This window comes from Mesoplodon densirostris, chromosome 16 (genome assembly GCF_025265405.1).
Source record: "Mesoplodon densirostris isolate mMesDen1 chromosome 16, mMesDen1 primary haplotype, whole genome shotgun sequence".
NCBI lineage: Eukaryota > Metazoa > Chordata > Mammalia > Artiodactyla > Ziphiidae > Mesoplodon > Mesoplodon densirostris.
The window spans coordinates 28,174,251-28,245,035 of NC_082676.1; the positions used below are offsets into that span (position 1 = coordinate 28,174,251).

At 51.3% G+C, this 70,785-nt stretch overlaps 1 protein-coding gene across 1 annotated transcript; it reads right to left on the bottom strand.

The window, feature by feature from the left end:
* Window positions 1-11,856: 11,856 nt before the first annotated feature.
* ANGPT4 (angiopoietin 4) lies at window positions 11,857-50,641 on the bottom strand. The gene is made up of 9 exons (XM_060078349.1): window positions 50,333-50,641; window positions 30,883-31,038; window positions 29,307-29,428; window positions 26,543-26,775; window positions 22,723-22,838; window positions 19,975-20,076; window positions 18,130-18,296; window positions 12,946-13,076; window positions 11,857-12,017 (listed from the first exon to the last, which is right to left on the bottom strand). The coding sequence occupies exons 1-9, from the start codon at window positions 50,639-50,641 to the stop codon at window positions 11,857-11,859; spliced, it is 1,497 nt and encodes a 498-aa protein (XP_059934332.1).
* Between the last annotated feature and the right edge of the window lie 20,144 nt (window positions 50,642-70,785).

Sequence of the window (70,785 nt, forward strand, 5' to 3'; positions counted from 1 at the left end):
GCCCTGGAAACTGAAGGGCTGGGTTGGGGAAGGACAGTGGGGCCAGGCCCGGGGGAAGGGGCAGCGGGTGGGGGTGGGGTAGGAGGGCAAGCATAACCCCAGGGCTCAGCCTCTGGCCTGGGTCTAGACATGTAACCTGGGCACAGCCTGGGGGGAGGGGAATTTGGAGGAAAGCAGAGGCAGTTCCCATAGTGAGCCATTCTCTTGGGCACTTGTCACTGAAGGTTATCAGGGACCACAGTCCCTGTGCCAGGCTGCCTGGGGGGAGTGGCAGTGCTGTTGGGAACTGTAAAGGCAAACCACACTCTTGGAGGGCTCCTTGGCTCTCAATACCCCACTACTTCACTGCTGACGCCAGACTGGGTTTTCCACACATCAAGCAGTTCTGTGACACCAGCTGGGTGTGTTCTACAGTTTAACTCAATTCTGACACTACCTGGAATTAGTGTCAGATCCTACAAGAGTGCCCTCCCTCCACTTCAGACACGAGTCTCAAGTTCAGGTTGTCACCTGTGCTTCTGACAGACCAGCTATCATTCGGAGTTTCCCAAGACCCCCTCCCCAGATTTCATTAATTTGCCAGAGCAACTCACAGAACTCAGGGAACCAGTTTACCTACTAGATCACAAGTTTATTGTAAAAGGATAAAACTTAGGAACAGCCAGATGGAAGAGATGCGGAGGGCAAGGCATGTGGAAGGGGGGGGCGGAGCTTCCATGCCCTGCCTGGGTTCCCACTCTCCCTGCACCTCCATGTGTTCTCCAGCCCAGAAGCTCTCTGAACCCCATCCTTTTGGGTTTTTATGGCAGCCTCATTACACAGGCACAGTTGATTAACTCATTGGTTGTTGGTGAAAACCTCCAGCCTGTGTTCACTCCAAGGGTTTAGAACTGTGTGCCAGAAACAGAATGAAGACCAAATCTATATATTTCTTATTATAAATCACAATATCACAGTAGTCTAGTAAAGCCTGCCCCCTACCCACACAGGGGTCCTGGGGTTCATAGCCTGAGGAGACTGAATCCCCAGAGGGGTCTTTGGATGTGAGCTATCTGAGCCACAGAGCTAAAGGCTCTTCCCACCCCATGGCCCATGGGATAGGAGTCCCCCAGAAGGGGCCCTTTAATATTCTCCCTGAATATCTCTCCCTGCTCCTCAGCTGTACCTCTCAATATATCTTTCCAAAAATGCCAAGTCTAGTTAATTGTTTTCATCCCCAATGTTAAATGATATCAATAACAATAATACATATATCACATGGATTATTTGTGGTCATCATTTGCTAATCCTCATACTTGTGCCACACTGGGTCAATCATTATAGCTCTGTGATGTGCTTTCTAAGGAGTCGGGGCAGAATGGAAAAAAATCAGAGCAAGTCACCTCATCTCATTTTCTTATTTAAAGAACAGAGACAGTTACTTGCAGAATTTGTGAGGATTAAAAGAAATATCTGTATTTCCTCAATTCTATATGGTAGCCACTATGTCTACCCAATGCTATGTCTGAGGAAACTTGGGCAGGAAGAGAAAATAACAACTTGTATCTTATCTAATAACTTAAGAAAAGAACAGCTTCACTGAAGTAAAACTGACATGATGAATTACACGTATTTAAAGCAAAGCATTTGGTAAGTTTTAACATACATATATACCCGTGAAATCACCGTAGTAAAGATAACGAACCATATCCATCACCTATAAACGTTTCCACGTGTGCAATTTAGAGCAGGGGCTCTGGGAGCTCCCATTTGTCTGTGATTTTCAGAAGGATCATTCTCTTGTTTCAATGCTCTGCTGTAGTCTTTTTTTTTTTTTTGGGCGGTACGCAGGCCTCTCACTGTTGTGGCCTCTCCCGTTGCGGAGCACAGGCTCCGGACGCGCAGGCTCAGCGGCCATGGCTCACGGGCCCAGCCGCTCCGCGGCATGTGGGATCTTCCCAGACCGGGGCACGAACCCGTGTCCCCTGCATCGGCAGGCGGACTCCCAACCACTGTGCCACCTGGGAAGCCCCTCTGCTGTAGTCTTAACCTTCTTGATGATGGTATAATTGAACTTGTGTTTTGTAAGTGAAGTCTGATGGGATGGTGGCTCCTGTGGCCACGCAGGAGATGTGTGTGTATTAGTTCCTTGCTACATGATTAGTATATGCGTTTGTGATGCCTGCTACATGGCTTCTGTAACGAGCTTATTTTGTATGTAGGGCCGCATGCTCAGAAGGGCTCCTCTCTTGTTTTAATGCTCTGCTGTCTCATCTTGAAATTCTTAATAATTGTCATCTTGAAATTTTTAATTTTATCTTTGAACCTGTGTATTGGAAGTGAAGTCCAATGGGCAATGGATCTTGTGTGTGAGCAGAAGAGATACATGCGATATGGGTGTTCACCATTCACATACAGTGTTCACAGTGCCCCATGAGCACAGAATTCTGGTGAACCCACAATGCATGGACATTCAGCGAGACTCAAAATGAGTACAAGGGAAGCGTGTTGTATCTATGGTAAGGAGGGGCACAGCCCAAAGAGGTCATGCTTTCTGTTCAAACTAGAAGTTTCTTAGGTCACAGAAAAAAGGTAATGGTCTTCCAAGAAACAAGGACAATCAAGGAAACTTAACATATCCTTTCTTCATCATGTTACTTCCCTGTTTTAGCCAATCACTTACACTGAAAATGATGACATAGAAGGAACGGGAAACATAGGACACCCCGTACTTCCCTTTCTTTTCAGCCTTCCTTATTCATTAGTAAGTAGGAAGTAGGGAGTGTTGGTAAAATGTGTGAATATCAAGAAGTGAAATAAAAGCAATTCAGTTGGTTTGGTGCAGCATTTCCACTGTCCTGGTAAGAATGTATGAGCTATGAAATACCAATGGTGTAGTTTCAGTGATTCCACATATGAGTTAAGTGCTCTTATATTGCATTTAAAACTGTCATTGCACAATATAAACATGAATGGTAAAATTCATGCTAATTTAAAATTAATTTTTCTTAGAACAACATTTAGTAGTAAATAAAAAACACCATGACAAGTTGAGAGAGACTAGAAGAGAGGAAACAGCTTTATATTTCAGTACTCCTACTGGCACGTTTTTCCTACTTTTTGAACAAGGGGGCCCGCATTTTCATTTTGCATTGGGCCCTGCAAATTATGTTGTTGGCCTGGTTTGGAAAGCTTGCTGTCAGGACGCTTCCTCTCAGAATGCAGCTGCCATGTTGGGAGCAAGCCCAAGCCATATGGAAAGGGCATGTGTGGGTGCTCCAGTCAACAGTCCTGCCCAAGCCCAGCCTTTGGGGCATCCCAGCACAGGTGACAGCAATACAGCCTTCAGAGGATTCCACTCCTACCTCTCCTAGCCCTCCCCCAGCCCCACCTCAACTTCCAGACACCTCCATCCACCTGGGTCTTCCAGCTGAGACCCAGCCTTCATGGAGTAGAGACAAGCCATCCCTGCAGTACCCTGTCTGAGTTCCTGATTTACAGAATCCAAGAACAAAATAAAACATATGGTTGTTATGTTTCACCAGAGATTAGGGTAGTTTGATATGCAGAAATAACTGTATCCTAGTTTATTCATTCGGGTTGATTCCAATATTTTGTTAATACAAATGAAGCTGCAATGAATAACTTTGTGCATAGTTTATGTATATTTAGGGCAGATTCCTAGAAATGAGGATTACTGTGTCAAAGGGTAAAATGCATACACAATTTTGTTTGCTATTGCCAAATTCCTCTCTAAACAGCCTTCTTTGTGTTTACAGTATACTTATACATGTATAATCCCCCTCCCCAACATACCTACAGAGAAACATACATAGAGAAAAATGCATAGAGGTGCAGCTTGATGAATTCTTGATGAAACTAAACACATGTGTAACCCTCACCCAGGTCAGGAAACAAATGTTCCTAGCAACCTAAAAGCTGCCTTAGTCCCCCTTCCCAGTGAATACACCCTTCCATGGTATGAATTTACCAATATTTATCCAATTTCCTTTTGGTATTTCCCGTTAGGGGCTAATATATTCTATGCCCCTTGGCTTTTATTATAGTCATCAGAACCTGTTGCATAGATGTCAGCTTTGTTAGATCCTCCTCTATGGTTCTGCCATTCTGTTGGGTTATTGTTCTCAAACTAGGTTCCTGTGGAACCCTGGGGTTCTTTCTCAAATGACAGGAAAAAGAACAAATGTATGGATGGGCTCTTTTCAGTACAAAAATTTCCCTAAAACCTTTGGGGTTCGTTCCCACTTGCCGGCTACCACGTTTTAGCAATGACAGATGTTCAAGAAATAGGAAATAATGGGAAGACCCAGAAATACCATGGGCTGCTACTGAGAATAACAGTGGTCATCATCTATGGAGAAGTCTTTTGCATTGGGATAGGGTCTTTTACGTACAGCAGATAGATCTTCTCTAATCTTCAAAAGCCTTGGCGAAATAGGTATTGTGACCCCTCTTTCACTGGGAGTGAAAACCCAGGCTCTGAGAGGGGAAGTAACTTGCTCAAGGTTCATCGCTCACATTGGAGGATGGCAAAGCTTATAGGCTCTGGGCTCCCCAACGGCCCTGGCTTCCTTCGGTTTAGACCACATCTTTGTGTCCTTTTCTCAGTCTGGCACCCAAGGCTCTGCCTCCTCTGCCTCTTTCAGAGCTCTGGCCTCTTCCTTCCCCTTCCTGAATGTTTTCAAGCTTTTCCCTGAGCCAGCCCCTGGGCCTTTGCACATGCTGCTCCCTCTGCCTGGGACCCTCTTCTTCCTCTTCACCTAACTCCTCCTCGTCCTTCAAGGACGCCTTCCCTAAGTTGGTATCCTTGTTCCAATAGCACTGTATAGTTCCCCTGTCACTGTCACTGTGCTTTTCGTTGTTTGGTTATTGAATTTCTGTCTCCTCCCACCCACCCCAGACTGTAGGCACCTTAGAGCAGGTGTCTGTCTGTCTTGTTCACGGCTGTGGCCACAGAGCCTAGCACAGTTGCTGGCACATAGTAGGCACTCAATAGCATTTGTTGAGGGAAGGGACCATCTTACTTGAGTCTCATGGCAACCCTGTGAAGCAAGCAGGGCTGGGCTGCTCACTCCCATTTTAGAGATGAGGAGAGTGAAGCCCAGAGAGGGGAGGGTCCCGTCCCCTGTGACTTGCGGACACAACCAGGCCTGGGTGACTGCGGTCCTGACACCTCTCCCAGACCGAGGGATGGGGCCTCAGCCAGCCAGGGGGGCTTCCAGGGCTCCCGTAGCCCTCCCTTGTTTCCCAGATTGGAAGTGACAAGTGTGACCCTCCCCTGCCCAGGACCTGGTGGGCTGGGTGGGGGGGGTGCGTGGGTGCAGCAGGAGGTGGGATCAGAGCGGCGAGAAGGCCGAGGAGGTAAACAAGAAAGCTAAGTACTACTTGCAGAAGAGTTGGGTGTGGCGGAGCTGTGGTCACGTTCTGAAGCCAGGGCAGGGGAGTCAGGAAGTCAGAAGCAGGAAGGAAGCTCCCGTCCCTGCCCCAGGAGGATCCAGAGGACTCAATGACCTTTATCTTCCTGTGTGTTTCAAGCACTGGCCAGTTTGGACCCAGCAATTGCTTATGTATGTATTTATTTTCCTTTAATCTTGGTCACAGGGAACATAAGACTCTGGAGCAGGTGATTTGGGTCCAAAACCACCTCTGAAACCCCTCATTGTGTGACTTTGGCCAAGTATCTTGGCTTCTCTGGACTTCCATTTCCCCATCTGTAAAAGCGGGAGATGATAATAGTACCTATCCCATACAGTCATTATAGGGCTTCCCCAGATATTCTAAGGGAAGTTCTTTGTGGGGTGCCTGGCATAGAGAAATAATTGGAGATAACATCACAGAGAACTTACTATGTACAGGCCCAGTACGAGGGCCCTTACAATTTACTAAGCCTTCATGTGGATTTTGGAGGCTCCAGCATGATCCTTGAAAGAGGCAGAAGTGGGACTTGGACGTAGCTCTCTACAGAACCAGAGGGCTGAACCAAAGAACCATGTTACTTAGAGAGAGCAGCTGCTGCATGCTGGGCCCTGCTTTCTGTTCCATAGGGCAATAAAGGTCAAGTGGAAATGGACAGTTCTTCCAGGACAACTGATGGCCATCTGGGACCCTTTCTTCAGAAGGAATACTTCAGGCCCGAAGCCTCTGCACTCTAGTTTAAGAACCCCTGGAGCAGGAGTGGAGCTGGAGAGGGGCTGAGCTAGGCGGTGAAGAGTCCTCCTTGTAGGCTGAGCTCAGGGTACTTGGGAGCCACTGAAGGCTCCAGGCAGGGGAAGTGACATGACTGTAAGCCAGGAGGGAGCAAACCTGGAGATGGGGCTCTGTTGAGAGGCTGCTGGGATCTTCCAGGCAAAACATGAGGCTGGGGTGAGAGGGCAGGTGCTGGAGGGGAAGCGGTGCCGGATGTCCTGCTTCCCTTCCTGGCAGCTGGGAAGTGTCACCTTTGGGTACAGCTTGCCCTGCTCCCAGAGAAGGAAGCTGTGGTGGAGGATGGCAGAGCCACCCACCAGACATAGACGGCTCAACTCCAGACATACACAAAAGAGAAATATTTAACTTACTGAGTTTTGGGGTCTTTCTGCTACAGCAGCTTAGCCTGTACCAGAACTCACTGTGCGACCTCAGGTGAAGCACTTTACTTCTCTGAGCCTCAGTTTCCACATTTGTAAAATGGGGGCAATAATAGAACCCACTAGGATTCAGAAGTGGTGTGTGTAGAACTAACACGGAGGAGCCATGCAGCTGATGCCCCTCATCCCCACACAGGCCCTGGCTGGCCCCTCACTCCCGTTTAGCCCAGTGGCAAGACTTTTATTTTCTCTTCCTCCTTCTGACTCCCTCGGTGGCACAGGCTCAGGGCAGTGGACACAACAGACATTAGACCCAGGGTCTGGATGACTTTCAGACAGAGGTGATCCCTCTCCTGAATTTTACAGATTAGGAAACTGAGGTCCAGAGAGGGGCAGGAATTTGCCCCAGCTCCACAGCAACTTGGGCAGAGTGGTGCTGGATCCAGTCCTTCGTGGGCACTGGGGTGGGGAGTTGATTTCTGAAATAGGTGTCGGGGGCACCTTTTCCCACCACTCTCCCCTGGCTCACTGGCTCAGTGGCATCACTCTCCCACACTAGTCTCCTTATGGTTCCTCACAACTACCTCAGGGCCTTTGCACGTGCTGTTCCCTCCAGTGGGCCTACTCTTCCCCCAGCTCCTCACCTGGCTGCCTCCTTCTCACCTTTAGTCCTCAATTTAAGTGTCCCTCTTCAGAGAGTCCTTCCCTGGTCACCCTGCCTCTGAAATCTTTTATCTGTAACTCCTGTTTATTTACTTCACTTACAATGTATTAATTAGTTAATTTAAATAAAAAAATGTTTTTAATTTTATTTTGGCGAGTCTCTCCCTCTAGCCTGTTAAACTCTATCATTTCAGGACTGTGGCCATCTGTCTGTCTCGTTTGCTGCTCCCTCCCCATCACCGAGGCAGGCCTTGGCCCAGGCAGGTCCTCAGTACATCCTTGCCATGTGAAAGAATGAATACATGTATGAACGAATAAATACATGAGTGACTGTTCCAGGCCTGGATGTCCACCACTGCACTGAATTTGCATGACTTCCCCATGACTAGATCACAGTATCTTCATTGTGCAGATGAGGAAAGTGAGTCTCAGAGAGGTCCCACAGGGGAGGGTGGGAATATGTTGGATGCTAAAGGCCATTGGACTTCCCTGCCCTCAGGACACAGGCAACAGCAGCTCACAGGCCACATTACACGTTAATCTAACACAAGAAGGTAACATATTTTTGCTGGTTGTGGCCTGGACCAGATTCCATTTCCAGAAGGGCTGCTCCATCAAAAGATGCTGATGCTGCTGTTGCCAAGGCAACACTGTTAGCTCTCCGAAGCATCTTCAATGAGAGAGATGAAGGCCCAGATGGACACTGAGGGGTGGAAAGTCTGGAAAAAGGGGTCAAATCACCCAGCCAGCAGGACAAACCATCTTGATGCTGACTTATCCCCTGCCCCCTGCAAAGGGCCACCTCCTATCCCATCCATGATTGTTGTCTCTGGGCTGTGCTCAGTGAACTCTCTCCCCCAGTGTGGCAACTGCCTTTGCTGCGGACGTGCAGAGATCGTGGGAACAATGCATTCTGCCTGCCTGGCTCCATCGGGACCTACCAGGTGCCACTGGGAAAGACAGATTAGTCTTGGAAAACTTTCCAGACAGTTCCTTCAGCCCTTGATATAGGTGGAGGGGACACCACTCCAGCATTTTTGTGGTCGGTGCCAAGGTGCCTCCAGAGAGCTCTGGACAAGGGAGGCAGCTGATAGGTGCAAGTGCACTGGAGGTGGTGACCGGCTGTGCCACTTGGATGAAACTCTTTCCCTCTCTGAGCTCTAATTTCTTCATTACTAAAATGGGGGAACGCTGGTCTGATGCAGGGAGAGGGGACAAGGATTCTACATAGGAACCTGCAGATGTAGGTATCTCAGAAGCCAGTTCCTGCAAGGGGTGGCCTCCAGGAGACCCACCCAAGGCCAAGACCTCGCCAGCCAGGCCCCCTAGGGCCTTGTGCACCCAGAATCCTTTAGCTGTTCATGTCTGCAGCCACGGTGAGTCAGCGTTGCTTTCTTTTAGATGTTTGCAGGCGCTCCATCCTTGTTGCACAGATGAGAACTGGAGGCTTAGAGAGGGCAGGGGCTCTGCTCTAGCGACAGAGCTTGGACTGAGAACCAGGGTCTGACATCTCTGGGCAGAACACAGCAGTGTCCTTGATAGTCTGGGGCAAACCAGGGATTAGCTGGAGCCTGAGGGGCAGGGAGGCTAGGAGAAGGGGCAGAGATGGAGATGAGAGAGATGGGAGTCTGAGAGATGGAAAAAGTGAACCTCTGTTCTTGGCTGCCCAGCATCCCTGCTTCCTAAAGTGGCTCCTCAGTTTCCCCACGGCCCGTCCACATGACTTGGAGGGAACTAACTCCACCCCCTGGTTCCAGGCATGATAGTGTGACCCAGGCCTGGTCAACCAGAATCACAGTGATAAGCACAGGGATGGACACAGGACCAGTTCTGGCTGGAAAGAATCCTGCCTTTGCTGGAACCCCTGGGACAGGGGAGCTTTCTGACTGAAGGATGCTAAGCAGGCAGGACACAAGCCTGGGGCTGCTGGAGCCATCTTTCAGGAGAGAATCTGACTGAGAATGAGGTCAGCATGGTGGATGGCAGGCCTGAGAGGTGGGGAGGGACATCACTAGAGCATCTGGATCTAACCACATTTGAATCCATCCCTAGGCTCCCTGTGAGTCAATCCATTCCTCAGGATAAGGTTTCTCTCCCTCGCACTTGAGATCCTGGCACAGAGAAGGAAGGAAAGTAAGAAGGCAGGATGAATATTTTAAAGAACAGATGTGTGAGGGTTGCCCAAGTCGGCTTCTTGGTCTTCTTAGACAAACTGGCGTGCAGACAGGGATTTGGGCCTTCACCCCACCCAGAGGAGGTCTGTTCCTGGGGCACACAGCATTGCCTATACACTTGTAGCACAAAAATAAATGCTGTAGATACAAAAATAAAATGCTTACCTTCCCTGGGTCCAGAAGAAGGGGTGGCATGCACTAGGGGGCCGATTTCTCCACCCCATTCACCTCTTTGGGAACTAACATTTATTAGGCACCTGTTTCATGCCAGAGGCTCTGTTAAGAAGTTGCAATACAAGGTCTCATTTCCTCCTGCCCCAGCACAGCAAGGAGGGAATATCACCATCCCCATTTCACAGACCAGATGATTGAGGCCTTGAGAGGCTGAGCCACTGGCTTCAAGTTCAAGAGCTGGAGCAGGGCTGTCTGACTCCTAAGTCCTGCCAACAACACCACACTGCACACCGTAGACACTAAATAAAGGCTTGCCGAGCAAATGCTGGATAGGGCTGTGTCAGCCTTCTGGGCAGCCACCTGCCCCTAAGTACTTTTCCCTCCTGCCTGAAGTCACCATTAGCAACCACAGCCTTTAGTTTCCCTGGGGTTTTTTTTGTTTTTTTTTTTTTTTTGCGGTACGCGGGCCTCTCACTGTTGTGGCCCCTCCCACTGCGGAGCACAGGCTCCGGACGCGCAGGCTCAGCGGCCATGGCTCACGGGCCCAGCCGCTCCGCGGCATGTGTGATCCTCCCGGACCGGGGCACGAACACGTGTCCCCTGCATCGGCAGGCGGACTCTCAACCACTGCGCCACCAGGGAAGCCCTGTGCTGGGTTTGATCAGTGGATTGGCCGAGGTGGCTCTCAGGGGCGGGGCAGAGCCCAGTGGGATGAAGGTGCCCCATTTCCACCGTGCAGCCTCATCCAGGAGAAAACCTTCTGAAGACAGAGGTGCAACCTGGAGGTAGGGCAGGTCGGTTGTGGGCTGGGCCCGGGTGTTGGCTGAGAATGACAGGACTTTGGTGGCCTCATCAGGTCTGAGGAGGGGGACACAGTAATGGGAGTGGGTGGCAGAGTGGCTGTGGCCCCTCTCTGATAGAAGTTCATGAGGAGCCCGTGGTCTCCCAGACTCAGCAAAGGCCCAGTCTCCATGGACCCCTAGCTGCAGCACCACTGTTGGACAAGGCAAGAGGAGGCTAGGGGCTCTGGCTTGGAGGCAGGAGGGATCTGGACCCAGCGATTGGTGTCTTGTTCGAGGCAGAGTGGGCCCCAAGAACCCCTGATCTTGAGCTGGTATGAGCTGGGGTCACAGGGAGTGCTGAGGGCAGCCCCCAGACAGAGATCTGGCTTCCTACGGACAGAGAAGCCTTGGAGCACAGACAGGAAACTTAGTTCTAGACCCTTCTTCAGCAACGGTGTATCTGTTTTAACCCAAAGGCTCCTTCCAGTTGTTTTTAGAGGCTGAGAATGTCACTGTGGCCCTCGTAGCTAGAAATGGTGAAAGCAGCTGGGGGTGGGGATAGTGACCTGGGGTTTCAGCTCATGACATACGAGGACCAGCTTTTTCCAAGGGTATCCACAGCCCTGAGAGATGCTCTGGGATAATCAGGGCCCATTTTCAAATAAATAAATTTGGGGAAAGCTGCCTACTCTAGCCCTTTCCTGGGCAGTCACTAAGCACATGACCACACGAATGGCTCTGACAAGGCCTGCAGCTAAGAATGCCTGTTCACGTTGACTTAACCTGGTGTTTCCCTCCCTCACTTGACCACAGGTACTTTTAGAGGGGAGTCCTAGTTATTCTCTCTGGAATATATTCTAGGACATTCAAGGGGTAAAGGAATCCCTCTTAGATCTCCTGGAGCCCCTGAGAAACCACGTCTGAGCTTTAGATGCTGGGGCCTAGGAGTGGTGGACAATGTGGGTGGGAAATAACTCCCGTTATAGGGTGGATGCAGCTCCTTCAGTCCTGAACAGAAAGTTCAAGGACATCTCAAGGCTGAGAAAGCTTGGAACAAGAGATGGCCTTCCCAACAACCTAGGGACAGACTCTGGGCCTCCATCTGGGCAGTTTCCTGCCTGTAAATACCTTCCCACCTGCCTCACATCCCACCATTCGTCGTGTATTCCTTTGAGGAGCCCAGTTAAATCTGTTCTCAGCTCATCCAGGGTACTGCGACCCTCAAGCTGGCCGGAGGGCCCTGCAGGAGGCAGGAGAGAAGAGGAAGTAGGGACAATGCAGAGGCAGGAACCCCCAAACACCCACCATTTCACAACTTGAGGGACAAAGGGAGGGAGGTGACTCTTCTGGACTCCTGGGGTAAGGAGGGCTGGCTCAGGGGACCCAGGGTGTCCAGGACAAGGTCCTGGCATGGTGTCCTGTGTTTGGGTCCAGCTCGTTCAGAGGATACCGCATCCAGGTCCTCCTGCAGGATCAGCCTCCAGGCGTGGTTTCTCCTTAGACGTCTGTGGGACGCACCATCATGCGAGTAGAACGCAGTGAGTAGCTGGGGCCTTGGAAGTAGTGCCAGCGGATGCCGTTGAGCTTGCGCACGTGGTGGCGGGCCGGGTAGTAGATGCCATTGAGGTTTGAGAGGCCGCAGGCGTCAAACCACCATCCTGGTGGAGGGGGAGTTAGAGGCTTTGGGGAGGTGGGGGCCCAGCCAGTGGGGTGAGGGCAGCCCCCTACCCCAACGATGAATCAGGGCTGGTGGCTCCCCTGGGAAGCCAGCTCGCTGGAGACGGGGCTGGGTGGGAATGGGCATTGGCTGGTGGGGGAGGGAGGCTCCCAGACCCGCTGCTCAGTATGGGGCCTCCAGAGGCAGTGCACTCATGTCTCTCTGTGTCTCTCGCTGTCTCTCTTTGCTCTCCCTTACCCTACCTTTCTGGGTCTCTCTGTCTTTCACACACTCTGTCCATCTGTCTTTCTGTGGTCTGCGTTTCTCTCTCCGTCTCTCCCTCTGTACTTCCCTCTGTCCCCGTGCAGCTCTGTGCCCAGCACTCTGCCTGTCCATCCTGATGTCTCTCTCGTCTCCATCTGTCCCTGTCTCTGTGTCTCTGGAGGCCTCCTCTGATCTCTGTCCTTCCCATTCTGTCTCTGATGTCTCTCCCTGCAGAAAACACTGCCTAAGCCAGAGCTGGTGGGCAGCCGCCTCTCTGCCCTCCACCCAGGTCTCCCACCTCCGGATCCTGCTCGGCCCGGGAGGAGGGTTGGGGAGGAAGTCTCAGGCCTGGGGTTGGGGCAGATTAGGCATTGTACCCGCCTAGGGTGCACCCTGGGCCCCGCTCTCAGTGCTTCTCAGGGGTCTCAGAGGAGAACTGGTGATGCCAGCTTTAGGAGGAGGTGAGACCTTGGAGGGGACCTCAAGGACCCTGTCGGGGGGAAGGTTGAGGCACAGCCAGGCCAGCCCGTGGGTGAGCGAGCCCCTGACCTGCACCCACTTCTTGATGGCACCTGGCTGCACAAGGACCCAAGTGGGGAGGGGATGGGGGTATTCAGCCAGGTGTGCCTGTGGGGAGGTGGGGCTTCACCCCGCCCTGCACCCACCTCCGGACAGCATCTGGGCGCACTTGCAGAGGCAGTTGTCGTTGTCTGCGTCGCGGGTGCTGAAGTTGGTGCCCTGCAGGACCAGGCTGCTCTGGCGCCCCGCCGAGCCGCTGTACCCACTCAGAGAAAGCCTGGAGGCCACCCGGAGGTGGTGATGGGAGAGGGGCCCAGAGTCAGGTTGGGGGTGGTTGCGGAAGGGGTTCCCCTCCGGTTGTGCTGAGGCATCTCCCCTCCCTGTCTGCTGCCTGCAGGGACAGAGCCCCCACCGCGTGCCAGGCCTCCCTCAGCTTGCTGAACCTGAGTCTTGGCCAGTTGTGAGAATGATCATGACAATATAATAATGAGGACCATGGCTAACATTTTCTTGAACATCTACTACGTGCCAGGCATTGTTTAAAGCACTTTACATGGGTTAATTCATTCTCATTTAATCCTCAAAATACCTTAGTATTCCCATTTTACAGAAGAGGAAACAGAGCTCCCAAGAGCCACAGGAGCCTGCCTGAGATCTCAGAACGAGTGAGGGTGAGAGACAGATCCCAGCCCCATTTGGCCTGACTTGGGAGCTGTGCTCATTACCTTCCCAGCTGACCATCTGGCAACCCCAGCCCTGTCACACCTCCTCACACCCACCCACGCCCTCCGGGAAGCCTTCCTTGACCACACCAGCCCACGTGGATCAGGGCCCTGAGGCACCCCCACTCCTGCAGCCAGCTGGGGAGGGTTTCTATTTCTTGGTCAGGCTATGAAGCCCTGGCGGGCACATCCAGGCCTGTGTGGTGATTATGACCACAAGTTCTGGGAGTAAAATGCCTGGATTCAAATCCCAGCTGTGCCGCTCGTCAGCCGTGTGGCCTTGGGCAGATTGCCTCACCTGTCAGCTTCAGTTTCTTCATCTGTTAAAACGGTCACGATAGTATATTAACCGTCATTGTGATGGGGTGACCTCAGCGTGTGACAGGTGCAGGGCAGCACTAGCACACGGTAAGTGCCTGGCACGTTCGGTGCTTGTTGATTCGTCCCGTCCTGTCCCTGTGTTCCCAGCCTGTGTGCGTGGCTGGCACAGGCTTCCACTGAGCCTGGCGGGAGAGAGCGTTGGGGGCTTGTAGCAGGGCAGGGGCTGCACTGGCAGCTGAGGCGGGAGCCAGTCTGGGAGCAATAGAAGGTTCTAGGGGTGCAGCCAGGGCAGCTCAGGGATGCCCTGGTTCCCCAGGGCAGGACCTGCGACATGCCCCCATTGGGATCCAGAGGGAATGTGGGGCCTGGGCATGAGGCCACCTCAGTCCCTGCACGTACCACCTGTGTTCTCTGTCTGTGGTGAGGGCAGGGCTGGCTCAGGGTGGCCAGTCGTGAAACCTTAACTGTACCCTTAAATATGCCACCCTGGGCTTGCATGAGTGGTGTTGCAAATCCCCCGCCAAGAGGCCTACCTGGCCAGGGGCTCCCTGGGGTGGGGACAGGCTGGCCGGCCCACCTGCTCATATGGTCCCAGCTTCTCCTTGTGGCCATTGAGGGCTCCATTTGAGGGCTCAGTCATGTCCGTTCAAGGCCAGGCTAAAGTTTGGGGTCACCTTTAGTCTGGGGCTGTGTGGAATCAGTGCTGGACAAAGCCGAATGATCTCATGGGGTCACTGCAGCAGCACTGGCCCCAAGTCCTCAGCTTCCCTTCCCCTCCTCTCTGGGAGCCAGAAGGGGGACCTGTGATCTCTAAGGGACCCTCAAGTCTTGAGCCGGGAAGCCCCACTTGACCCATTGCTCAGATGCACTTTGGACATAATCATGGCTCAGGTCTGGGGAACACAAACATACACACGAGTCCTTGGACACCCCCAAGTGAGACACAGGAGGTGCGTGAGTCTGTGTCTGAGGTCGTGAGCATCCGGATACAAGTCTCTGTGCCTGCGTGTTTATGTGTGCGTTTAAGTTTGTGCAGCAGTCTTTATGGTGGGTCTGAGTGTGTGCTCTGGAATATGTCTTTGTGCCTGAGATTGTGTGCGTGTTTACCTGAGAGGGCTTCTCTGAGGCATGTTTGCACACATGCCTGGGTGTGTGTCTGTGCTTGTTTGTGTAGCTATGGCACTTGTGTGAGTCTTTGCCCTGAAGGTTCAAGTGTGTACCCCAGGGGTGTGGTGAGCCCCTCCACATGTGCATGTGTGTCTGTGCATGTCCCTGTATATCTCTGTGTGTATCTTGTGCTTGTTGCCAGGTCTGGGTGTGTGGGCACCTCTGGGAGGCCTGTGCCTGGTGTCAGTGTGTGCCTGTGTCTTGTTTGTGCCTCCCCCATCCCGCTCCGTGGGCCACTTCTCTGCAGGCTATGCATGCACCCCAGCCGGGCTCCAGAGGGTTCCCATTATTGTGTCTGACAAATAAGGGTGCCCCTTCCACCCCGATGCCCATGCCCCAGCTTCTGACTGCCCAGGTTTCGCCACCTCTAGGCTTCCCTAGGGGGATCCACCCCACCTCACCAGGCAGCTGACTCTGTACGGTGGGGACCCAGGGACAGCACCTGTTTCTGTCACTCTCCCCTTAGCCCTTCTCTGGCAGTTTCCAGGTCCCTATGTGTTTTCCAGGATCTTCCAAGCTTTTCCTGAATGAGCAGGGCCTATTCCTTATGATCCCCGGAGCCCTTGACAGAGCCTTGCTCGGGTTTGGGGTTTCTGTGGCCAGCTGCATGTCAACTCTTCTTTCTGCCTTCTTTTCAGAATCTCCCTGCTGCTTGGGGAGCCCTTTCTATCCTCTCTCTGTCTGGAGAATGCCTACTCTTCATAGGTACCACCTCCTCCAGGGAGCCCTCCCCGATAGCACAAGCATCTCTATGCCCCTGTGCTTTCCCCTTAGGCAGCTCCTGTCTTCTTGGGGGTGTGGGTTTGCTTGTGGAGACACTCACCCTCAGACACACACGACACACGGGACTGTGAACAACTTTGAGGGGTAGAGCTCAGGTCTGATTCTTCCACAAATGACCAGAGCCAGCCCATGCCTGGCACAGGGCAGGTGTTCAATATATCATCATTATTATTTAGGGCTCTGCAAAGGGTCACATAGATGTGGGCCCTTTGAAACCTGAGCATAGCAGTCTGGAACCATGGGCAGGGAGCTCTCCATGCCTCAGATAAAAAGCCAGAGGCAGCGCATCAAATTCACAGAGGAGAGCACAGCAAGGGGTTCCAAATGTAACATACATGTATATGTTTGTATAAATGGACATAAATAATTGAGATATACATAGAGGCAGAAATATTATATTTCTGCCTTTGAATATATTGTTTGTATATCTCTAATGTTTATGTAACATTTACCACATGTTATGCGTTTTCTGCAGATTATCTCAATTATGACATAGATACTATATTTTACAGATGAGGAGGCTGAGGCGCAGAGGGGTAAGTAACTTGTCTAAGGTCATGAATCCAACAAGTGATAGAGTCAGGGTTCATACCCAGGCAATCTGGCTCCAGGGTCATGTTATTTAGCACAATCAGATACTTTTCCCGATGTTTCTTCCCCGAGAAAAATGGCAGATACTGGACTTAGGGCCACAGAAGCTGCTGCCCAAGAATTGGGTCATGGAGATGAGGTTTCACTGTTACTTGTGTAGGAAAGGGAGGCTCCCCCAGCTTCCTGTTACGCACTTACCATGTCCCAGGCACTGGAGATGGGAACAGCAGTGAACTCGCACAGAGCAGTCCAGCCAAGTGTGTGAAGGGCTGGCTTGGGGACAGTAATTATAATATTATAATATAATGTTATAATATTATTTGCTGAACATATACTAAGGGCCAGCATTAATGCTCTATGTGTAGTATCTCATTCAAGCTTCACAACACTTTCAATGAAGTAGGTACACCTATGGCACCCATTTTGCAGATGAGAAGGTGAAGGAACTTGCTCAGGGTCGCTCAGGGAGATAGGGATAAAGTCAGGATGTAAGCCTTGGCTTCGGTGGCCAGTGGCTTAAAGAGGAGTCAGCAGGGCGTTGTGGCTACTCCCTGGTCAGCTTAAGGAGTTGGAGGCATCCAGCTGAGCCCCGCCTAGCCCAGAGCCGGGGATGTTTCATTCAGCTCTAGACATTGCACTTTAAGGAGGAACATTATCAGACTGGGTTGGGTCCCATAGAAGGGATGTCAGAACCAGCTAGCTGGAGGAACCAGTGGCATTTAATAGAGGGGTTGGGGGCACATCACCGAGAAGCCCTCAGAGGTGGAATTAGGCATACAATGCAGGCGGACAGAGAGTCATCAGAGATTCTTTGGGAGGAAGTGACCTTCCCATCAGTGAAGGCATTCCAGCATGGCTGGATGATGAGTGTGGCTGTGAGGAGGTTCTAGCGTCATGTGAAGAACCAGATGACATGTGAGGTCCTTTGCGGCCCTAGAGCATGAGTCTATGAATTCAATTCTGTCCTGGTTCCAAGATAGCTTATCTTTAAGATCCTTGAGTTTCTGAGAGACGTAACGTTAGGTAGGAGAAACACCATGAGTTTTGGCAGCAAAACTGAGTTCAAAACCAGGCCCTACCTGTTTTTTAACTTTGGGCAGGGGACTGAAGCGTTTCCACATCGCTAAAGCAGCTACAGCAATGCTTACCTCAGAAGGCTGTGGGGAGGATTAAATGGAGTCATGTGCCTGGAACATAATAGGTGCTCAAGAAATGTTCATTCCTTGTCCTGAACAGAGCCAAGAACCAGGCTGAGGGAGGGGTGAGAGGCCTTGATGATTTTATAATGTGCTCATCTTTAAGCCCATCCTGTGGTTAAGAAGCAGAGGTACAGGGAAGCCCACTCGACTTGCCTGAGTTCACACACTGAGCTGGAGCAGAGCCAGAATGAGCCCAGTTCCTCTGATTCCCAGCCTGGAATTTCCACCTCACCCCACAGCATAGGACAGGCTGGGAAAGTCACCTCCCCACTTCTGGGCCTCTGTAAAATGATTGCCTCGGGGTGACTGACCTTGGAAGGCCACTTCCTGTTCCTGGTATGGCAGTGTCAGCAACATTCTCTCCACCTCACCCAGTGGCCAGGATGTGATGAGTGCTAACCAGCCGCCTCCAGATCCCATGACGTGTGCCCAAATGGGGGACAGATGGCAGGAACTGGAGACGCCCAGGGACTGACCGTGGGTGCATACTCTGTAGCCACTAGCCCAGGACTCCCAGCCCACCCACAAGCCTGGGCCCCAAGCCCACCTGTACAGCTGCCCCTCGCTGCCCAGCTGGAAATGCTCATACTGGGCGTAGGCCTCGTTGCCTTCCCAATCTTGCAGCTCCACACGCAGAGAGTATGCTGCCCTGCTGGTGAGCTGGTGCACCACCTCGTTACCTAACCAGTGCTCCCCGGCTGGGTTGCCAAAGCCCTGGGGAAGAGGAGAATGCGGGTAGGCTGCATGCCGAGGAGGAAGGCTATGCCTCTGGTTAAGGAGCTGGGCTGGGCTGAGCTCTGGGGACACTTACCCAAAACCACTTTGCTAGGAGCTCCCCAACTCCTAGAGCAAAAAGACTAAGACTTTTGTGAATGTAAAAGCCTGTTAAAAATAATTGAAATCACATGAATCATAATTGAAATCTTTGAAGTTCAAGAACAGGCAAAAAAGAAGTCTGTGGTGGTAGAAGTCAGAATAGCTACTACCTTTAGGGGAGTCTTGACTTGGAGGGGACACAAGGAGGGTTTCTGGGGTGCTGGAAGTGTTGTATATCTAGCTTTGAATGGTGGTCACATGGGTGAATACATATGTGAAAATTCACTGAGTCTTACACTTAAGGTTGGTGCACTTAGCTGCATGAATATTACATCTCAATTAAAAAATTAAAAACTTAAATCAGCTGCATAAGTGGTAGAGCAAACATTGTTCAGTGACATAGCAGCCACTGCAATATTTCATTAACATAGGAATGTAAAGCTAAGAGCACTGGGAGTCACCAGTGTCCCAGAGTGACACGTGACCAATGCCCTTGGCCAGAACAATAATTCAGCACCGAGGACAGGGCACACCTAAGCCCCACTCCCCATTTTAGTCATGCTGTACCACTTATTAGCCTAATGGTTAATATTCAGCAGTCTTTTGTGTATTTCTGCTTCTGAGCACCCTAGTTCTCTTTGCCATTTGAATGATTCTTTTTTTTTTTTTTTTTTTTTTTTTGCGGTACGCGGGCCTCTCACTGTTGTGGCCTCTCCCTTTGTGGAGCACAGGCTCCGGACGCGCAGGCTCAGCGGCCATGGCTCACGGGCCCAGCTGCTCCGCGGCATGTGGGATCCTCCCGGACCGGGGCACGAACCTGTGTCCCCCGCATCGGCAGGCAGACTCTCAACCACTGCGCCACCAGGGAAGCCCTTGAATGATTCTTTAAAACCCAATTGGTTCAAGAACACTCATAGATTAATTTGGTACTTTTTAAAAAGTATTTATCAAATGCACAGCAAGCAGACACACAAGAAATAGTATTGTTGTATTTCTGTGTATCTTTTTCTATTTCTTTTGCTCTTAAAAACTTTAAGAGCTTTTAAGTCAGCTTGCCAAAAGTCCTTTATCCAAAATTTAATTAAAAAATTGGAAGACAATCAGGCACTATTCCTTGTCTTGTAAAATGCATGGGGTCTTTAAGCCAGCAATTCTGAATTTAAAAAATCTCTCCTGCAGATGTAGTCATGTGTGTGTGCTAAGACAAAGACATTCATTTAAGCAATGCAGCCAGGGGTGAGCAGCAGAGGTCACTTTTTTCTGTTCCCTTTTTTGTATTCTTTAAACATTTTTAGCAAGGTATATGTATTATCTTTTCCAAAAATTAAAACAAAATAAAACTTAAACTTTCATTCTTAGGATATATGTCAGGACTTGCAAAAAGAGGGTTCAGTTTCGGGTGATGGAGTCCCTGATAGCGTATTTGCACTGGCCAAATCTGTTTGAAGGCAGTTGGTTTAGGTAGGCTGATTTTTTTTCTGAGAAGGGTTGGGGGCAAACCAGACCCCTGCCCACAATCCACTTCCTGCCCCAGGTTTTAGGGCTGACAAGCTCCTCCCCAGGGCAGAAATGTTACCTGTTTGTAATCCTTCCAGTTCCGTTGGAAATTCATGCTGCCATTCTCACGGCGCTGGATGAGGGTCCACCCACCTCCACTGGCCTCCATGTCACAGAACACCTGGAGGAAATTGGGGAGGTGGGAAGTTGGAAGGCCCAGGAGGCAGCCAGAAGCCAGGTCTGGGCCAGCCTGAGGGTGATTTGGCTGACAGAACCTCACAGAGCAACAGGTGAGCTTGGTGGTCAAGGGCATCCCAAGGATCCAGGTCCAAATCCCCCACCCGTTGTCTTCATTTTTCTAAAATGGTGGGCAAGTGATGTCCTCTTGGAGCCTTCTTTTCCTCAGTTGTAAAATGAGGATGTTAATACCTTAACCTTTTTGTGCCTCAGTTTCTCATCTGCACACTGGGATTGTTGTGAAAATTAAATGAGATTTGTCATCCATCAAAAGAACAGAGCCTGGCACATAACATACTAGGAACTCAGTAAATGGAGGCCTCGCTATTATTGCAGGGTTGCTGTAAGAATTAAATGCCAAGAGGTGTAAAGTGCTTGGCACATGGTGTAGACTCAGGAAATGTTATTACAGGGGTTCCCTGGTGGCCTAATGGTTAGGATCCTGTGCTTTCATTATGGAAGCCCAGGTTCGATCCCTGGTTGGGGAACCATCCTGGATGTCGGGTGGCATGGCCAAAATACAAAAAAAAAAAAAAAAAAAAAAAAGGAAATGTTATTACATTCAGCAGACAAATGTTTTCTGAGCACTTACTAGGTGCCAGGTTCCATTCAAGGCATGGGGAATGCCAATATGGATAAGAAAGAATGATTCTTTCTTTCAAAGAACTTACCATCCACCACAATCACATCTTTCAGTTTAACTTTTGTTCACATATTATTTTTTCCAGCCAGCTCAGTACATTTCAATGTTTGATGAGGAAACACTTGGTGCCTGCCCCTGTACTAGGTGAATCAGAGACAAATCAAAGATAAATTAACCCCCAGGGCTGGCTTGGTCTGGAGGAGGCTAGCAGACTGATAGGGCTAGGTCTAGTAAGGCTGGCAGACTATTGAATAGGAACATTTGGGCAGCTACAAAGAGAGTTCCCAAGAAGGAGTCACGGGGCAATCCTGGAAAGCTTCCCAGGGGAGGTGGCATTGGAACAAGGCTTTGGATGATGATGTGCCTGCCAGACAGAGATGAGTGGGAATAGTGTTTCCAGTGGAGGGAGCAGCAGGAGTAGAGGCTCTGAGATGGTGAAGGTCTGCTCAGGGAGAGAAGCCAGTGGCATCTGTTGTGAGGGTAGCAGAGGTTGCAGGAAGGGAAACTGAGGCCCAGAGAAGGGAAGGGACTTGCTCAAGGCAAATGAGTCAAAAGTAAAGCTGAGGTTTGAGCCCAGATCTCTTGCCTCCCAGGCCAGCTCTTCCCTCTCTATAAGTGTTCCCAAATTTTAGTTATTCACACCTTCCCAAATTCCACCAAATTCCACCATAGCTGAACTAATTTCATATAAAGTATTTACTTTAAAAATGGTATCTTTCATAGAGAGCGGACTTGAGGACACGGGGAGGGGGAAGGGTAAGCTGGGACGAAGTGAGAGAGTGGCATGGACAAATACACACTACCAAATGTAAAATAGCTAGCTAGTGGGAAGCAGCCGCAAAGCACCCGGGAGATCAGCTCCGTGCTTTGTGACCACCTAGGGGGGTGGGATAGGGAGGTGGGAGGGAGAAGCAAGAGAGAGGAGATATGGGGACATATGTATATGTATAGCTGATTCACTTTGTTATACAGCAGAAACTAACACACCATTGTAAAGCAATTATACTCCAATAAAGATGTTAAAAAAATGGTCTTTTTTTTTTTTTTTTACTTAAATAAATACTCAGACTAAATGCATCTTAAAAGGAAATCTTATTAGTACCATAGAGGGAAAATTAGTAACACTTGCCTTTATTCAGATAATTGTAAATATATATATAATGAAAACAAAATAGTGTTACAGAATTCTAGCTAGAGATTGAGCGCCTGATCTCTCTTTGTTGAAAGGGGGATTTAGCAGGTGTGTGAGAACTGTTAAAGATAATCTGAGCCATTCTCTTTGATATATTCAGCAGGGTTGAAAGAAAACTGAAAAGGGAATATGAAGTGGGAAGACTGGCTAGTTGTTCCCCAAACTCTTCCACTTCTGGGCCTGGCCCCCAAACCCTCTCTCCTGACATCCACATTTTCCCTTGACTGCCCTCCCCCAACACATCTGCTAACTGGACCTCAAAGTTCTGGGTAACCTTGGGAGCCACTCACTGAAGATGGTGGAGCTTCCGTCAGCCCCGGTCTCTAATTTCCCACATAAAGCAAGCTCCCACACCTGCCTTCAGCTGGACTGTAAGTAAATTAGAAATAAACTTCTTTGTGTTAAGCCCCTGGAACTGAATTTCTTGCAGGTTTGTTTGCTGTATCAGCTAGCATTATCTGAACCAACACAGAACCATTTATTGCTATTCCAACTTAAAAGCATCCCAGGAAAACATGCTGGAGAAGGATGCATGGCCAACTTTGGGAACTTCTGCTTTAACCGCATGATCTGACCCCTGAATGTGTGGGGGCTCCAGAGGGTAGGGTCACCCCCACCTTCTCTGGAATCTCAGATGTTGGACAAGGCCTGGACGTGATGTTGGTGGGGGCAGGGCGGGGTGGGGTGGAGGGTTGTCTGAGAGTCCTTTGGCTCAGCACCCTCTGATAGCCTCAGGCCTCAGGGAGCCCCCTAACCTTTCTGGGCTCTGTCACATTGGCCACATGGATGGTGTAGATGCCACTGGCATTGGCTCCGGAGCGCTGGATCTCTGCACAGTCCTGGAACACCTGCTCAGCTGCCCTCATGGAGGCTGCAATGGGACAAGGTAAAAACAATTGGAAGTGAGCTAAGGAGAGAGGGAAGGGGTCAGGTGGGCACTCCCGTCTGCTCTGTGCCAGGTTCTGGGCTGGGAGGCGTTGGGGAGAGGGAGATGTATCGGACCCTGGAAGGTTTCGTAGAGGAGCTGACAGTGAGCTGGCACCTGGATGAGGAGCAGAGGCCACCCAGGTGGAGAAGGGGCGAGGGTCTCAGGCAGAGGGAACAGCATATGCACGGGCTCCAAGGCGGGAACAGTCCTGTGTGTGCAGGGATCGGGGTGTGGTGAGGAGAATTTGGCTGAGGCCACAAAGAGGAGATGACTCACACCCAGATCCAGAGCTAAGGCCAGAGGGAGCTCTGGCTCTTTGATGGATCAGAGAGCATCATTAAGGAAGGAGAGATGAGGCTGAGATTTCAGCCTTGAATGCCAGGCCGAGGAGCCCAGACTGTGCAGAAGAAGAGCCCTCTGGCCAGAGGATAGAGCAGAGATTGGAGGGGATGAGACTTAAAGCAGGAAGGCCAGAGATGAGGCTGCTAGAGTCTTCCAGGACAGGTAATTGGGTCTTGAACTCCACTGAGGTACTTCCGCATTTCACAGACCAGGAAACTGAGGCCCCAAAGTGAGGTAACTGGCTCAAGGGCACACAGCTGGGTCGGGTGGGAGGGGCTGGGCAGGGCTTTCCCTCTCTCCAGGTCTTATGGGGGATTTGTCCTTGGAGCTCCCTCGGGTAAGAGACCCAGGGTCCCCTCCACAGCCCACTCTACTAGCTGGATATCCCTGCAGCTCTTAGGTGGGTCCCCCTCATTATGCCCTCCCTGGGAGCTGACCTCTGGCCTCAAGGGAGAATATTAATTTAATGGCCAAATCCCACCAGGGCCCTGGAGGCCTCCAGGCTTAACCTGAAAAAAGTGACTGTTGGTAAATAGACTACAGAGGTTTCAAACACCCTCTCTGGCTCCTTTTTTTGGGATCCAATTAGAGGTTTGGGCTATGATTCCACCAGAAACCAATCTTTGGGTAGGTGGGTATCCAAGGATAGGGCCAAAGTTCCAGATGGATAGGTATCCTGACCAGTGAGGAACCAGGGAGCTACCAAGGGGTGGGACTTCCTGTTTTGGCCTCATTCTTGAACCTGGATCCTGGGTTCTGGAGCTGAGGCCCTGTTGAAATGAGGCTGTTATTCCCAGATCACAGATGAAGGGACAAAGGCCCCAAATCCATCCCAGTCTGTGCACAAACATTCCCTGGGCAGGGTCTCCACGGCCCCATCTGCCAGCCCCCTGGTCCCTGGGGAACTGGAGTCTAGCCAAGCCTGGTAGGTTGCTGGCCTAGAGGTGAGCTGGGACAGGCCCAACTTTCCCAGCTAGGCAAGGGCAGAGCTAGGAGCTGGCCTCAGATTTCCAGCCACTCTTCTCAGGGTCTGTCCACTATTGTTTTCCTTAGTCAACAACAATAGCCTTAACGACAATCATAGCAATAAAAGTGAAATACCCACCATGCATTGTAGGGTTTCTTAGCCAGGTACTGTCAGGGGCAGTCTGGGGCCAGGAAAAGTATTTTCAGGGAGCATAAGAGGAAGGATGGACCAGTATTGACATGCAACATAGTTTGGCCTCAGCCTGGACCCCCCCTTAATCTTTGTACTTAATCAGCTTCACCCCCTTTTGGCCCTAGGCACCATGCTCAGCCCCTTCATGTGTATGAACTCATCTGATGCTCTGTGCCAGAACTCTGAGAGATAGGAGCTATTATTATTCCTATTTTATAGGTGAGGAAAATCAAGGCTCTGAGATGTTAAATGACCTGTGCAAAGTGCCAGTGCTAGTAAGTGAAGGAGCCAGAGCTTGAACTCTGGTCCATTTGACTGGAGAGTCAGTACCTTTCCTACTACCCACCTCCCCTTGGGTCTCCACCACTGAGCCCATACAAGGCTGGACAAACAGACCTCGTTAACGAATGCTGCTTCTGATACCATGCGTGGGTTAGGTCTTTCCACCTGTGTCCCCGTCCTTCTAACCTTCTGAATGCCCTGAGTTCTCCACCCCTTGCCAGCCTCCACCTGCCTAGGACAAAGCTGTGCAGAGAGGGGGTTCAGGCTTCCTGCTGGCCTTCATGGATGCCTGGGTCCTGTGCCCGTCTCCATCCAATCTTCTGTTCTACACCTGGTGACTAATATTCCTCCAGTTTCTCCATCTACACAGTAGGGAGAAACAACCCATAGTGCCTCTCCCTGGTGACAGTGGGGCAGGACAGGCGTTTGGTCAAAGGGTGCCTGAGGCAAAGTCCCCTATACAACCTCTCACCCAGGCTGGTGAGCAGACGTTGGGCCACAGCTGGAGACTGGGTTAGCGGTGAGCCTGTGGGGAGAAGTGTTGGGCCCAGGCCCCATGCCTTTGGCTGAGCTACAGGATTAATTTAGGCAGCCTCATTGCTACGGCTCTATGCACAAGCCATTGATGGGTTTGGGTCACTCCTAATCTCATGGTTTGGAAGGTGTTCACCTCTCTTGCCTGTGGCTACCTCAGGCCTCACACCCCTATCTGGTGGGGCCTGCCCAACTTAGATGAGCCATGGTACCATCCTCTGTCTCTAAATCGCTGCCAGCCATAGTGTCTGGAATCCATCACTATTGCTTTTTTTTTTTTTTTGGCTGCATTGGGTCTTCGTTGCTGCGTGCGGGCTTTCTCTAGTTGTGGCGAGCGGGGGCTACTCTTCCTTGTGGTGCGTGGGCTTCTCATTGCGGTGGCTTCTCTTACTGTGGAGCACGGGCTCTAGGCATGTGGGCTTCAGTGGTTGCAGCACGGGCTTAGTTGCCCCGCGGCATGTGGGACCTTCCCGGAGGACCAGGGATCGAATCCATGTCCCCTGCATGGGCAGGTGGATTCTTAACCACTGGAAACTTCGGGAACACTGCTAGCAGGGCATCTAGCACATAGTAGGCACTTAACAAATATGTATTTCCTCCTCCTTCCCTCAGAGACCCACAGACAGGGGTTGGGCATCTTTTGCATGAGACGGTTGTGGAACTCTGCTGTTCACAGCTGTATCCGCAGCACCCAGCACCGGGTCTGGCTCAGTAAGTGCTTGTTGACTGAGTGACTGAAGCTGGAAATGAGTGATTGAAGTCGGTCCCGTTAGAAGTGAGGGCTGGGGAGCGGGGCCGGCCATTGTCCTCCTTTCTCAGAAGCCTGGGCCACAGGTGGCTGCCCACTTCTGTTTGGCCCTCTTGGGCTTAGGGGCTGGGGGCATTAGGGTGAGAGAAGTCCTTGGGAGGCATTGAGTCCAACCTCTCCATTCTGCAGATAGGGAAACTGAGGCCTGGGGAGCGGGGCAAGCCCAAGCAAGTGAGGATGGAGGGTGGATCGTGGACCCCGGACTCCTCCATCTGGGCTGGTGGTATCCTCCTTATTATCATCGCCTCCATTAAACGCATGGGGAAACGAAGGTCTAGAGAGGGACAGGGGTACGGTCAAGGTCACACATGGAGTCGGGGAAAGAGTCTGGATTGGTTCCTCTTAGGACTGTTGTCGTCACCATTATTACTACTGTTTGGTGTTATTTCTGTTTCACAGGTGGGGGCGGGGGGTGGTCTTTCCCGAGGTAGCTTCCAGGACTGGCGTGAACCGGGAGGGTAAGCGGGGTCTCCCACCCCTCTCCTCCCCTCCTCCCGCACCTGGGGGGCCCACTTTGCTCACCCGGGCTCTGGGCCACGACGCGCACCAGGCGCTGCACCGACTCCAGCAGCTGGCTCTGCTGGCGCTGCAGGAGGCTGGAGTTGCTGCTGGCGGCGCGCAGGCTGCGCTCAAGGCCGGCGAGGGCGCCGCTCTGGCGGCCCAGCAGGCGCCGCAGCCGCTCCTTCTCGCCGCGGAGGCTGGCCAGCTCCGCCTGCTGCTGCGTCTCCAGGGCCTGCACCCGCGTCTCCAGCGCGCTGCGGGGCGGGGGCGCACAGGCGTGAACCCGCCGTCCCCACCTTGCAGGCACACCCGCGGGCTTTCCCCTGGGCCCCGGGGTGAGGCTCAGACCCGCACTGAGGCTCAGAGCGGTAGCGTCCCGCCCAGGGTTACACAGCGCGGAGGTCCACGCCCACAGAGAGCACAGAGTGAGGAGGGGAGGAAAGAGAGACCTGGCCTTGGAGTAAAATGGATTGGAGTCCAGTAGGGAAAAGAGGTGGGGTGGGAGGGACACAGCAGCAACCTGGTAGCCATTATCAAATCCCAAATATGCGTGCCCTTTGACCTAGCTGTCCACTCACCAGAGATAACCTCCAGGGAGCATGGGCGTGAATGCCCTTTGGAGGATGGGTTGTAATAGGGAAAAACAAAACAGCCAAAATGCCAACAGCCAGGACTGGCTGAGTCTGTTCTGTTCTGGTGTCCCTGGAAATGTTCTGGAGCGGTGAAGAGGAAGGAGGCTGAGAGCATTTGCTCAGAATTGGAAAGATGCCGGGGACTTGGAGTGGGCGCCCTGGCGCATCAGTACCTCTGGTCTAACCCCACATGTACGAACTTAAAAGAGAAAGAAAAAGGTATGAATGTAAATGTAGAGGGATACTGGGGAGCTTATAGGAAAAGGCGTGGATGGACACGTGGAAGGACATAGTGACCCCTGTGTTTCTAGCGAATGTGAAAGAAAATCCACTAAGTGCTGTTACTTCCGCAGAGCAGGTTTGAGCAGATGGGGGTGGAGAGGAGAGGGTGGGTGGAGGGGACTGACCTTCCCTTTCATTTTGCACAGGTCTCTATTGTCTGATAAGTAAGATTGTCTAATAAGCATGAGGCATGTTTGTAATGAGTTTTAAAAAAAGAGTCTTAAAACAGAAAGAAGCTTTTGACTCAGCTCTTGCACTTTTGGCATTTTATCCTACAGATTTACTCACATGTGTGTGCAATAAGATATGGGAATGTTATTCATAGCATCACTGGTTGGAATCGTAAAAGACTGGAATGACCTCAATACCCATTAATTGGGGACTGGGAAACAAATGTGGGGACAGCCATACAGTGGAACATTATGCAGCTGGAGGAAAGAACGGGCAAGCGTGTCATGCAGTTATGGAACCATCTCTAGGACAACTGAAAAAACGAGACAAAAATCCAATGTGCCAAGGAGTAGTCTGCTTCACTTGGGTTTAAAAAGGGACCGTGCATACATATTTGCCTCTGCTGTGGGTGGGCGGGTGGCTGAGGGATAGGGGTAGGAGGGAGATGTTTTCCTATACATGAGGCTATGCCAACCCATTCTCCAGACTAAGAAAATGAGTCCAGCCAGGGCAGGAGGAATTTTCCCTGGACCCCAAATTATGTCTCAGGAAAAGAGAGAATTTGGGCACACTGGATTCTAGAATTTTAGCTGTCTCCATGGGCCAAGAGCTTATGGATGATATCCTCCATCTTCACTGGTCTCTAGGCACTTGGTAATTCAATTCAGAGTGATTGATAGTGTCCCAGCCCTTCCCCCCTCAGGGTGGAGAGTAAGAATAAGAAGGTGCACAAACTATCATTAACGGTCCCCAGATCACAGGGAGCTGGAGGATCCTTATGCCTTATCTTGACCCAGCACGTGAGCAACAGTAACATCTCGCCCTGTACACAGGCCTGTGGCTGCTTCGGTGCCTCCTCCAGCAGCCTGACCTTGGCAGTGTTTTCTCTACTCAGCTCGAAACCAAGATGAAATCAGCTTCAGATGTCCATGTCTCTGCCTTATCTGTACCCCAGGACTCTTTCTTTCTTTGTAATTTAAAGGGTGTTCCCCTTGTGTGTCTTTGCTTATAAATGCAGAGACTGTCTGCTAATGCAGAAAAGAAACTGGTCACTGTGGTTGCTTCTGGGAAGGAGAGTTGGTAGATGAGATCAGATTTATGTATTTACAAATAAGTAAATCAAATTAAAATGTACAGGGTGAATTGTATGGTATGTAAATGGTAGTTCAATAAAGCTGTTAAAATTCATGAAATAAATAAAGGAAGAAAGAAAAGAAGGAAAGAAAAAGAGAGAGAGGGAGAGAGAGAGGGAGAGACAGAAAGAACAGAGAAAGAATCAGTGCGTCTTGAGCCCCAGGAAAATGCCTGTCCCCTGTTCCACCCAGGACGGGGTAGCCAGGCCCCATGCCTGCCTGGCCGCCAGCCCCAGGGTCCACATTCACTTTCGGCTTCAGTCTGATCCCCAGCCCTGGTTTCAGTCTTTCCCCCAGCCCTGGTCACGTCCCAGCTTTAGCTCCAGCCCTAGTCCCCCAAGTGTCCCCTCACTCCAGTCTTAGTCCAGGCCCCTAGCTCTGGCCCCATCCCCCAGCCCAGGCACTAGCCCAAGTCCAACTTCCAACCTCGACCCCGGCCCGAGCCCAGCCCTGGCTGGTTCTGGTGCTCACCCTCGGTCTCAAGCCCACTTGGGCCCCAGCTGGCCCTGGCCCTCAGCCCAGGTCCCAGCCCTTGTCCCTGTCCAGTGCCAGGGTGCCAGTGCCCACCTGTTGTGGCCCTGAAGCCGGTGGAGCTCGTGGCCCTGCAGCAGCAGCTGCTTCTCCAGCTTGTTGGTGGACAGTGAGGTCTCCAGAAGCTGGATCTCCATTCTCGATGTCTGGTTCAGAACCTGTCCCCGGCGAGTGGGGTGGGGTGGGGGGAGGTGGGGGCCCATGTAAGCTCTGCAGGAGCCCTACCAACTGCCACACACCTGACCTTGGGCCCTGCCATTCCAGAAACTTGCTGACCTATTTCCACCCTCTCAGTATTTCCTCACTCACTCACTCACTCACAGACCCTAACTGAGCTTATGATCTGCTTCTTAAATTTCCTCTTCCCCATCACTGCATGGCAGTTCCATTCCTCCTGCTGCTCGGACCCCAGCAGGAGTCACCCTTGACCCACCCCCCCATATCTCATCCATCAGAAGGTCCCATCAGCTCCACCTTCCAAATGGGTACCTGACCGCTTCCCTGCACTTCCCCGCCCCCACTCAGGCCCCCGCCTCCATCTCCCGCTGTACCCGGGCCAGCCTACTCACAGGGCTCGCTGCTCCTACCCTTGCTCCCTGCAGCCCTTGGCTGCTCGGTAGTCTGAGGCAGACTTAAAAAGCAGCCCCTATGCTCAAAATCTCCCTGTGGCTCCCACCTCACACGGCAGTGGTCTGCAAAGCCCTGTGATGCCATCTGCCCCCATGCCCACCAGTCTCCCTGGGTCCCTCCAGCCATACCAGCCTCCCTGACGCTCCTGGAGCTTGCCAGCACCATTCCACCCCTGGGCCTTTGCATATACTGTTCTCCCTGTCGGGAAGGTTCTCCCAGTAAGCCTGGCTCCAATCCTACCCTCCCAGTGGTGCCTTCCTGGCCGTACTGTCTAAACTTGCAACGCGCCCCTCCCGCCACTCCCGGCACACACTCCCCACTGATCTCGTCCACGCTACTTTCTCCCTAGTGCTACCACCATCTCACACACATATGTTATTTATCCTGTTTGTTTTCTTGGTGCTCGTTAGAAAGGAAGCTTCACGGGGGTAAGGGTCCACGCCTGTTTTATTTACTGCTGTAAACTAGAACCAGGCCCATCCAACAGTGCCTGGTACATAGTAGGGTTTAACAAACATGTGCCCATTTGTCAGTGTCTTTTCAGCCATTCACTTACCCTCTCATTTAAATTCCTGTCCTCTCCTTCCCTCTCGGCTACTCCTCTTTCAGAGTCATTGGCCCCCGAGTTCTAATGAATTGTTTATTATCCATCTTCCCCTGGAGCACTGTGAGTCCTTTGCGGGGGGTGTGTGTGCTGCTGCATCCCCTCATCCCATTGCTCAGCACGGGCCCGGACACTGGAGTCACAGAGGCAGAAGAGCCAAACCCACTGTCTACCCTCCCCCCTCTCCCTACCCTGGGCTCATGGCCTTGTGGGAGAAAGTTTTGTAATGGGGTCATCAGGGAGGAGTCCCAGGAGGCTACAGGGTCAGAGGAGGCCCTGACCTCACCCAGGGACGGGGGTCAGGGCAAGATGACTGGGGCTGTGAGCCAGCCTGGCCTGCCACAGGCCCCACAGTGCCGCCCCCTCACCCTCCGGTACCTGAGCCTCCACGTCGGTCAGCTTGCGGGTCTGGGCGGTGGTCTGGTTCAGGAGGCTGGTGCCCAGCTCCAGCATGGTGGCTGTCTGGTTCTGGACCATATGCTGCTGGGCCTGAGCCAGCTCCAACCTCAGGTTCATCTGGATGTACCTTTCTAGCTGTGGGGAGACAGACAGTGGGCTGGGGTCATGGGTAGGGCCTGGGGGAAGGCTCCTGTCCCTTCCATATGTCCCCATGGAAGGACATAAGGCAACCAAGGGCATCCTCCACTCAGCAGCCAGAGGGATCCTGTTAAACCTAAGTCAAATCACATTTCTCCTCTGCTCAAAACCCCCCCAGGGTTCCTGTCTCTCTCAGAGGGAAAGCCAAAATCCTCTCTAACCACAGGTCCTTTCATGACCTGGCCTCCTGCTACCACTCTGATTTCCTCTCATTGCCTTCTCTCCCTCACTCAGCTCCAGACACACTGGCCTCTGTAACACCCCTCCAACAGAGCGAGCACACAACCACCTCAGGGCCTTTGCACATGCTGTTCCCTCTGTGTGGATCCTCCCCACTCGCACACCATCTACAAGGCTCACTCCCTCATGCCATTTCAGGTCTCTTCCTACCATTTATCACTCCCTGACTTTGTATTACATATTTATCTGTTTATTGCCTTTTAAAATTTACCTTTGGAATGTCAGTGCCATGAAGCAAGGGGCTTGGTCTTGCTTTATCTCCATATCTAGCACAATGCTTATCTTACAGTGGGTGCTCAAAAAAAAATGTGTTCAATGAGTCAATGAAAAGGGGAAGCAGCAAGGGTCAGAGCATAGCGTCCAGTGTCATGCCCGTTACCCAGCTTCCTAGGGCTGAGTCAGTAGCAGGAAGTGGGGATGCATCTTTCCCCGTACAAGAGTTTGCAGGTCCATCAACCAAGCTGGACTTTCTATTTTTTGGCTCCCTCCATCTGTGAAATGGAGCTGAACTGGCCAGTCTCCAAGGGTTCTCCCAGCTCAGATGTTCTGGGATCTGACAAGCTAATGTTCATTTCTTTGACAGGGCGGCTCTCTTTCCCAAGAGTAGGAGAAACTGGTCTGGTGTGAGACCAGGATCAAATTGCAAAGGTGAACAGCATGTTCTCAGGGCTCAGTGCCTGAAGGCAGAGAGCCGGTGCCCCTCCTCCACTCCCTCTCCATTTGGCATACTTGCTGGCCTCTTGCCACACTCTCTATCCCCCAGCCCTGGCTCCTTCCCTTCTCCTGTCAGTCTTCCAGGAGGTCCAAAAGGGCAGCTCCCAGGGTCCCTGGGAAGACTGGTGCTTCCAAGAGAGAGGCAGTGACCTTGGCTGGGGGTCAGGTTTCAGCTGCTTGTTCCTTAGTCTCTTCCATCTCAAGTGTCTGCTCCCATACCTTCCTCCCTTGAGTGCTTTAGAAGGGGCATGGTCCATTGTAGTGCAATGTTAAATCCTGAAGGGGGCGCAAGTGGTGTCGATTAGAGCAGTGGTTCTCAAACTGTGGTCCTTGTGGCAGCATCGCCAGGGAGCTTGTGAGAAATGCAAGTTTCTAGGTCCCACTCCAGACCTGCTGAATCAGAAATTCTGCGGAGAGGCCCAGCCAGCTGATGCTCGCTTAAGTGTGAGAACCCATGGTGCAGAGGTCACAAAGGGGACCTGAGGACCAGGGAGACAAGTACGTCCTAGCTTCTCAAGCCTTTGTCCCTTTGGCCCCTTCTTTCCTCCTCTGCACCATCAGCGCCCCACCCCCACCAGCACACACATGTGCTCCAAGGGCTCCCAGCTAAAAATTAAAGAAAAAAAATATCCTTGACTCCACAGCCCCCTCTATCTGTGTCTCCAGTTTCTCTGCTCCCCCAAACAACAAAACTTCTTGAACAAGTTGTCTCCATTTTCACCTCCATTCCCACGCTCACCTTTTAATTTTTTTATTTTTAATAAATAAATAAATCAATTAATTTTGGGGCTGTGGCATGTGGGATCTTTCTTCCCCAACCAGGGATCGAACCCTTGCTCCCTGCAGTGGAAGCATGGAGTCTTAACCACTGGACCACCAGGAAGTCCCCACCTTTTAAAAAAATTAAGAATGTCATTCTGGTGTACTTCTCGCACACACACAAAGCATAAAGAATAGTATAATAAAATCTGTGTATTTACCACACTCAAGAAAAAAATACAATCCATATTGTTGAATCCTGTGCACCCGCCGACCTATCCACAGCCCCACGGAGCCACTTCACTCTTTTTTTTTTTTTTTTTTTTTTGCGGTACGTGGGCCTCTCACTGCTGTGGGCTCTCCCGTTGAGGAGCACAGGCTCCGGACGCGCAGGCTCAGCGGCCATGGCTCACGGGCCCAGCTGCTCAGCAGCATGTGGGATCTTCCCAGACCGGGGCACGAACCCGTGTCCCCTGCATCGGCAGGCAGACTCTCAACCACTGCGCCACTAGGGAAGCCCCCCTTCACTCTTTAACGCACCTTGTTATAACCCTCCTTGACAAGGGAGGGTCAGGGGACACTTCTATGCCCTCAGCTTACTCTCCACCTCAGCAGCAGTCAACCCATATGGCCGCTCCCTTTTTTCTGGAAGTATTTCCCAGATGTACCCTCCCTGAGTTTTCCTTCTCCCCTCCTCTGTCCTTTGCCCTCCCCTCCCATCACCCCCTCTCTGAGTCCTCCTTTTTCAGGCTTCTTAGGGAGCTCTCATAAGCCCCATCCTGGGCCCTTGTCAAGGGTGTTTATGTTCTCTCCCTAGGTCAAGGGTGCTTAATGGGGGACCACAGGGCCTGTGAAGAGAATTCAGGGGGTCCATGAACTTGGATGAGAGAAAAATTACATTTTTGATCCCTAACCTGTAATTAAAATTTGGTATTTCCTTCAATTATGAGCATAGGCCCCAAATCATAACACTGTTAGTTGATTCTACAACTTCATTACCAATAGAAATCACAACTATTTTCACATCACAGCACCGATGTTACAGTATCTTAAAATATTATATTGATCATCACTTCAGAATGACAGACATTCTCAAACCCACCACTGGATAATGTGACAACTGTAGCACAGATTTAATTTTTAATGTTTTGATTATAATCTCGCCATATCACTGGGTGTTCTTATGCTTTTATTTTATGCAGTTAAACGTAATATTCTGAAAAGGGATCCATAAGATCCACCCAGGACCAGATGGCAAAGTGCTCAAGGCCCCAGATGCATCAGGGCCCTGCCACTCCAGTGGGTCCTAGGATTTTCACGTCCCCCTATGTGCTGACTGCACGGTCTCCATCCTACCCAGATTTCTCCCCTGAATGTCCCACCAGCTTGCCATCGCCACCCGGGCTTCCAAAAGCATCTCAGGCAGAAGCATCCAACACATAACCCTTGATTCCCCAGCTCCCACAGCACCCCGTCCCTGCCGCCCCACCCCATTCTCCTCCCTCTTTCCCATCACAGTAAATGGTCTCACTCAGTACTTAAGCCCCAAACTCAGACTTCATCCTTGACTCTTTCTGTCACCCACCGCACTCAATCCACTAGCAAGTTCTGGTCACTATGATCCTAATGTGAGTTGCCAATCTGTTCACTTCCCTGCACCCTGGGTCGGGCTGCCAGCATACCCACAGGTCAGCCTCCCCGCCATGCCTCTATCAACACTCTGGGGATTCTAACATGTGGCCCAGCGTGCATTCATGTGCACAAGCATAAGCGGAGCTATACTGAGGCTGCTCTCAGACTAGCCCATGTGTCACAAGCCTGGTTTAAAATATAGACTCCCAGGCCCTGAGCTTCTGCTCCACAGAAACAGCAAGTTTATTCCTGCCATGAGACCTTCTCAAGCCTCTCCCCCAAGAGTCTCATTTGCAGACGGTCAAATTGAGACCCAGAAGACTTGCCGAAGGTCACCAGCTGGTGGGCTGTGTTCCAAGACTCCTCAGGTCTGCAGAGCAGGGTAGCTTGGGATCCTCTCGAGCGATGGGCGCTCCCTAAGCACTCTTATTAGTCCCCCACTTGTCCTGTGGCTGCCAATGGCTGGGTGGGGCGAAGGCCACCCACAGCTGGGGCCCATCACCCAATTTGCCATGCATGCTCATGGGCCCTAGGATGGGTAATCTGGACAAGATGGGCACCGTTCAGCCAGCCCGCAGCTCTGGTGACTGATGTCAGCCTGTGTGGTGGGAGCTGGGCCCAGCCTGGGCTCAGGCACCAGCTGGAAGGGTGGAGGAAGGACCCTCATGGAGAAACAGGCCCTGGTGGGATCTGCCCCACCCCGCACCCCCCACGCAGGACTGGACCTCCCCATTCTCTGCCACCCTCATGCTGGTAAACTCTCAGGGCTGAGATGGGGGGAATGGGGCTCTGAACTCCCACCACCCCTCTGGCCTGCAAAGAGGCTGATCTTTGGCCCTTGAGCTACTCCCTCTCCCCTTGGCCCTGGGTTTGACTTCTGGCTCTGCTACGCTCTAGCTGTGGGCCTCTAGCAGGTGAGGGCTACCTTTCTCTGAGCCTCGCTTTACCAACCTGTGACACGGGGACAGTAAACCCTGCTCCTTGTTGGGGAGGGGGCATTTGAAAAGGGCCTTGAAGGAAAGGAAAGGAGGGTTTTTTTGTTGTTGTTGTTGTTTTTTCTGATACGCGGGCCTCTCACTGTTGTGGCCTCTCCCGTTGCAGAGCACAGGCTCCGGACGTACAGGCCCAGCGGCCATGGCTCACGGGCCCAGCCGCTCCACGGCATGTGGGATCTTCCCAGATGGGGCACGAACCCTTGTCCCCTGCATCGGCAGGCGGACTCTCAACCACTACGCCACCAGGGAAGCCCAGGAAAGGAGTTTTGACAGGCAGGGGCTGGGGGAGGAAGGAGGCTACCTCGGACAGGCTAGGGATGAGCATGAAGGCATGAGCAGCCTCAGTGGCCAAGGGGATCTGCTCAAGCCAGCTTTTCCCCTGCATTATCTAAATGAAAAAGACTTCAACTGGTAAATGCATAAACAACTGTGGTCCATTCATCCAATGAACTCTACTCAGCAATACAAAGGAATGAATTACTGATGCATGCGACAACACGGAGGCATCTCCAATTATGCTGCACGAAAAAAGCTAGACTCAAAAGTCTACATACTGTAGGATTCTATTTATATGACTTTCTGGAAAAGTCAGAATTAGTTGTTGTCAGGGGCTAGGGCCCGGGGGTAGGGATTCACAGCAAGGGGACACAGGAGAAATTTTTGGGGTGTTGGCAATATTCTATATCATGTGATGGTGGTTACATGACTATATACATTTGTCAAAATTCATAGAACTGTACATTAAAAGAGTGAATTTCACTGTATCCACATATTGAGACTATATCTCAATATAAAAAAAACCTAGCAACACAAGGTTCTATAAAATGTCCCATATAAAAATGTGTTATAATAATAAATGTGTTTCCTCAAGCTAATCCCTCACCCTCTGAGTTTCATTCATGTATTCACTCAGAAATTATTTCTTGAGCATCCCATCTTGGGATGGGAATTAGGGTGAAGCAGGACAGGCTGAACCTTGGCCCCAGGGTTGGAAGGGCAGAGATTAGAGCCTAAGGAAGGAGAAAGGGCTTCAGCAGGGGTCCCTCAGGCACCGGGCCCCAGACAGGGAGGGATACAGGAGCAGAGACATGGTGAGCCTGGAGGACATGCAGGGCCCAGTCAGCCCAGCCCCATTTCACATACAGGGAAACTGAGGCCCCAATCAGGAAAGTAACTTGCAGGAAGTTACACACAGGAGCTACTGCCCTGTCTAGCCAGACATATGGACATCTGGAAGGCCAGAGCTTTGATGGTTTTGTGCATGTGTTTCAATTTAAATGCAAATTTTTGTAATGTTAATTTTAATTATTTTTCAAATGGGTAATATAAGCCCTGCCCTGTTTCCCCTACTCACAGGCCACTGAAGGGGCTTCCAGGTTTCCTCTCAGAGAAACTCTAAGCATGTACCAGCGGTAAGTATGCTTATATCCCCCTGCTTTTAGTCTATAAAAATGTCAGCTCACCATGCTGCCCCTGCGTCTTTTTTCTTAATCTAATTTGGAGATTGTTCTAGATTCATCCAGGGAGACCCGCCTTGCTGTTTTAACAGCCTCCCACTGTTTGCTTATAGCTGGGCTGTAGGTTATTTCCAGGCTTTTGCCATCACACCAGGGCTGCTGGGAACATCCTGTCCACTTGTCATTAACTCTCTTGCAAGGCTGCTTGGGGATAAATCCCTTAAACCAGAACTGCCGAGTTTAAGGGTGTGTACACTAGTGATGTGGACAAACTGCCCTGGGCAGAGGTTGTGTCTGTGGTTCCCACACTGCGTCTGGAGGAGGGGCCCTGAGCCAGGGTGTTACCTACTCGAATCCTCCAACACACATCCACATGCCCCATCTCAGGAGCTCCCAGAGCTTCTCCTGTCAGCTCCCTTCTGACTTTCAGGTCTGCCTATAAGTGTCACCTCCTCTGAGAAGCGTTCCCTGGCCACCCCATCAAAGGTAACTGCACCCCAGTCCTACTCTACCAGCCAGGACTGTGGTTTCTTCACAGCATGTCATGCATCTGAAATCACTGCAGTCATTTCCTATTTGTCTCTTCCCCCCCACAGGAATATCAGCCCCAGGAGTGCAGGGCTGCCCTGTTCATGGCCACGCCCTCTGTGCCTCTAACAGTGCCAGGCACATACGAGGTGCTCAGAAACTATTTGTTAAAAAGAACAAATAGGTCCATTTTATGTAAGGAGCACCGGATTTCCACTGAATCATTGTTTGGCTGCTAGAAAGAAGTTTGGACATCCTAACCCAGCCCCAGCTGCCCCTGGAGCCCTGTGAGAAGTATGGCCAGAGGGCCAGAGTGCTGGGCAGACCACTGGTCCAAGGGCAGGAAGAAAAGGGGAAGAAATGCTGCACAGAGACTGGAGGGCAGGGGGGCAGGAGCCGAGGGAGGCCCACGGCAAGGGAGGTAGCCAGCCTGTGGTATCTGCAGGAGGAATGTTCCAGAAACCTGACACAGTCTCGGGGCTCATTTGTCTGTTCGACAAACTCATTCAGAAGCGCCAGGACTCTTGCGGGGCACTGGGGAGAGAGCGGTAACCAGGGCAGGCTGGTTCCTGCTTGAGGAGGGGTGCCAGGGGTGGTCCCAAGGGCCTTACTTAGCCCATTTTGTCCTTGGTCTCATCGCTCCCATTTCACAGATGAGGAAAAGAAGCACAGAGAAGATGAGCCTGTCCCCCAAGTCTCACAGCTTGGGAGCGACAGAGGCTGGCTTGGGACACAGGCCTTCAGGCTCCTGAGACCACAGCCTTCACCACTCCAGCGGGCTGCTTGTAGCAGCCAGACTCCGAGGCAGCCCCGATGATCACCCTCCCAGTACTCATGCCCCAGTGTGGTCAGACTGGCCAGTGTGACCAACAGGACACTGTAGAAATGTTGGTGGTGAGCCCGTGGTGACATCGTCACATTGTGACTTCTGCTTTGCCCCCTCTTGAATCTCTTGCTTGGGGGGGAAGCTGGCCCCCATGTCCTGAGGACCCTCAAGCAGCCCTGAGGAGGGACCCATCTGGAGAGGAACAGAGGGCCCCCACCACCAGCTAGTACCACCCTCCCGGCCCTGTGCTGGGGCCACCTTAGGGGCTGATCCTCCAGCCTTAGTCAAGCCTTCAGATGACCACAGCCCCGGCTGACATCCGAGTGTAACTGCATGGAAAAAAACCCGAGTGGGAACTACCTTGTTAAGGGGCTCCCCATTCCTGACTCTCAGAAACGGTGAGAGATAATAAATGTTTGTGGTTCCTCTAACTTCCTGAACATCTTAGGGTAACGTGTTATGCCCCAATAGATGACTGTAACTACTGTACTGCTTTTGCAGAGGTCACAGAAGTCAGACCCTCTTTCTCGCCGGCCCTGCCCCCTTTGCCTGGTCCATCACATCCTGCCCTGCCATCCGCAGGCTTCACTTTCCTCATTTTCCCAATGGAACTAACTTTGTGGCTGTGAGCCTGATGGCCAAGGTTGGCCACTCCTCCTCTGCCTGGCTCCAGCCCCTCCCATCCCCTCGGGGCCCACACAGGCCCTGACCCCTTGGCTCAAGGCAGAGGGGGTTGTCTTGTTTTTCCTGAGCCGCCAGGCCCAGACTTCCTAGGCTATTTTCCTCCCTGCAGGAGATTCTGTTGCTTTTCTTCTGGGTCAGGGCTCAGAGTAAGCAGAGTGAGTGGGCAGGGAGCCAGGAGTGGAGAGTGTCAGGGACCAGCGGGCTGTCGAGGAGGATTGCGATTTTCCACTCTCAGCTCAAGCTGCGATTCCCGACACAGGCCCGGCTTCGCCAAACTTCCAGCTGGAGCGCGGAGTCTAGCGTGGGCCTGGTGCATGGCGCTGAGAGTCAGGCGCTGGTCCAATCACAGCTTTGGTGTTTGCTTTCTGAGCCAGTGATGGAGCTTCTCTGAGTCTCAGTGTCCTCATCAGAAAATGGGGCTCATTGATTCCTCCTTGCAGAGAGGCTGGTGTGGGTGCCTCTGTCGCCTGGATGTGGGTGCCTCTCATAAGCTGGGAAGGAGCTGCCAGGGCTCTGGCCTCAGGTTCAGCTATCCCTTTGTGGTTGTCTGTATCTAAACCTTGATCTTGGAAGGATTGTCTACAATGAGGCCCAGTGGATGAGGCTTCCTTATTCTCCCAAGTGTAGGAATTGGGAGTTTGATCAAGAGGAAGTAAAGAAGCACATTTCTTGCAGTCACTCACCTTCCTGCCACCTGTGCATCAGCCCTTACACAGAGTGGGGTGGTGTGTCCATTTTGCTTGGCAAGTATCTACTTAGTGCTTGTTATGTGCTGGACACTGTTCTAACCTCTATGTATATTAAAACCCACCCTCTGTGGTAGGAAATATTATCAACCCATTTTACAGATGAGGCACATAGAAGTTAAGCAACTTGTCCAAGGACAGACAGCTCATCAAGGGCAAATCCAGGCTGTCTGGGAGTAACTCTCCCAGGCTGCACTTCAAAGCTGTCTTGACTGAAGTGATCATGTGACAGTAACCCCAGCTCCCCTCCCAGTGCCAGCTCCACCTGGGGGAATGGAGTCAAGTGTGTTCTAGATGGAAGGAGGCCTTGCTGGGGTATCTCCCCATGTAGCAACAGGGTTTCCTGCCGGCGCAACTCTGGTGTATAACTCTGATCCCCAGCAGCCTGGAGGAAAAGAGACATTGGTCCACCCTTGACAAATGAGTAAACTGAGGCCCAGAGAGGCCGAGCATTACCCACAGCTGGTAAGTGAGGATTTGAATCCAATGGCCAAGCTCTTTCCCTCACCCATCCCCCCATCCCCCATCTCTGGTGGGCAAGGCTGATATTGAAGACAGGGTGACAGGGATAGGACCAGTGTCAGGCAAAGAGGGGAGGAGCAGGTCCAGACGTCCATTGCCACTGCCCATCACTGGGGGCAGGACAGAAAGTGGCCACAACAGTTCCCAGCACCTGAAAGCCTCGAGAGCAGGGTCAGGCCCAGGGAGGCTGGGTCTGGGCCCTGATGAACATGCTGGTCTCATCCTGGCCACACTCTGCCGACTCTCTGTGTTCCAGCCACACCAAACATTTTTCACTCCTTCAAGATCACTTTGCTCCATTCCACCTCAGGGCCTTTGCACTTGCCATCCCCTGTGCTTGGAATGTTTTTCCCTTCTCTTCCTTGCCTAGGAACTGCTAATCCACTCTTTGGATCTCAGCTCTGTCCTTCCTCCTGGAGCCATCCCTCCATCAAGGCTGGGCCCCCTATTATCCACTCCTAGAACAGGTGAGCCCCTCCCTCACAGCATGTATCATGGTTTATCATTACACATGAGAAATTACTAGGTTAGTGTCTCTTCCTTTGCTCCCAGAGGGGAAAGACCAAGTCCTCCTTGCTTACTGCTGAATCCTCATCACCTGCACAGTGCCTAGCGTGTAAGCTTGCAGGAAGCATCAGTGGAGGGGATGATGAAGTGCATGGAGGAATGAACACTCTACCTGGCAAATTAAGTTCAGAACAGTGCATATGTGCACGTGTGCAGGCCTGTATTTCTGCACATAATCCCAGAGCTTCATAACTGTAAGGACGCATGGATTTTTCATGAGGTTTCTGACATGCTGTGTGTCCTGTCACCACAAGATTGTCCCTGCCAATGACCCTGGGGTGAATGTAGTCGAGTCATTCCTCCACCCAGGGTCAATGTACTCATCTGTAAAATGGGTGGCATGGAGAGGCAGTCAGTGTAGTGATTAAGAGTGTGAGGTCTGGAGCCAGCTGGCCTGGGTTCAAGCCTACCTCCCTCACTTCCTAGATGTGTGAACTCTCTGGGCCTCAGTTTCCCCACAATAAATGGGAATCATAACAGTCCTCACCTTTTAGGGTATCATGAGGTTCAATGAGTCAATGTTTGTAAAACACGTATGATAGCGCCTGGCACAGAGACAGTCCTGTTTGTGGAGTAGCCAAAGCAACGCATTCACCCCGGAAGAGAGAAGAAGCAATAACCGCATCTCCTACTTCCCTGCAAGCAGATGCAGCGCCAGGCATGCTCCCAGACCTCAGCATGCACTAGTTATTTGGGCCTCACAGCAAACTCAGGCATGTGCTTACCATTGTCCCCAGTTTACAGATGGAAAAACTGTGACTCAGGCTTTTCCCACACTTGCAGAGCTTTAAATCTCACAGATACAAGGTCGAGTGAACAAAAGCAAATTGTAGAAAGAGATAGACAGTGTGACCACTTATATAGGAAACAAATATACATCGGTTAGGGAGGGACCTGGAGTAGGAGGTCATCAACACAGAACTCACAGTAGCCATCTCTGGTGGGGGAAGGAGGCAGGAGAGGGTGAGGGGCTTAACTGGGTTGGTAAGGTTTTGTTTCTTAAGCTGGGTTGTGGGGACAAGAAATTTCATCTGATCTTTCTCTCTACCTTTTCATACATCTAAAGCATTTCAGTTAAAATTTCAAATGCATAGAGTGAACAGCAAGGAAACTAACCAGGAGATGATCAGGGGATTGGGATGACAGTGATTTTTTTCCCTCTGTGTCTTCACACACTTCCATATTTCCCAATTTTTGCACACTGAAAATTCGTCAAAAGCTGAGAAAAACAACTGGGCTGCTGGCAAGAGGTAGAGCTGGAACTGGACCCTAGGTCAGCATGTCCCCAGCCGCTTTATTTACAGCCTCTCCGTAGCTCATCTCTGCGCCTGGGGGACCCATTTACAGTCTCTGCAGAACTTTCATATGGGGGTTCCCCTCAACTGCTTGGGAATCACCTTCCATCCTTCAGCCCTACTTGGTAGGCCAACGAGTGTTGGACTGGAGTCAGGAGTAAAGGGCCACAAGGCTCTGCCAGCATGAGCTTCTGAGGCTCTGTTCCTCTGTCCAGAGGAAGCTGTTTTGCTTTCAGCTTCAAGAGTCCCCAGTCATCTCCTTGCCTGCAGGCCCCACTAAATCTCTGCATGATTTACTTCATTTTGTCCTCACCTGAGGTACTTGTTTTCATGCTCCCCACTTGGCAGATGAGGAAACTGAGGCCCAGGGAGGAGAAAAAGGGACTTTCCCAAGATCACACAAGGTGGGACACAGAGAAGTGGGTCGGGTTCCTGTGCTGACTCCAAGATGGACTGCCTTCCTGTGCCCAAGCATGTTTTCAACAGCGGGCTTCCCTGGGCTCTGACTCTATGCCGGGCACTGTCTTCAGCCCTGCATGTATATTACTTCATTTAATCTCCACGACAACCTGCAAAGTGTCTTCTACTAGTGTCCTTGTTTCACAGACAAGAAAGCTGAGGCACAGACTGGCAAAATGATTGAGAACACACACCCAGCAAACAGTAGAGATGTGATTCAAATTCAGTCAGTGGGGTCCCAAGGCCCACGCTCAGTCTCTGTGGGATTTACCCCAGGCCCTGGGCCAAGGATGGAGGTTGTAACAGTGAGGACGCCTAGACAGAAGTTCAGGGTTCCCTCAGCTTTCAAGGGCTGCCCCTGATGACTGAGGTGCTACCTGAATTTACTCTGGCAAAAGAGCCCTAGAGAAGTTCTCTTTGGCTGAGGGCCTCCTGGGAGAAGGGGAAAATCTAGCACCTGTGAGTTTTCCCTCTGATGGCCAAGGGCCTTGCTGTTCCCCAGGCCCCAGTTGGGTACCCAGGGACCAGGTCACAATGGACATGTCTTGTTTATTGTGTTGAGAGCGTGGTTTCTGGCATCAGACAGCCTGAGTGTGAACCTGACCTCACCCTTCCTGGTCTTGTGACCTTGGGCAAGTCACCTCACCTCTTGGTGCCTCAGTTTCCTCATCTGTTAATGGGCAAACAATCTTAGGCTCATTGTGAGAATTCAGTGCAATAATTCTCACAAGGCACATAGGACAGTGTCTGGCACACAGGAAGTGTTCCATAAATGCTGGCCATAACTCCTGTTCTGTTTCTTTATCTTACCCTCTGGGTGGGAGGTAGGATTTTAAATTCCACTTTGCAGAGGAACTACTTGATGCAGGTGGCTTCCCCAGGGCCCACAGCTGGTTGGTGGCCCCACTGGGACATGAGCCCTGACTCAGGCTCCATTCCAGACATTTCAGAGCTGACTCTGGGGTTAAGCAAACGCTCAGAGGCCAGAGTCCAGGCAGAGGTTCAGGTTGAGGGGCAGACCTGGGGCCTGTTTTCTCACATTTCCTGCCCAAGGAGTGAAGGGGAAGGGGTCTGTGTATATCCCAGCCAGGCCAAGCTCTGGGGCCCGGGAGGAGAGAGCCAGAAGCTGCCCGTATGGGATGGCCTGTTCCTTTGGGGAATCCTGCATGAGGGGCTCCACTGCCTCTGCTCCCTGGTCATCCCTACGCCCAGGGCATCTGTGCAATCCATTTCTAGGTTCCCTCCTTGGAACAATAACCCCATTCTTCCAAGAAGTAGATGCTGTCCTCCCCACCCCCTTCCCCAGCCCCAAACTCCTTAGAGGAGCCAGCGGTGAGGTTAGGAAATCAAACCTCAAGACATTTTGTTCGGCAACCAAGATTCATTTCTTGTTTGGATAACCGAAGGCTGAAAATGCCAAGAATTTACGGGTAGCCTGGGGAGGCCAGGGCAGCTGGGAGCCCCGGCCAGTTTGGGAGGATCTTGGGCTGGGCCAGGACCCCACGCTGAGCTCCCGCTGGATGCACTTTCGATCCTCGTTCAGCCAGGCAAGGCCTCGCGACCGCTGGGCCGAGGGGCCGAGTTATTCTGAGGTTTGACGTCAGGGACCTGGAGCGAACAGCAGAGGCTGGGGGGCTCCTGCCCAGCCTCTGACCCTTCCCTGCTTGGCTTTGGGTGCAGAAGGGGAAGAGAAAGAGGCCCCAGCTGAGCCTGGCTGAGGGGTGGGGTGCTAGCCATCGGGCTGGTGTGTCCTGGGTCCTCCAGTGTGGACAGAGCATGTGGACACCGGGGAGGTAGAGGCAGGAGGGATGGATGGCCTAGGGGTGAGGGGAGACCAGAGCAAGAGACTGGGAGAGACTCAGGTAGACGCCAGCCAGACAGGAGAGAGAATAAGAGTGACAGAGGCACCCACGGAGTTAGAGAAAGCGAGTCAGGCCACTGTGAGAGCCCTAGGACAAGAGGCAGACAGACACAGAGACAGAGAGAGGCAGAGACACACAGAGAGATCGGCAGAGGGGGCCAGCAGTTCTCGGTACAGGTAAGAAAGTGGAGGGCTCCACGGTTTCCGGGTTCAGAGTCTGCCCCGCTCTCAGCAGAAGCTTTGCTGCCCTCAGGTGCTGGGGGTGGGACGGGAGCCTGGGGACTTGCGTTTCCTCACGCTCCTCATGTGAAGGAACGGGTCTCCTTGCGGGGCACGGGAGAAGGCCAAGTATGGCACTTCCTGGCTTGAAGGCTGGGGCGCTGAGGGCATGACAGGACAAGAGTGGGGCTTTATCGAGCACCTGCCATGGGCAGATGCTTTCTGGACTCTGCCTCTCTTGACCCTACATCAAATGTCAGGAGTAGGACCTTTCACTCTCCTTCTTGCAGCTGAGGATCCCAGAGCTAATCCGAGGTGGACTCAGGAGCCAGGCGCTAACCACTGGTCTGCACGGCCCAGCGAGGGAAGCCTGCTCTCCAGCTGGCTCTGTCCCCCCATCCCTGTCCCCCAACGCTCCTGCTGCAGCTCTTCACCCAGATGAAGGGGTGCAGCAGAGCCAAGAGCTGATGTGCAGCCCGCTGAGCTGATATCGGCTCCAGACATGAGTCACTGGGGCAGAGGCTTCCAGGGGGAGGGAGAGGGAAGAGGAAGAGGAGACTAGTAGAAGGAAGGGGAGGGGAGGGGTGCCTGGAGGGGAGTGAGGATGGGGGAGAGGGAGCGGGGGTGGGGCACCCCCATGCCCCCTGAGCATAGGCAGGAGGACACCACAGCAGAGTCCTGAAAGAAGAGAGTAGGTATTGGAGGTTCGGGAATTCTGAGGCGGAAGGGAGCACCCCATTGTCTCAGGTCAGGCTTCTCCCACCTCGTTGACACCTGCAGAGTTGGAGAAGGAAGCTGGACTTTGGGTCTCGCTGCTGTGCCCTTCTGGCAAGGTCCTTCCCCTCTCTGGCCTCAGTTTGCTCGCCTGTATACTGGGAACAGGGAGAGGGGTTGGGGGCATGGGCTGAGCAGGTATTGGCTATGGCGAGCTTGCAACAGGGAGGCTCTTCCCTGCACCGTCCCAGCTGAACGAATCTTGCTGAGAGCTCAGTCTGGGAGGCCAGTCTTCCCCAGTCATCCCTGGTCATCCCTGATGGCCGTGGTGATGAGAATATTTTGAAACTCATTTTTTTTCTCTTCTGGGAGATTACAGCAGAAGCCAAAAAGAGGCCCTCAAGTTTCAAATACTCTGAGATAAGCCCAGACCAAGAGAATACACAAGAGAAGAGCCAGAGGCAGGTCATGGTCACAGAAGGTAGCAAGCATCCCTAACTAGAGGGAGAGAGATGACTGTTCAGGGGCCTTGTATCTCTGAGCCAGGCGCCACATGTCTCATCTGGGGGAGGAAGAACTCAAGAATTGCAGGATTTGTGTTTCTTTCCAGGGAGAACTCCTGATAGAAACAGCCAACATTGATTGAGAATTTACTGTACGCCTGGTGCCGGGCAAAGGACTTCATATGCATCATCTCATTAAATATTCATAAAGGTAGATAGTGTTGTCACCACATTTTATAGGTGAGGAAACTGAGGCTCAGAGAGGTGAAGCAACTTGCCTCAAGTCACACAGTCAGAAAGGGGCAGAATGGGTCTCGAATCCCAGAAGTTGGGCTCCAGAGTTGGGGCTCTCACATTCCAGGCTATGCTGCTGCCAAGGAGGTGACAGGATCCAGAGGAAAGTGACTGCCACTGGGTCTGACCTTGTGGCAGGCTCCACCGGCACAGGGTGACCTGGCATTAACCCAAAGACCAAAGGGCATGAAGGGGGCACTCAACGCAAGGGTACCCAGGAGATGGCACAACAAACCTCTGCTTGGACCCCAACAGAGACCAGGCAGGATTGGGGACCCCCGAGAATACCAGCATGGACAAGTGACACTCCCTGCCCCAAGGTTACCTGCTACCCTTGGACTGACTTGACCAGGATTGAGCTTCCCCCACCCAGTGGTGCAGAGCTCCAAATAGAGATGATGCTGAATGAAGTAAAAGCCTACTGAGCTACTGTATCCTTGCCCAGGTGAGCTACCCCACGTCTTCATATGTTGTAGCCGGGCAGCAGGCTGTGAGTGGTGCTTGAGTGGTCTCACTGGTCCTCCCAGCCACCCCCTTAACATACTGTTCTTCTCTCCACTTTGCAGAAGGGAAAACTGAGCCTTGCTCATCAACAGCCACGTGGCTGGGGCCGGGATGTGAACTCAGGTCCACCTGATTCCCACATGGAGAGGACACTCCACCGCTAGATAAAGAGGCGAGGTGGGTGACTTCCTGACCTGAAAACCACTGGTTTAAATCCATCATTTGGCTCAGCCAATGTTATCCAAGCACTAGACACCCAGGGGAGTCAAAGATGGATGAGGGGGTGAGACCTGGGGGAGAAAAAGCAGGTGAGAGGTGAGAGAAGTGTCCACAGGAGAGGTGACAAAGCCTGAGCCAGGGCAGTGGCCAGGAAGACAGGAGGATGGCCTGAGAAGTTGGGGCAACAGGATGGATGGGACCTGCTGCCTGGGGGTGAGTTGTGGGTGAAGGACACCCCAGGGCCATAGATGACCTACTGGCTGGGTGGTAATGTCTTCAACAGGACAGGTGGGCAGGGGAGGGAAGAGCTGTTTCAGGCAGCTTTGGAGTTGAGACACTGTGAGCCCTCGGAGAGGAGATCAGGAGCCCATCAGATGTTGGTTTGGTGTCACTGGGGGGCAGGTTGGAGACGGTGCTGCTGGAAGTGACAGGGGCAGCCCTGTGGGTTGTGCCACGAAGTGTGAGAGGAAGCAAAGAATGGAGACTGTGTCCTAGGAAACACCAACATTTCAGGGTGGGGGGAGGAGCAGGAGTGGCCTGAGAGATTGGAGGACCCTTGTGTATCCATGCATTCATCCATTCAACAGACATGTATTGAGCACCTACTATGTGCCAGGCACTGTTCTAGGCCCTCGGAACCCAGTAGTGAACAAAACAGACATGGCTCCTCCCTTCTTGGGGCTCACAGACCAAAAGGAATGCTTTTAAGAACAGGTGGTGGTAGGTGTTTGTTAAGGGAGAAAACCAAAGCTGAGAAAAGGGACAGAGAGTGGCAGAAGGATTGTGGCTATTTTGAATGGGGTGGACAGGCAGGGCCTTTCTGAGGAGGTGACATTTAAGCACTAGACCTGAGGTGGGTCAGGAGTGAGCCACAGAAGTGTCTGGGTGAGGGGTGTTCCAAGCTGTAAGGATTTTTGTTCAATAAGAGAATAACTAAAGAGAATGGGAGTCCTAGGAGGGTTTTGAGGAGAGGATCTAGCTTAGGTTTTAACGGGACCCCTCTGTCTGCTGAGTGCAGAATGAACTATGGGGGTCAGGGTGGAAATGGAGCCCAGGGCAGCAGCCATGATGACCATACAGGTAGGAGATGGAGGTGGCTGGTCCTGGGTGGAGGTAGGGAAAATAGTTGGAGTAGCAGCTGAGGACTGGCTGATGGAGACTGTTTCTAGAAGGATGATATTGGTCAGCAATATTAAATTTGCCAAGAAGTCAAGTAAGATGAAGACTGAGCCGTGGCCATTGGATGTGGGAAGTGGGAAGTGGGAAGTGGGAGGCTACTTAGGGAAAGGAGGGAATGGAGGAGGAAGTGGAGGCAGAGCTTGTGGATTTCTGAGAGCCAGACCAGACGTCAGAGGGTGTGGGGGTTGGAGAAGGGGCTTGTTCTCCTTCCTCCTCATTCTCTTCTTTCTCCTTCTTTTTTAACATGGGAGATACTTGGATGCAATTAAGGACTGAGGGGAAGGAACAGCGGAGAGGGAGGTGTTGTTAGAGAAACAAGAGGGCATGGTTGGTTTGAGGAGGTTGAGGGGCTGCAAGGGATGGGACCCACAGGTAGGGAAGAGTGGCCTTGGCTCATGGAGGAACACTTCCCTCTGAGCCAGAGAAAGGCCCTGGGGACTGGTGGGTACACGGGTGAATCTGCAAGTGTGGGGCAGGCCCCATTTCTCTTTGAAGTAGGAGGTCCATGGTCTGGTGAGAGGATGGGCAGGGGGTGAAGATGGAAGCCTGAGGAGGAGGTGAGGTTTGGCATGACCCTTATGGGACTGGAAACAGCTGCCTGAAGAGACACACACAGATTTCGAGGCAGCATGGAGCCCTCTGGGTTGGGCTCTGGTGTATGAGGCCAAGAGCTCCCTTGAAGGAGGATCCAGGGGTGGGATGGTGGCAGCTGGAAGTGCTGCAGGGCAGGAGGGGTGGAGGGCGAGTAGGCAGGGAAGATGGTGAGTGGGGGGCTAGGGAGATAGACGGCCAGGGCAGGAGTGAAACAGGAGGTTAAGTGTGTATTCGACTGTGTGCACAAATCAGCTTGATTAGATACATATAGTGCAACCTCTCCACCTGGGGGATGGCTCAACCCAGGGTATGCAGAAGGCAATCCTTTGGAAAACAGGAGGAAACCACCAGAACTTCAGTTTATATGATGTCATATCTTATCTTCTTAAAGTTCCATTTTCACTTGTCTCATACCCTGTACATATTATATTAATATGGGTGCACGTGCATAAATTCTAAATAAATATGCGTGTATTGGGGGAGCGAAGCATTGTTTGCTGATCGGGCAAATGATTTGAAAAATTTGGAAACCATGGGTAAGGAGGGACTGCTCCCCATCTTGGACACTACAGGATGCCTTTCCCGCCCCTACCCCACCCAGGGCCAAACCTGCCTCGTTCACCTCTGTACTTCAGTGTCTTGCCTAGGGCCTGGCACATGGAGGGTGCTCAGAGTGTCTGCTGAAAGTATGAGGACAGGAGACCCTAGAGTGGCCCTGGCCTTGGGCCAAAATGGCAGTGGGGTCCTCAACTCCTTGATCTCTGCCACGCTGTATTCAATTCATCAGCAGAGTCCATTCGCGGCCTCTTCAGAATATACTAGAACCTGACGGCTACACCCCCTCCCCCAGCCCTGTCCTGCTCCACACCTCGATCACTTCTTGCCTGGTGGCTGCAGTGGTCTCTTCCTTGGGCTCCCAGCATCGAATCTTCTCCTACAGTCTATTCTGTTAAAACTAAATCAGGTGTTTCTCACCTGCTCAAAACCCTGCAATGGCTCCCGTGATGCTCAGAGAAAGATCCAAAATCCTTCCCAGTGGCCTCCAAGGCCCGACATGGTCTGCCCTCCCCTCATCTCTCGGATTTTGTCCCTCACCCCTCTGTCCTCCTCCTTTCTGCTCCAGCCACACTGGCCGCCCTGCTGTTCCCCAGGTAACCTAACTACATTCCCACCACACAGCCTTTGTACTTACTGATCCCTTTGCCAGGAATGCCCTCCCACCAGATACCTTCCTGTGTTGCCTCATCACTTCGCTTGTTCTCTGGGCTCAAACGTCACCTCCGAGAAGTCCTCTCGGATTATCTGACCTCAAATAGTCACCTCTGGTCATTCCTTGCCTTTTCCCCTTTTTCATTTTGCTTCACCATCTGACAGAATAGATATTTATTGTTCATCTCTTTATTGCCTCTTTCTTCCACTAGTCCAGATGGGGGTGTACGGTTCTGTTTACTGTTGTATCCCCAGTGCCTAGGTTGGGCCTGGCCCTTAATCGGATGAATGAATGAATGGCAGTTAGGGAGTCAGGTTTCCAGCTCTGACTCCACCCCGTCTTGCTGTGTGGCCTCAGGCTCCTCTCCTTCTGGGCCTCATCATCCCAACCCTTACAACTCGGAGACAAAGGACCTATCAGCCCAGCCATCTGTGTCCAGGGCAGGCCTCTGGGGTAGATGTTTCACCTGCTGCTTGCTGCGCACCACCCCCCTGCAGGCCCAACCCTTACCTTCTGCAGCCACTGTGTGTTGTTCTCTAGCATTTTTTCCAGCTGTCGTACCCGCTGAGTCGGCCAGTCCCCTAGGTTCAGTGCGGCTGCCGGGGAGTCCCTCTGAAGGCTGTTGGAGCCCCCGAAGGCCTCGGGCTCGCGTGGGCAGGGCTCAGGCTCAGGCAGCACGAAGGTGTAGCTGCACTGGCCGTGCTGGACTCGGTGTGCCCGGCGGCGCCCGCCAGCCTCCTGCCCCCTCCGCTGGGCCACCGTCGTGGTGGCCACTATGAGGAGGAGGCCACTCAGCAGCATGGCTGGCCGGGAAGGCATCCAGAGATGTGATGGCGAGGTGTGTCAGGTCAGAGCCCAGGGGCCGTGCCTGTCCACCGCCTGTCTCCCTGCCCAGTTTGCACCCACCGTGGCCAACAGTGGCCAGTCCCGCCTGCACAGCCGCTGCAGCTGCAAAGCCCTGTTTGGCCAAGCTCCGTCCAGGCGGCTATTTATACTTGCTCCAAATACCACAGCTGCTCCGCTTCCTCCCACCGCCTCAGGATCCCGCCCCAGACACCCCCTCACCTCTCTTCTTCCCCCTTTCCCTTCCTGCCTCCTCACTCTTGTCCGCACACTGCTGTGTCCCTGCACTGGCTTGCCTGCCTCGCCTCTGAGTCCTTGGATTATCCAGGGGAGGCCTGGCCTCCCCGCCTGAGCGGAGGAAAGAAAACAACAGACACACAAACCCCCAAGCTGCCCGCTTTGGAAAACCAAAGGCAACTGAATTCTCTCTTCCTGTCTCTGTCTCTCGGTGTCTCTCTCTCCAACCTCCCCCCACAGGGAGGCTGGGATCTCAAATTTCAGCCCCCAACGCCTTCCCCTTCTCTCCCCGCTCCACCTTCCCCCCTTTGATTCCCAGTTAGCCTTGGAACACAGTGAAGTGACCTTACAGGGAGCAAAGGGGAGGGGGGCAGACGGGTGAGGCTGGGGAGGAGGCAGCCAGTTCAATCTGTTTCTAGAGACAGAGAACATCCTTGCAAAGCCAGGGAAGTGGGCGCCCCAGCCGGAGCGGGCTCCCATCCTCCTTTCTCCCTCAGGGCCTGGAGGGACATTGGGCCTTAAGGTTGCCCTGGCTCCATTGCTGTGACAGTAATGAGAGATTGTCCTGTCTTGGGGCAGATTGTTCTGGGGCCGCCTTTGGCTGGAGTGGAGAAGTAGATTTTGGGGAGAAGAGCCTGGGGTGCAGCAGTGTCTTGACCAGCTCCCGAGTTAGCGGCATCTGACTCTAAATCCTCCTGCCCCAACTACTGGCCCTGAGACCTTGGGTGGGCAACTTCACCTCTCTCGGCTTCCATATGCTGGTGTGTAAGCTGGGTAAACCCCATCTCTTGCATGAGGAATGTATATGAGTTCTGCGCGTGGGGACTGAGGAATTTTTTTTTTTTTTTTTTTTATTTATGGCTGTGTTGGGTCTTCGTTTCTGTGCGAGGGCTTTCTCCAGTTGTGGCAAGTGGGGGCCACTCCTCATCGCGGTGCGCGGGCCTCTCACTATCGCGGCCTCCCCTGTTGCGGAGCACAGGCTCCAGACGCACAGGCTCAGTAATTGTGGCTCACGGGGCCAGCTGCTCCCTGGCATGTGGGATCCTCCCAGACCAGGGCTCGAACCCGTGTGTCCTGCATTGGCAGGCGGATTCTCAACCACTGCGCCACCAGGGAAGCCCCAAGAATTTTTGATTTACTTGTTAACTTGTTTACTGATTCAAATCCTGGCTCCACCACTTATCAGCTGTGTGACTTCGGGCAAGTTGCTTAACCTCTCTGTGCTTCCATTTCCTCTTGGTGAACAGAGAGAAATAATACCATGCACTTCACAGGGTGTGAAACCTATGAGTTACAGCAGCGCTGGCACAAGGTGGGCGCTAAACAAACGCTTTTGGTTGTTGCTGTCATCCATGTCACAGTTATTCTGTACCTCCCCTCCCCCACCCTGCTGGAATGTAAACACCACAGGGGCAAGGATTTGTCCTTGGGGGACCTGGTTGCTGGACAGAAGGTGCCCAGGAGTTGGTTGGGCCCCTCCTGTGTGGGCTGCCTTCTGGCTTTCTCTGCTTGTTTTCCCAGAGTGGGGGCTTATCCGGCTGTTTGGTATTGTTTTTCTCCCTTTGTCTTCCCAAATCCTGACGGAGTTTTGAAGTGGGCAGGCTGCTTGGGACAGCAGCAAAGTAGGGGCTCATCCGGGGGACTGAGAACATGAAACCAGGTGTGTGAGGCTTTGGCAGGAAAAGGAAAGGCAGCTGGTCATCAGCCACCAGCATTCACGGAGCCCTGCTTGCCCACCGCTGCCTCCACTGTCTCCACTGTAAAGGGGGTCACACCACCTCTGCCCTTGCAAGAAAGAAGAATGTTAATGTAAGTCACGAGTTTATCACAGTGCCGGGCGCAGATGAGCCCAGAGTAAGGGCAGCTATCGTTAAGATTGTGTAGGTTGAGCCTCGAGATAATCTCAGTAAGGCCAGCACCATTATCCTCCCCATTTTACAGAGGAGAAAACTGAAACCCAGAGAAGGAAAGTGAATTGTCCAAAGTCACACAGCCTGGAGGGGATTGACCCGGAAGTGGCGAAGGTGGGCAGGCTCAACAGCCATGCTGGCCCCAGAGCGCATCCCACTTCCTCCCACGTACCTGTCAAGGCAGTGTGTGAGGACGCCTGCCCCTCAGCCTTAGCCTCCTCATCTGTGCACCGGAGGGAGCATTAACACCTCCTCGTGGGCACCAATATGACAAGGGAAGCTCCTGGCACAGGCAATGCATTTAATCTTATTGATTGAAAGAAAGAATGAACGTTAATTTCTACCCGCCCCCACCCAGGGCTTAATTAAATAGACATGGGCCCCATAATTGCACTAACACAGAATGACTCTCTGCACAGAAGAGGAAATAGGATTGTCTGTTCACAGGAGAAATGCAGGTAGAATCAAAAGAAGAGTTGTGGAAAGACTGGGAGATGGCCCTGCCAACCCCTGCACCTTCACTGTAGCACCTCCTTCTCACCTCAGGACCTTTGCATACGCTGCTTTCTCTGTCCAGAACACTGCTGTCCACATGCCCTCACCCCCACCTTTCATCAGTGTTCCAGTTACTATGGCTGCCAGAAAATGACCCCAACACTTAGTGGTTTAAAACAAAAATAACCATGTAGTATCTCTCAGGGTTTCTGTGGGTCAGGAATTCAGGAGCAGCTCAGCTGGACAGTCTGTTCCATTCTCTCATGAAGTTGAAATCAGATGGTGGCTCTGAGCCGAGGTCATCCTGAAGGCTTCTCTCACCTGCCAGTACCTGGGCATACTCCTCACTCCACATGGTGGTGTCTCCAGCATGGCGGCTACAAAGGCGCATGTCCTCAGAGAGCCAGGTGGAAGTTACATCGCCTATTATGACCTAGCCTCGGAAGGCATTCAGTAGAAGCTCTACCTTATGCCATTGGTTGGGGACTGCCCAGGTTCAAGGCAGGAATGTAGACACCATCCCTTGACGGAGGAGTGTCATTGCCACAAGAGGAGCTTGCAGGACGGGAAGTGCGTTAGTGTAGCCGCCTCTGGGAAATGCTACAGGCCGGAGAACTGACCCATGCTTACACGGCCCCCTCTGCCCTGTTCAAACCAGACCCGCCCCTCTTGGAGCCCTGCCCCTTTATCTTAACCCTCCTCAAGGTGCTCAGAGGTTAATTACTGGTGTAATTACTTATCTCCCTCTGTTCCCAGCATTTGATATACAGTATGTTCTCAGTAAATAAATATCTGTCAGATGAATGAATGAATGAATGAATGAATGAGGGAATGAATGCTTGAGCCAGGCTCTCCCCGTCGGACTGATGAGGGGCAGGAGGTGGGATGCCGTGGAGCTGCCATGGAGCTGTGGCACCAGGGCAAGTCCCAGCTGGCACAACGCTGGGAGGCCTCGGGCAGATCACCATTTGGGGCCAAAGCTACCTCCTCAGTCGGAGGGCGGAGGGCGGAGGTCGTAGACAGGCTCCACCAGGTCTCCTGAGATCTCGCAGAGGGGAGCTCTAGGGAAAGTTTACAAATTGTCAGGCCGCTGAGAATCTTTGAACACAGGGCCTCAGGGCCAGTGTCGGAGGTAGTCTGGGCATAGGTCTAGCCAGGAGACGGAGGTTTTACAAAGTGGCCTCTTGGCATTCTGGGAAATGGGAACCAGCCAGTCCCACGAGAAGCAGCAAGTGCCCAGGTGGCAGCAGGCAGGGGGAGCTGGTGCCTAGACCCAGAGAGGAAACTGGAAAGATGCCATCTGGGGTCGGTTAGCGAGCTCAGGGAGCCTGGAGGCAACATTGAACTTTGGACCTGAAGGGTCTTTGGTAACCAGCATGCTCTGTGCTGTGGACTCCTGGTCCCGAATTCCCTCCTGAGCACCAGACCCATTCGCCTTCTGGACGTGACCTCCTAGGTCTCAAACGGAGCTCCTCATTTTCTCCTCCCCTACTCCACTCCAAATGAACTTCTTCTGGATTCTTCCATCCCTGGGAATTGCCCCGCCTTGACCAGGCACCTGGACCAGAAACCTGGAAGCAGGGCCGGCCTGCTTCATGGGTGTGTGACCTCTGTAGTCACACAGGGCCCCACGCTTAGGAGGGTCCCACACTTGGTTTAATGCCCTGCTGTCACCGTCTTTAGATTCTTAATAAGTTCTGAACAAAGGGTCCAGCCCTTTCATTCTGCACTGGGCCCCTCAAATTATGTAGCCGGTCCTGCCAGGGGGACACAAGGCCCCACCACCCCCCTAACCCCACTTGCCATCCAATCGGACCTGTTCTGCCGACATGATCCTTTAAATATTTTTCCCTTCTGCCCCTCTTCACTGTTCTGGGCGTACTGGAGCCAGCCTGTCTGGGTTGGAATTCTGGCTTTCCCATCTCCCAAATGTATGGTCTAGGCCAATTTGCTTAACCTGTTTGTGCCTCAGTTTTCTCTTCTGTCAAATGGGGTTGATACTAGCAATTACCTGGTATGGTTGTTAAAAGGATTAAAAAGCTTATCCCTGTAAAGGCTTAACACAGTGTCTGGCACATACGAGTCTGGCTCAATAGATGGCAGCGCGATGATGTCATCATTCCCCCCACTGTCACTCTTTTAGCCCAGTGTCTTCATCCCTAGCCAAAGGGAGAATAACAGCCTCAGAACTGAACTCCTGTTAATCCATCTTTGATGCTGCAGTCAGTGATTTTTCTAAGGCACAAATCCGGCTCTTGACTCCTTTGCTTAAGACCCTTCAGTTTTAAACTCCAAATTCTTTACATGGTTTATAAATCTCTGCAGGATCTGGCCTCCAGCCTCACCACTCTTATCCTAGGACTTGGTACCTTGTGATGAAGAATTGGTTTTAATTTCCAACACTCTCTCTGCTATCTTCAGCCTCAGTTCCTTTGTTTTTATAGTCACTCTGCTTGGACAATCCTCCTCACATTTATTCACTGGCTTCCTTCTACCTGTCTTCTGGGTCTTATCTCAGCCATCACCTTCTCTGGGAAGCCTTCCCCGTCAGCTTCCCTCCTTTGGTGGAAATAGGCCCTCTTCCTCTGGGACCCCAGGGCCCCCTGCCTGTGCTTCCCCATCAAAGCTCTCACCCTGTATTATAAAGCCTTGTTTGTATGCCTTTATCCCCCTCTGGTTTGAAAACTCTTTCAGGGCATCAGCTACACTTTCCATTTCTGTGTCTGTTGCCTCGCCTAAGGTCAACTGCATAGTAAGTTCTCAAGAGTGTTTGAATAAATAGTCTCCACTTTGGTGTGGGGACTGGAGCTGCAGTCCCAAGGTGGAGACTAAGGAAATCACCCTTTCCAGGGCAAGGGAAGCAGGAAGTTTCTGTTTGGGGTATTTCACATATCTTGCCTCCAAATACTTAAAACAACCCCTCTACCCCTAGTTTATTTTCCCTTTGCTGGCCTGCTGTTGCCGTGGAGCCAGAACGTGGAGAAAATATTCATATCATTCTGGAGACTTTGGCTTTTGCTCAAATGTCTTGTGCAAAGAGAGAACTTATTGGCCGATGTAACTGAAAAGTGTAGGGGTATATGGCTTCAGGCATAGCCTGGGTCCAGGTGCTCAGTTGATATTAGGAATTCTTTTTTTCCCCCTTTTCTTTAGCTCTCGGTTCTTGTTTTCCTCTGTTAGTTTATCGCCAGACAGTCCTCACCACCATCACCTCTACCACTGATGAGGGTAGATCTAATCTATCAACTTAGCCACCCCCCCAGAAATGGAGTACCCCTTTCCTGACAGCTCTTGGGAAAGTTCTGGCTTGGGTCACATGGGCACTCCTGAACCAACTACTGTAGCCAGAGGGATGAGGTACTCTGGTAGGTCAGGCTGGGCCATGTGCCTCATGGGTCAACCTCATGGGACCCAAAGGGATTGAGGGAAGGGTAGGGTGGCTCTCAAGGAAACCTGGGGTAGAGAGACCAGAAGGGAGATGGATGTTGATGGGCACAGACCACCTGCCCACTGCTTCCCCATCCTAGTCACTCACCAAGCAAACTGGCTTCCTGTCCCCCCGCCCCCAGCCAGGGGAGCCTTGGCATAACCAGGGATACCACGGGTTCTCACCTCGCATTTAGCTCATGAGGTGACTTTGCCCCAAGTCACACACTGGGGTCGATTCTCCTGGAAGTATGGCTCTTTCTGCTCCGGGGAACAAAGGTGGGGAAAACGGGATCATTCTTGGGGAATCACTTACTGATTTTGGATCCAAAGAAGAGGGTTTAGTCACCAGTCTGAGTCTCCTACTCCTGGCTTCATCTCCACAATCCAGCACTTCCCCCGCCCACCTCCCTTTTCAGCTGCCTACATTTCAACACCCAGGGTGATAATTGAGGGTTGCAAGTGGGCAGCCTGAAGTGCCCCAAGCCTCTTGTTCTCTACTCCCCACATCCCTGAGAACTTGGCCTGGCATCTGCTAGGGCTGCTGATTGCAACGGGGAGAGTCTTGGCAGGAAGCTCTGGGGTTGCTGACCACCGGGGGGATGGTCTGTCAGTGTCCTCAGGAGGCCAAGGGGGGGATCTTTGGAGCAGGAATCATGGTGCCCCCCGCCCCGTGAGACCTCCCACTCAAGATAAGTCTGTCAACTGTTCCCTGCCTCTGCTTTCTGCCACCCCAAACCTAGAGCCACAACACAGCTGACAGATCAGGAGGACCCAGGCTAGGTATTGAGGTCACTCCTGTGACCCACACTTATCAATTAAGAGTTCCCCACTCATGGTACTGAATCTTGATTCCATTTTAGTAGGTGAGACTTGGTTTCTTCATCTATATATTGAGAGAGCTGTCCCTCATTAGCAAGGTGATTTGGGGAGGGGGCTTCCAGTTCCCAGGGTTGTGTAATAAAACACCCAACACTTAGCGGTTTAAAGCAATGGCAACACCTATTTTACTCATAAACGTGCAGTTTGGGCCAGATTTAGCAGGGACGGCTTGACATGACTCCATTCGACATCAGCTGGGACAGCTTGAAGGCTAGAGCCTGGAATCATCTGCAAGCTCATCCATTCATATAGCTGAGACCTCAGCTGGGGCTGTCAGCCCTAAAGACTACGTACGGCCTCCACATGTCATGGGGCGGGGTGGTCCTCATGACGTGGTGGCTGGCTATCAAGGGGGAGCATCTCAGGAGAATCAGGCAGAAAGCACATGACCTTTATGACCTAGCCTCATGAATCATGCAAGGCCAGCTCACACAGTCCCATCCAAGTTCAAGAAGCAAGGGAATAGACTACCTCTTAATGGAGAGTAGCAAAGTTTTGGAAGAGCATGTGGGACGGGAGATGTGGCCATTTTTGGAAAATATAAACTGCCAAAGAAGGGCAGGATGAGAAAATGCCATTTAAGTGTTTAGCACAAAAGTGCTTAATAGTTGGTAGCTGTTATTATTATCCCTGCTATTATGGGAAGGATCCAGCATCTCTTTGCATGAAAATGTCCTTCAGCCCTTCTAATGGCTAAAGGTGCAGCAGGAAGTGGGATTATTTCCATCGGGGCTGCCAGAAAAATTGGCCCAGAAACGCTCTGGGATTTGTCCAAAGCCACCCAGCATATCAGCACTCAGTCCAGTCCCAGCCAGACGGGCCTCGGACAGAGCTCTCTCTGCTGTTAGCGACACTTGCCTCTCCCTGGGGTATCCCCTCTGGCCTCGGCTTCCCCTCTGAACAAAGGCAGGCCTGACTCTGCTACCCCAGAGTTTGAGGGGACCAGGGTGGAGGACACGCACCTCTTAGCTGTGTCACTCGGCCTGGGCCACTATCCGTATCCATCCTTTCTCAGGCCTGGGGAGCCCCACTGCCTCTGAGCCCATGCCTGGCACTCGCTGCAGGACGTGAAGAGTGAGGCTGCCAGGTCGAAGGGCAGATCTATTTTGGAACCTGGCACCCTCTGGAGGCCCAGGGGAGCCTGTGACCCAGAGAACCATCAGGCCCCTCTGCATTTTGTTTGTTTTTATTAAACGAGCACAGTGTGTCCCTCATAGAAAAGTCAGAAAATATATACTTAGCAAGAGGGGAAAAAAATACATGTTGCTTGTGCTCTCACCAGCCAGAGGCAAAACCGCAGCTAACATTTTGGAGTATTTTTCCCCCAATCATTTCTCTCTACGTACAGACACGTATATTTTGGGGTGGTTTTCTAGCAATCCCCCAAAACAAAAAATCTTCCAGAACCTCAAAGGAACATTTCTAAGCCATTACAAAATTTGTTTTACTTACATTGGTGTTACTTTTTGAAAAACAAAATATAAAAAATGCACAGGGTAATATAATACAACCCCATATACCCATCACTCCAAATGGGCATCTGTCCACATTTTGCAAATTTTCCCAGATTTTTTTAAAGAAATGAAATATTGTTACAGGTTAAGTTGGCATCCCTTACATCCTCCTCCCAGTCTCATTTTCTCTTCTCCCTGCCCACAGGTCCATATGTATGTAACCATAAATAATGATACTATTTCTGTGTTTCCAAAACTCAAACATATGCTATTAAGCTGTAAGCAATGTCCTGCGTGCACACCATGTTTTCCAGATCTATACACATTTCACAGATAGATCCCGTGACTGGGGTCATCTTCTTTTCACTGCTGTGCAGCATTGCATCAATAATCACACTACCCTTTATTTATTCAGCCTCTGCGGATGGACATTTGGGTTGACTCAATTCTTCTGTAGTTCCTAACGAGTTCTGTGGCTTTCTTATACACTAGCCCTGTACCATGAGCAAGCATTTCTCTAGGGTATTAATGGAGGGGTGCTCCTCCTGGGATGTGGGGTATGTGCATTGCCAGCCTGAGTAGATTTCCAGTCTGTGCTTCCAAGAGGCTGCACTCAGGTACCACCCACCAGCAGGCAGGAGAGTCTCTGCTGCTCAGCACTCCTGCCATCCCTTGGTATTGTCAGGCTTTACTTCTGTGGCAATCTGATGGCTGTGAAATCAACGTGAAATTATGTACACATAATTTTGTAGCCTGTGTTTCCTACTTAACACCCTATGTATTATGAAGTACTTTCTACAGCAGAAGGTTCTTCTATAAGCACATGTTTAATGGTGGCATAAGCCTCCACTGGTGCAGCCAAGGTTTTCTTAATTTATTCTCTGTTGTTGGACACTGGGCTTTGTTTTGGGGTGGATTGAAAAACTGGCCACAGATTCCGGTCCCTGTAAGCACGCTTCTTTGCAATGTGACTTCCCAGCTCCTCCCTTTAAGAGGTGGAGTCTATGTTACCACCCCTCGAAGCTGGCTTTGGTCATGTGACTTGCTTTGGCCAATGGGACCCCTTCAAATGTGAGGCTCCGAAGCTTGAAAGAGACTGTGCCCTGGGGCTTGCTCTCTCACTCACCTGGAATCCTGGGACCACAGTGTGAGTGAGCCCCAGCTAGCCTGCTGGATGATGATGGACATGTGGTCAGGTCATCCTATCACCTCAGCTGACATTGAACCAACCCCCAGATGAGTGAGGCCATCCTTGACCACCAGGCCAGCTGAAGACATCCTAGACCACACATTTCAGACCAGAAGAATTGTCCAGTTGACTCACAGGAAGGTGGGGATAGTAAATATTTGTTGTGTTAAGCCACTGAATTTGGGAATGATTTGTGAGATACTAAAAGCTGATGCAGATCCAGTCAGGTTTTCCCTTTGCTCAGCTCATTAAGGCTGTGTATCTTAGGCAGGTTGCTGAGTCTCAATTCCTCTTCAGTAAAATGGGGGTTAATATCTATCCCTCAAAGTCGTTGTGAGGATTGAATGAGATGGTGCATGTCAGTATCGCCCAGTGAGGACTTGGTACCTGACAGGTCCTCTTTCATGTCCTGGTGGTCTTAGACTTGTGACTTTTCTTATGTCCCCTTTGTTCTCCCTGCTGCCCCTCTTTATCCGAAACTTCCTCATCCTTCCAGGTTTTCTGGAGGGTATTGCTATTTAAATGTAAAGGCAAACATGATAATTTAAGTATTTGATGATCACTTAAGTAAACATCCCTAGTGCTAGATTTCCAGGTCTCTTCTCCTCCCAGGACACTCCTTCTTGAAGTTACACATGGCCACGTGACTTGCTTTGACCACAGAATGTGACTGGACACTTTTAAGAACCACTGTGGGATTCTCTGCTACCTTTCCTTATTGCAGAGAAACTGAAGCCTTGTGTTAAGACAGCAGCAACATCAAATGGTCAAAATTCGTGGTCCCAGTGAGGTTTCCATGAGCTTACCTGCTGATCCCCACTGGGGACAAGGAGGAGGAGAAAGACGAAAAAAACCTTTGTTGTATTGTGCTGTTTGTTATGGCAGCATAACAACTATTTTAGGCTGACCTGTGTCCCTCAAAATATATGTTGAAGTCCTAACCCCAGTACCTCAAAGTGTGACCTTATTTGGAAAAAGGGGCATTGCAGAGGTAATTAGTTAAGATGAGGTCATACTGGAGTAGGGTGGGCCCTTAATCCAATATGCCTCGTGTCCTCATAAGAAGATGAGGATTAAGGTGGGCCCTTAATTGGATTAGGGTGGGCCCTTAATCCAATATGCCTGGTGTCCTCATAAGAAGATGATGTGAAGATACTGTTACCATATGGAATTCAGGTCCACTAGCCCCTGGGCAGCAAAGTCAATCTATTGACACTGAGTTGTGGTGAAGGAAAGTACAGTGTTTACTGCAGGGCGCAAAGCAAGGAGAATGGGCAGTGCATGCTCAAAAGACCCGAACTCCCCACTGGCTTTTAGGGAAGGGTTTTTAAAGGCAACATTTGGGGTGATGGTTGCAGGAATCTTAATCATCAACCTTCTGTTTCCAACCAGTCTGGGGTCAGCATGTAGTCACCATCTTCCACCTGGGTGGGGGTCGTCAGATTGTTATGTACATCCCTTGAGGAGGAACTAGGACTCTGTTTTATCACTGAACCATTGTCTGAGCTATCATCACTTTTCTTGCTTGCCTTGTTTGTTTCTGCACTCCCTCACTTCCCTAATTAGTAACCGAATGTGTCTGCTCTTTGGAACTCGGGGAAGGCCTAGGAGACTAAAGGCTTTTTTCTACAAATAAGAAACGGGGAACACAGAGGGGCTTTTGTACCTGCAAAGGCCCCACAGGGTCCTGCTCAGCTTCAATACCAGGGCAGAACACCACGTGAAGGTGGAGGCAGAGATTGTAGGAGGCAGCTGCAAGCCAAGGAACGCCAAGGATTGATGGCCATCACTGGAAACCAGAGGCTAGGAAGGATCTACCCAGAGTGTCTGAGAAAACACGGCCCTGCTGATACCTTGATTTCTAGCTCCCAGAGCTGTGAGAAAATCCATTTCTGTTGTTTGAAGCCACCAGGTTTGCTGTACTTTGTTATGGCAGCCCCAGGAAACTAATTCACCAACTTACACTAGCTAATACAACAGTCAATGAAGGTTCCCTCTTGCAGTCATCACAGTGTCTGTTTAGTGAGATTTTCTGTGCACCAGGCACACTGCTCAGTGATCCACATACAATATTCATTCACTTATTTTTATTATTTATTTTCCTGCTTATTTTATTTACCACATGCCTACTGTATGCCCAGCACTTCTCTCTAGGCAACAAGGAAGGACTGTGGACAAAACGGCCCCTCCTCACAGAGCTGGCTGACTAGGGGGATGTGTGTGTGGCTTTTCCAAGGAGATGGCATTTGTAGAGACGGGAAGGAGGCTCCACAGGTCCAGCTTTGGGGATTTAGAGGCCCTCTGCCTGGACTCCTCTTCCAGAAGGGGAATAAGAAACTGTAGCAAGTTCGTGGGCTGAAAAAACCAAGGAGCTATTAAAAGTGAGGTTGTTGGAAAGATCCATGATATATTAAGTTACAAAAACAACTTCAGCCAAGATTTCTAAGGATGCCAAAAGCATGAATCATAAGAGAAAAGATTGATAAATTGACAAAACAGTGTGGTATTGGCACAAAAACAGACATATAGATAAGAGATTGATAAACTGAACATCATTAAAGTTAATTGCTTTTATTCCTCTAAGACATGATTAAAATAATGAAAAGGCAAGTCACAGATGAGGAGAAAATATTTGCAAAACATTTATCTGATAAAGGATTTATATCCAGGGTATATAAAGAAATCTCAAAACTCAAGAATAAAAAAACAAACAACCCCCAAAAATATGGGCTAAAGTTTTGAACAAAAACTCTCAATGAAGAAAGAGATACAAATGGCAAATAAGCACATGAAAAGTCATTAGGGAAATGCAAATTAAAGCCACAGTGAGATGCTACTACATCTTCACCAAATGACTACAATCAAAAAGACTGACAACAGGGCTTCCCTGGTGGCGCAGTGGTTGAGAGTCTGCCTACCGATGCAGGGGAGACGGGTTCGTGCCCCGGTCTGGGAAGATCCCACATGCCGCAGAGCAGCTGGGCCCGTGAGCCATGGCCGCTGGGCCTGTGCGTCCGGAGCCTGTGCTCCGCAACGGGAGAGGCCACAACAGTGAGAGGCCCACATACCGCAAAAAAAAAAAAAAAAAAAGACTGACAACAGATGCTGGTGAAGATGCAGAGCAGTTGGAACTCCCATTCATTGCTGGTGGGAATGCAAACTGGTTCGGCCACTTTGGAAAACAATTTGGCAGTTTCTCATAAAGTTAAACATATACTTACCATACAACTCAGCAATTCTCTGCTTAGGTGTTTATCCAAAGGAAATGAAAACATATGCCTATACATATGTATTCAAATATTCCTATGAATAACATTACTCATAATTAAAAATTACCCCCAAATGAAAATTGCCCCCAAATTAAAACAACCAAATGTCACAATTTGTGAATGGATAAACAAATTGTAGTACATGCAAACAGTGGAGTACTACTTAGCAACGAAAAGTAATGAATTATGTAGAACAACATAGATGAATCTCAAAAGCATTATCCCAAGTGAAAGAAGTCAAAACCACAAAAGAATTCATAGTGATTCCATTCATATGGAACTCTAGCCAAGACAAATCTAATCTATAGCTATAGAAAGCAGATCAGTGGTTGCCTGGGCTGGGGCCTGAAAGGTAGAGATTGACTGGGAAGGAACATCACAAAGGAACATTTTAGGATGATGGAGGTGCTCTATTCGGGATCGGAGTGGTAGCTACCCAGGTGTACAAATTTGTTAAAACACAGCAAACTATAAACATAAATGTGTGAATTTTATTGTATGCAAATTATACCTTAATGAAGCTGATTAAAATGGTAACAGGTAGTGTCAGTAGGAAGACGCTTGACTCTGGGTGATCACCAAGGTGCTGGAACACTGCCTGCCTGTGAAACAAAGTGCAAGGCACTGTACCTCATCAGTAAATGGAAATCACCACCTGCCTCATTGTGTGATCCCTTGTAAGGATTGGAAATGATGCAGGAAAAGAGCCCCAAAGACCATGGTAAGTGATGGTGAAGATTGTTCCCTCTAATAAACATAAGGATGGGTGAGTTTCCTTAAGGAGCCTAAGCATCCTCTCCCCATCTACTAAGAATTCGTCCATCCACGCCTCCACCCATGCCTCCATCTGTCCACTCATCCATCCATCCACTCATCCATCTAATACGTATCTATTGAGCACTTGCTACTTGCCTAGAACTATGCTTGGCCCTGTGGATTCAGGAAAAAACAAGGAGAAATGCTACCCTTGCTGGTTTATATTTTAGTGTAAGAAAGTGATGCCAAGCAAAACATGGACAGAAAATGAATCCATTTGTGACAAACGCTGGGAAGGAGGCTCCAGGGAACCCCAGGCCAGTGTAACAGGGTCTCAACCTAGTCAGGGTCAGGAAATGCAGCCTTGTAAAGGCACATTTGAGTCGGGCTAGAGGGTGGTGAGGAGTTGCTCAGGCATGGGGTCAGGAGGCTTCTTCCAGCAGAAGGCACAGCAGGGGCAAAGGCCTGACACAAGGAAGAAGGCATGAAGAAGGAAGACCTCCCTCGTATGTGTGTCAGGAAGATCTGGGCTCCAAATGAGAATGGAATGGCCCGTCTGTCACTTCATCCCCCTGCAGGGCTGGGATCTGGCCAGGCGGGCAGGGTGGCTGCTCTCCAGCTTTCTGTCCAGTAACTTCCCCACCCCACCCCCACCTACCACAGAAGCAGGGGGAGTCAGAGCCAGGAAGGTGCTGGGGACCTCAGGGAGGCCTGATAGGGCTACGCGTTGGGCTCAAATCTGGACCAGGTACATAGGCTGGCACGGGAATGGGAGAGCTGGTGGCAGGACCTCGCCAGGCCTGGGATGCCCCGGGTAGGGAGGAAGTGTGTCTGCAGGAGAGGAGGGAGTGTGGCATGATGCCACGGTTTTGAGCTCAGCTTTACAGACAGAGCTGGGTTCGAGTTCCACCTCTTCCACTATAATTATGAGACAGTGGGAAAGTCACTTCATGTCTCTGAGCCTCCAATTCCTCCTCTGAAGAAGAGAATAATAGAAAAACAGAGAAGTTAGTAATACGATCTCCTTGGCCAGCACAGAGAGGCAGCAGAGCATAGGCCTGTGAGCTCATCACATCTGCCCTGCTGACCAGCTGTGTGACCTTAGCCAAGATCCTTAACCTCTCTGTGCCTCAGCATTCTTCTCTGTAAGATGAAGTTAGAGACCATGAGTTGTTCCCAGCATCTCTATCCCTCTTCTTCATCAATTATACAAACTGTGAATTTTAGCTGGACTAAAGATGGAATTTCCCAGCCTCCCTTGTGATTAAATTCTGGCCAATGAGATCTAAGCCAAGGTTTGTATAACCTCTGGGGTAGGGATGGGGCTCATTTTTTCTCCTGCCCTTTTTCTCCTTCTTGCTGTCTAGAATGTAGATGTGATGGCTAGAGCTGGAGCACCCATCCTGGACCATGAGCTGAACCTGGGAATTGAGGCCACATACGGCAGAGCAGCAGATAGAAGGAGCCTGGGTTCCAGACCTGATTGTCTTCCCCTGGCTGGTAACTGAGATAGAAACAAACTTCTCTGTTGATTAAGCCAACCACTCCAAATGCTGTCGTTTCTACCTCATGGAGGTCTTGAGAAAACGAAATGAATACACATGAAACAGTCAGGACAGCGGTTGGCACAGCATACGCTCCAGAAAGTGCTGTGTTACAGATGTCACCTCTCAGCAATGCAGGGAAGAGCGACGGAGCTAGTGAGAGCCACGTGCCTGGCACATCACCTCGCAAACAGTAAGCCTCTCCACGAACGGTAGCTGGTATTGTTGCTGCTGACGTTATTTCATTATCATTGCCCAAGATACAACGTTGGGGCATGCATAACCAGCAGTGCATCATAGAGGAGGGTGACAGCAAGGCCTGGGCCCTGATGGAGCAGACTCTGAGCCCCTGAGGCTGGGGGGCTGTCTCAGTCCACACTGCTGCACACACCGGCCTCAGGAGGGCACCAGGCTCACTGGCTTCTGGCCTGGGACATTTTGGGCTCATCCCTCCCTCTCACTGAGTGATCCTGGGCGAGCCATGTGACCTTCTTGAACTGGGGGGGGTGGGTGCAGGGGGGTGTCTGCCTGTGGAAGGTGAGATAATTTTCCTTACCTCACAGGGGTTGTGGGAGGATTATGTGAGTGAGTGGATGTGAAGGCTGAGCCCAAGACCTGGAAATCCTGGAGGACAAGCATATTCCCTCACAGATATCACCTCCTTGGCAGAAATGAGTCTCTGAAAGTTGGCAGCCAAGATGAAGTTCCGTCAGTGACAGACATTCTCAAATTGGCCTCTTTTCTTAAGTGGATCATTTTTTCATTCCACATTGGGGTAAGAGGAGTATTTGGCCTGGGGGGTGCTGTACGTTGGTTCATTCATTCATTTAGACATTTCCTACGTGTGGGTCACCTAGCACCAACCTGGCATCTTTGTGTTTGCTGTTCCCTCTGCCTGGATCACTGTTCCCCCAGTGGATATCTTATCATTCTAGCTAGGTTCCAGTATCTGCCCTTGAAGAGGTCTTCCCTGGACACCCTATCAAACAAACTCTTTATCCCTTTCCCCTCTGTGGTTTCTTCATGGCACTCTTACTATCTGACATCAGGTTTTATTTATCTATTTTCTGTCTGTCTCCTTCATTAGATTGTGAGCCCCCGAGAGCATGGACTATGTCTAAGGCATTTACTTTCGTCTCCCCACTGGGTACCTGGCACACAGTAGGTGCTCAGTAAATATTTGTTAAGTGGATAAGTGAAGTGTTGTAGTCTCTAATTCAAACATTTCCTGAGTATCATCGAAAGCCTATGGGCTGTGGATAAGAAAATAAATCAGACATGGTCCTTGGCCTCAAGGAGCACTTGGTCTAAAGGAAAAAGAGAAAGTTGGACAGATGCCATAGCAAAACATAGCTGGGAAATTCATCTCCAGTTTCTGCAAACTGAATGAAAGGAGGGAGGAAGGCAGTTACTGTGTGCTGAGGCGTACCTGGGACAGGACCTCTCACACACCACATTTGGCTCAATTCACACGATAGCCTGCTTCACAGAGTAAGCATTGGGAATTCAGAAAGGTGAAATGACTTGGCGAAAATCAAACTCAAGGCAGAGCCAGAATTGGAAACTGGCTAGCCTGATTCTAAACTCTGAGTACTGTTTCTTCTACCATGAGGCCTTTCTTATGGAAGAGAAAAAAGTTAAGTCCAGCCTAAGGGGGCAGGCAAAAAACAATATATATACTGTTTTATATAAAATAAATTATAGGGCTTCCCTGGTGGTTGAGAGTCTGCCTGCCGATGCAGGGGACACGGGTTCGTGCCCCGGTCCGGGAAGATCCTGCATGCCGTGGAGCGGCTGGGCCTATGAGCCGTGGCCGCTGAGCCTGCGCATCTGGAGCCTGTACTCCGCAACGGGAGAGGCCACAACAGTGAGAGGGAGGCCTGCGTACTGCAAAAAAAATAATAATAATAAAATAAAATAAAATAAAATAAAAAATAAATAAAATACTTTATAAAATATTTTATATGATATATTTTTATATTTTAAATTTTAATAAAATTAAAAATATAAATATAAAATTTCATTGTTATTATTAATTTTTGCTCATGTAATAAATATGTCCATGAGGGGCAGCCTTCAGGCATGGCTGGATCTAAGGTCTCAAACAACACCATTAAAATTGGCTCCATTCTCAGATGGCCTCTCATGTCATAGTAGCAAGATGGCTGCCTGCAATGCCAGCCCTCCCATTCCTTCCTCCCCTCCACAAAGAACCAAGTATTGAAGGAAAAAGAATGTAAGCTGTGACAAAGCGAGAGAGTGGCATGGACACATATACACTACCAAACGTAAGATAGATAGCTAGTGGGAAGCAGCCGCATAGCACAGGGAGATCAGCTCCATGCTTTGTGACCGCCTGGAGGGGTGGGATGGGGAGGGTGGGAGGGAGGGAGACGCAAGAGGGAAGGGATATGGGAACAGATGTATATGTATAACTGATTCACTTTGTTATAAAGCAGAAACTAATAATAAAAAAAAATCGCAGTCCTTGGGCTTGGCTAATCAAGTGCCTATTCCTATCGGCTTCCTTCCACTATAGAGGCTGTGTAGCCAAATATCCACCTGTTCAGCTTCTTCTACAGCTGTGGGGACACATGACATACTGCTGGTCAATATGACATAAGCCAAAGCCAGCTGGCAGGAAGAGAGCTTTTGCTACTCTAATAACAAGGGCAGCAGTGGCTGGAGCTGCCTTTCCTCACTTTGTCTTGCGTTGTACATATAAAAATTAATGAACAGAAACCTCGATTAAAGGGAGTCAAGAGACCAGAGTGGGGAGCCCTCACAGCCTGTGATGGTAGCAGAGCAACAGGAAGAAGAAAGACTCCTCTTTTCTCCTGGCAAGGACTCAGACAATGAAAAACCACGGACGTTTTGTTTCCTACAGCCTCCCAATTCCTTCTCCTCTCTATAAAAGTGTTTTCCTTTCCTTGCTGTGCAGGGAGTTGCATGTGGCTCACCGTGGTTGCCGACCCCAAATTGCAATTTTCTGCCGATTCTGAATAAACCCATCTTTGCGGGAGAAATATCTAGCGGTCTGTTTACTTCAGGTCAATGAAAACAAGCCTGATGCTTGGAGCATGGACCGTCTTGCAACCCTGAGGGAAAGGCCAAAAAAATCATCATGACATTAGCTCTGACATTGTTAATCAGCTGAATTCCTGCCTTCAGACTTCTTCCTAAAGAGAAAAACAAACCTCTATTGTTTAAGCCACTGCGTTAAATTCCCTGTTACTTGCAGCAGAAAGCATTCCTGACTGCTGCACCTCTCTGTTAAGTCCCCATAAAATCTCTGGGAAGGCATCACATTGGCTCCAGTGGGGTCCTGTTCCTACTGCTGGACCAACCGTGGTGGCCGCAGGGATGGGATATGCCAGCTAACCACCCTGGAGGCCACCTTCACCACACAGGTTGAGAGTGGGCAGCGATGGCTCCCCCATGGGCGAGTGGGGGGCTGTCAGCAGAGGAGGGAAATGGTGGCTGCTCTCCCTACACCCCAGGATCCAGGGAGACAACAGACTCTTTGTTCTTTTTTTTTTTTTTTTTTTTTTTTTTTGCGGTACGCGGGCATCTCACTGTTGTGGCCTCTCCCGTTGCGGAGCACAGGCTCCGGACGCGCAGGCTCAGAGGCCATGGCTCACGGGCCCAGCCGCTCTGCGGCACGGGGGATCCTCCCGGACCGGGGCGCAATCCCATGTCCCCTGCTTCAGCAGGCGGACTCTCAACCACTGCGCCACCAGGGAAGCCCAGACTCCTTGTTCTTGGTCTGAGTTTCCGTCCATTATTTCCTGGGAAATGAGGGAGATAACAGCTCGTTTATCCTGCAGATGTTTTATTGGGGAGGTGGAGGGAGGATAATTCAGGGCAACTGTCCAGATAGGGCATCTTCCCAGGAGCAAAGGACAAGCCGTAAAGCGTGTACAGGACCAGGCTGTGACCTTCCTGAATTCATCCTATCACATCGCAATCCTTGCGACCCTGAAAGCAGAGGAAGACAGTCCTTTCCCTACTCAGTCCTCTCCGCTTTCCCTGTAAGACTTCTGAGCCAGTCAGGCCCTGGGCCTCACCTCAAAGCACCTGCATCTCCAGCATGGGGGACAGAATGGCCATCCAGTGGAGGATGGCATGAGAGACAGTGGCTTGCCCCAGTGGCCCTGTTCCAGCAGCAACAGCCAGTGCTTTCTCTGCAAAGCCTTCCCTGACAATCCTAGAATCCCAGGTAAAAAGTCTGCTCCCACCAGAGGCAGGAACCACCCGGCGGTAAGCAAACCCAGGCAGGTGGTGAGGCCATATTCCCCAGCCTCCTTTGCAGGTAGCAGGGGGCGTGTCACTGAGTTCCGCTCCACCACACGCCTTCCCCTTCCGTGGGCTTGATGCATGCAGGCCTGGAGACCTCATGGTGGAAATGGTGTCTCACGAGATGGAAGGAGCTTGGGTCCTGGAATCATTGCTGGTGAGAGCCGCTCACTCATTGGGAGCATCTATGGTGGACTTCGGGTGAGTGAGAAATAAACCTCTATGGTGTTTGGTGCATTCTGTCTCCTGGGCTTACTAATGTTGCCCTCACTCATCCACTGCCCGGGGGTCCTGTAAAGTCTGTGGGGTGGGAGATGGATGGCCAGCCATGGAGGGCACACCATGTGGGCGCCAACGAAGTCGGTGGGGCAGGTGAGGAGGCCCAAGGAGCCAGCGGTGACCACATGGTTTGTGTTGAGACCAGACTCTCCTTGGGTCCTCCTCCCTTGACCGCCAGACAGCAGCCCATGACGTCAAGCCTGGTGTCGGGGTGAGAGACTAATAACTACAATAATGAGAGTTGCTGCCAGTGTTCGGGAGCGTCTGCTGCTTGCCAGGCGCTGGGCTCATGGCTTCCTAAGCCTGATCTCATTTCAGCCTCATGATGATGACCCAGCAAGGAAGGCACTGCCTCATTTTACAGATGAGAAAATGGAAGCTCC

What these genes read in the sequence shown, in the direction of transcription:
- ANGPT4 (XM_060078349.1), bottom strand. Translation starts at nt 50,641, where the DNA reads ATGCCTTCCCGGCCAGCCATGCTGCTGAGTGGCCTCCTCCTCATAGTG. An exon ending in TGACCGACGTGGAGGCTCAG is followed by an intron (nt 29,429 to 30,882) that starts GTACCGGAGGGT and finishes CGCCGGGGACAG; the next exon opens with GTTCTGAACCAGACATCGAG. An exon ending in CGGCTTCAGGGCCACAACAG is followed by an intron (nt 26,776 to 29,306) that starts GTGGGCACTGGC and finishes CCCGCCCCGCAG; the next exon opens with CGCGCTGGAGACGCGGGTGC.